General features: G+C 34.4%; 2 protein-coding genes and 1 long non-coding RNA gene across 12 annotated transcripts; 1 reads left to right on the top strand and 2 right to left on the bottom strand.

Annotated features, from left to right (window-relative positions):
* Positions 1–15,771: 15,771 nt before the first annotated feature.
* LOC133146340 (cGMP-dependent protein kinase 1-like) lies at positions 15,772–23,502 on the bottom strand. Of its 10 annotated transcripts, none has more exons than XM_061269980.1 (22): positions 23,385–23,502; positions 22,597–22,837; positions 22,352–22,493; positions 22,044–22,110; positions 21,838–21,937; positions 21,659–21,772; positions 21,428–21,533; positions 21,297–21,360; positions 21,132–21,209; positions 20,889–20,983; positions 20,739–20,804; positions 20,270–20,344; positions 20,102–20,198; positions 19,894–20,033; positions 19,000–19,089; positions 18,728–18,869; positions 18,476–18,639; positions 18,268–18,390; positions 17,888–17,950; positions 17,750–17,816; positions 17,275–17,415; positions 15,772–16,381 (listed from the first exon to the last, which is right to left on the bottom strand). In XM_061269980.1, the coding sequence occupies exons 2-21, from the start codon at positions 22,817–22,819 to the stop codon at positions 17,317–17,319; spliced, it is 2,115 nt and encodes a 704-aa protein (XP_061125964.1). In that variant the 5' UTR covers positions 22,820–22,837; positions 23,385–23,502; the 3' UTR covers positions 15,772–16,381; positions 17,275–17,316. The 10 variants fall into 10 exon arrangements, with proteins under 10 accessions (XP_061125964.1, XP_061125967.1, XP_061125965.1 ...); XM_061269983.1 differs by having other exon boundaries at positions 17,303–17,415; XM_061269981.1 differs by having other exon boundaries at positions 16,316–16,809.
* A 298-nt stretch (positions 23,503–23,800) lies between these two features.
* LOC133146342 (uncharacterized) lies at positions 23,801–24,812 on the top strand. Its single transcript, XR_009711358.1, has 3 exons — positions 23,801–23,929; positions 24,116–24,244; positions 24,320–24,812. It is a non-coding gene; the product is annotated as an uncharacterized LOC133146342 (long non-coding RNA).
* Positions 24,813–24,916: 104 nt separating this feature from the next.
* LOC133146341 (WD repeat domain phosphoinositide-interacting protein 4-like) lies at positions 24,917–26,686 on the bottom strand. Its single transcript, XM_061269990.1, has 9 exons — positions 26,537–26,686; positions 26,367–26,471; positions 26,202–26,307; positions 26,025–26,119; positions 25,869–25,948; positions 25,584–25,792; positions 25,393–25,494; positions 25,168–25,313; positions 24,917–25,091 (listed from the first exon to the last, which is right to left on the bottom strand). The coding sequence occupies exons 1-9, from the start codon at positions 26,655–26,657 to the stop codon at positions 24,982–24,984; spliced, it is 1,074 nt and encodes a 357-aa protein (XP_061125974.1). The 5' UTR covers positions 26,658–26,686; the 3' UTR covers positions 24,917–24,981.
* Between the last annotated feature and the right edge of the window lie 45,403 nt (positions 26,687–72,089).

Below are 72,089 nucleotides of genomic sequence, written 5' to 3'. Positions count from 1 at the left end.
CAGCCCTTTTATAGAAAATAAACAACAGCCCTTTTATAGAAAATAAACAGCCCTTTTGTAGAAAATAAACAACAGCCCTTTTGTAGAAAACAAACAACAGCACTTGTGTAGAAAATAAACAACAGCACTTGTGTAGAAAATAAACAGCACTTGTGGCACATAGAAAATAAAGAACAGCCCTTTTATAGAAAATAAACAACAGCCCTTTTATAGAAAATAAACAACAGCCCTTTTATAGAAAATAAACAACAGCACTTGTGTAGAAAATAAACAACAGCACTTGTGTAGAAAATAAACAACAGCACTTGTGTAGAAAATAAACGACAGCACTTGTGTAGAAAATAAACGACAGCACTTGTGTAGAAAATAAACAACAGCACTTGTGTAGAAAATAAACAACAGCACTTGTGGCACAAAGAAAATAAACAACACCCCTTTTATAGAAAATAAACAACAGCACTTGTGGCACATAGAAAATAAACAACAGCCCTTTTATAAAAAATAAACAACAGCACTTGTGTAGAAAATAAACAGCACTTGTGTAGAAAATAAACAACAGCACTTGTGTAGAAAATAAACAACAGCACTTGTGGCACATTGAAAAAAAAACAGCACTTTTGGCACATTGAAAAAAAAACAGCACTTTTGGCACATTGAAAAAAAAACAGCACTTTTGGCACATTGAAAAAAAAACAGCACTTTTGGCACATTGGGGGGAAAGAAACAGCACTTTTGGCACATTGGGGGGGAAAGAAACAGCACTTTTGGCACATTGGGGGGGAAAGAAACAGCACTTTTGGCACATTGGGGGGGAAAGAAACAGCACTTTTGGCACATTGGGGGGGAAAGAAACAGCACTTTTGGCACATTGGGGGGGAAAGAAACAGCACTTTTGGCACATTGGGGGGGAAAGAAACAGCACTTTTGGCACATTGGGGGGGAAAGAAACAGCACTTTTGGCACATTGGGGGGGAAAGAAACAGCACTTTTGGCACATTGGGGAAAGAAACAGCACTTTTGGCACATTGAAAACAACCGCACTTTTGGCACATTGAAAACAACCGCACTTTTGGCACATTGAAAACAACCGCACTTTTGGCACATTGAAAACAACCGCACTTTTGGCACATTGAAAACAACCGCACTTTTGGCACATTGAAAACAACCGCACTTTTGGCACATTGAAAACAACCGCACTTTTGGCACATTGAAACAACCAACACAACCGCACTTTTGGCACATTGAAAACAACCGCAATTTAGGCACATTGAAACAACCAACACAACCGCACCTTTGGCACATTGAAACAACCAACACAACCGCACTTTTGGCACATTGAAACAACCAACACAACCGCACTTTTGGCACATTGAAACAACCAACACAACCGCACTTTTGGCACATTGAAAAAAACAACACAACCGCACTTTTGGCACATTGAAACAACCAACACAACCGCACTTTTGGCACATTGAAAAAAACAACACAACCGCACTTTTGGCACATTGAAAAAAAACAACACATTACTTTTGGCACATTTGAAAAACAACACATTACTTTTGGCACATTTGAAAAACAACACATTACTTTTGGCACATTTGAAAAAACAACACATTACTTTTGGCACATTTGAAAAACAACACATTATTTTTGGCACATTTGAATAACAACACATTACTTTTGGCACATTTGAATAACAACACATTACTTTTGGCACATTTGAATAACACACATTACTTTTGGCACATTTGAAAAACCACACATTACTTTTGGCACATTTGAAAAACCACACATTACTTTTGGCACATTTGAAAAACCACACAGTACTTTTGGCACATTTGAAAAACAACACAGTACTTTTGGCACATTTGAAAAACAACACAGTACTTTTGGCACATTTGAAAAACCACACAGTACTTTTGGCACATTTGAAAAACAACACAGTACTTTTGGCCCATTTGAAAAACAACACAGTACTTTTGGCCCATTGAAAAAAAACAGCACTTTTGGCCCATTGAAAAAAACACAACAGCACTTTTGGCACATTGAAAAAAACACAACAGCACTTTTGGCACATTGAAAAAAACACAACAGCACTTTTGGCACATTGAAAAAAACACAACAGCACTTTTGGCACATTGAAAAAAAACACAACAGCACTTTTGGCACATTGAAAAAAAACACAACAGCACTTTTGGCACATTGAAAAAAACACAACAGCACTTTTGGCACATTGAAAAAAAAAAACACAACAGCACTTTTGGCACATTGAAAAAAAAAAACACAACAGCACTTTTGGCACATTGAAAAAAAAAACACAACAGCACTTTTGGCACATTGAAAGAAAAAAAAAACACAACAGCACTTTTGGCACATTGAAAAAAACAAAACACAACAGCACTTTTGGCACATTGAAAAAAACAAAACACAACAGCACTTTTGGCACATTGAAAAAAAAAAACACAACAGCACTTTTGGCACATTGAAAAAAACACAACAGCACTTTTGGCACATTGAAAAAAACACAACAGCACTTTTGGCACATTGAAAAAAACACAACAGCACTTTTGGCACATTGAAAAAAACAACACAGCACTTTTGGCACATTGAAAAAAAAAACACAGCACTTTTGGCACATTGAAAAAAAAAACACAGCACTTTTGGCACATTGAAAAAAAAAACACAGCACTTTTGGCACATTGAAAAAAAAAAAACATTACTTTTGGCACATTGAAAAAAAAAAAACATTACTTTTGGCACATTGAAAAAAAAAAACATTACTTTTGGCACATTGAAAAACAACAGCACTTTTGGCACATTGAAAAACAACAGCACTTTTGGCACATTGAAAAACAACAGCACTTTTGGCACATTGAAAAACAACAGCACTTTTGGCACATTGAAAAACAACAGCACTTTTGGCACATTGAAAAACAACAGCACTTTTGGCACATTGAAAAACAACAGCACTTTTGGCACATTGAAAAACAACAGCACTTTTGGCACATTGAAAAACAACAAACAGCACTTTTGGCACATTGAAAAACAACAAACAGCACTTTTGGCACATTGAAAAACAACAAACAGCACTTTTGGCACATTGAAAAACAACAAACAGCACTTTTGGCACATTGAAAAACAACAAACAGCACTTTTGGCACATTGAAAAACAACAAACAGCACTTTTGGCACATTGAAAAACAACAAACAGCACTTTTGGCACATTGAAAAACAACAAACAGCACTTTTGGCACATTGAAAAACAACAAACAGCACTTTTGGCACATTGAAAAACAACAAACAGCACTTTTGGCACATTGAAAAACAACAAACAGCACTTTTGGCACATTGAAAAACAACAAACAGCACTTTTGGCACATTGAAAAACAACAGCACTTTTGGCACATTGAAAAACAACAGCACTTTTGGCACATTGAAAAACAACAGCACTTTTGGCACATTGAAAAACAACAGCACTTGCGGCACATTGAAAAACAACAGCACTTGCGGCACATTGAAAAACAACAGCACTTGCGGCACATTCCGTAAAACACAATTATTTGATTTTTACACCATACCCCAAAATAAAAAGAAAAAAGAAAAAAATAAATAAAAAAACCGAATACAAAAGGACACGCAGGGCAACAGCACTTGCGTAGAAAATAAACAACAGCACTTGCGTAGAAAATAAACAACAGCACTTGCGTAGAAAATAAACAACAGCACTTGTGTAGAAAATAAACAACAGCACTTGTGTAGAAAATAAACAACAGAACTTGTGGCACATAGAAAATAAACAACAGCCTTTTTATAGAAAATAAACAGCTTTTTTGTAGAAAATAAACAACAGCCCTTTTGTAGAAAATAAACAACAGCACTTGTGTAGAAAATAAACAGCACTTGTGTAGAAAATAAACAACAGCTCTTTTATAGAAAATAAACAGCCCTTTTATAGAAAATAAACAACAGCCCTTTTATAGAAAATAAACACAGCACTTGTGTAGAAAATAAACAACAGCACTTGTGTAGAAAATAAACAACAGCACTTGTGTAGAAGATAAACAGCACTTGTGTAGAAAATAAACAACAGTTCTTTTATAGAAAATAAACAGCCCTTTTATAGAAAATAAACAACAGCCCTTTTATAGAAAATAAACAACAGCCCTTTTATAGAAAATAAACAACAGCACTTGTGTAGAAAATAAACAACAGCACTTGTGTAGAAAATAAACAACAGCACTTGTGTAGAAAATAAACAACAGCACTTGTGTAGAAAATAAACAACAGCACTTGTGTAGAAAATAAACAACAGAACTTGTGTAGAAAATAAACAACAGAACTTGTGGCACATAGAAAATAAACAACAGCCTTTTTATAGAAAATAAACAGCCTTTTTATAAAAAATAAACAACAGCTTTTTTGTAGAAAATAAACAACAGCCCTTTTGTAGAAAATAAACAACAGCACTTGTGTAGAAAATAACCAACAGCACTTTGCGGCACGTAGAAACTAAACAGCAGCACTTGTGGCACATAGAAACTAAACAGCAGCACTTGTGGCACATAGAAACTAAACAGCAGCACTTGTGGCACATAGAAAATAAACAACAGTTCTTTTATAGAAAATAAACAGCCCTTTTATAGAAAATAAACAGCCCTTTTATAGAAAATAAACAGCCCTTTTATAGAAAATAAACAGCCCTTTTATAGAAAATAAACAGCCCTTTTATAGAAAATAAACAGCCCTTTTATAGAAAATAAACAGCCCTTTTATAGAAAATAAACAGCACTTTTATAGAAAATAAACAACAGCACTTTTATAGAAAATAAACAACAGCACTTTTATAGAAAATAAACAACAGCACTTTTATAGAAAATAAACAACAGCACTTTTATAGAAAATAAACAACAGCACTTTTATAGAAAATAAACAACAGCACTTGTGTAGAAAATAAACAACAGCACTTGTGTAGAAAAAAAACAACAGCACTTGTGTAGAAAATAAACAACCGCACTTGTAGCACATAGAAAATAAACAGCCCTTTTGTAGAAAAAAAACAACAGCCCTTTTGTAGAAAATAAACAACAGCCCTTTTGTAGAAAATAAAAAACAGCACTTTTGTAGAAAATAAAAAACAGCACTTTTGTAGAAAATAAAAAACAGCACTTTTGTAGAAAATAAAAAACAGCACTTTTGTAGAAAATAAAAAACAGCACTTTTGTAGAAAATAAAAAACAGCACTTGTGTAGAAAATAAAAAACAGCACTTGTGGCACATTGAAAAACAACAGCACTTGTGGCACATTGAAAAACAACAGCACTTGTGGCACATTGAAAAACAACAGCACTTGTGGCACATTGAAAAACAACAGCACTTGTGGCACATTGAAAAACACAACACAACAGCACTTGTGGCACATTGAAAAAAAAAACACAACAGCACTTGTGGCACATTGAAAAAAACACAACAGCACTTTTGGCACATTGAGAAAAACACAACAGCACTTTTGGCACATTGAAAAAAACACAACAGCACTTTTGGCACATTGAAAAAAACACAACAGCACTTTTGGCACATTGAAAAAAACACAACAGCACTTTTGGCACATTGAAAAACAACAGCACTTGCGTAGAAAATAAACAACAGCACTTGCGTAGAAAATAAACAACAGCACTTGTGGCACTTGTGTAGAAAATAAACAACAGCACTTGTGGCACAGAAAATAAACAACAGCACTTGTGGCACAGAAAATAAACAACAGCACTTGTGGCACATAGAAAATAACAACAGCACTTGTGGCACATAGAAAATAAACAACAGCACTTGTGGAGAAAATAAACAGCAGCACTTGTGGCACTTGTGTAGAAAATAAACAACAGCACTTGTGGCACTTGCGTAGAAAATAAACAACAGCACTTGTGGCACATGCGTAGAAAATAAACAACAGCACTTGTGGCACATGCGTAGAAAATAAACAACAGCACTTGTGGCACATGCGTAGAAAATAAACAACAGCACTTGTGGCACATGCGTAGAAAATAAACAACAGCACTTGTGGCACATGCGTAGAAAATAAACAACAGCACTTGTGGCACTTGTGTAGAAAACAAACAGCAGCACTTGTGGCACTTGTGTAGAAAATAAACAGCAGCACTTGTGGCACTTGTGTAGAAAATAAAACAGCAGCACTTGTGTAGAAAATAAAACAGCAGCACTTGTGGCACTTGTGTAGAAAATAAAACAGCAGCACTTGTGTAGAAAATAAAACAGCAGCACTTGTGGCACGTAGAAAATAAAACAACAGCACTTGTGGCACGTAGAAAATAAAACAACAGCACTTGTGGCACGTAGAAAATAAAACAGCACTTGTGGCACGTGGAAAATAAAACAGCACTCGTGGCACGTTAAAAACAACAGCACTTGTGGCACATAGGGAAAAAAACAACAGCCTTTTTGGCACATAGGACAAAAAACAACACAGCAAATGAAGTAACATGAGATCTATTCTCATCTACACACAGCACACACAACTTTGGATATTTTGAATGAATGAGTGAGTAAATGAATCTTATTTGTTCATTTAGTCAAAGTCAAAGTCAGCTTTATTGTCAATCTCTTCACATGTCAAGACACAAAGAAACCGAAATTACGTTTTCATTATCCCACGGTGACAAGACATATTACACTATAGACCAGGCATGTCAAACTTAGTTTGGCTCTGGGGCCGGATCCAGAGTTTCTTTTCTCAGGTGGGCCGGATCAGTAAAAGAATGTCAACTCCAACTATTTAGCTTTGTTTTTCAGTACTATGCTTTATCATTCAGCCTACATTTGTAACCTACCCTACATATTATAATCACGGATGACAAGGGATCTTTTCTAAGCATAACACATTTATTCACAAACAATGGAGAAAAAAATGATTTTCATGTTTGGCAGTTAATGTGTTAACAACTGGTTTATTTTAACAGTTGAGTGAATGCAGTTTTACACCTGAACCAACTCACCACACTAAACAAACTCAAGTGGGAGCTAAGAAAAAAAAATGTTTTGCCTTAATTGTCATACTGCTTTGAAATAATAATAAATAAAATGACAAAATAAAGGTTTTAGCAGTGCATGGGCAATAAGATTAGACTACATCAGCTCAAACTACTAGGCTGGGCCTAATGAAGCTGAGAATATACTGCACAATATTAATTGTCTTTAATATGAAACCATATTAATCTTATTTTTAATGATCTGTATTCATGCGTGCAAACAAATGTCGTGTCATCACACTTTTTTCTCTCTCTCACTGCACTCCTGCAGTCTACTTGCTGCTGCTGGCTCCTGAAACTTGGCATTTTTTGCTTTTACAAGTGCGTCGATATCAGGTGTCAAATCCTGAGTAGCAGCACATTTAACAATGTCATTCAAGTGTTCATTTGTTAACTTTGAGCGCTGCTTTGTTTTATTATTGTTCATCACGGAGAACACCTGTTCACAAAGATAAGTAGTCTCAAACATGGAGAGAACCTTTGCAGCCATGGCTGTTAATTTGGGGTAACCTGGCACAAGATACTGATAAAACGTATCCAATCCCACGGACCCAAATGTATCCTTCATAGCGGAATCGCACTGCAAGTCAATAAGCTCGAACTGAATGTCAGCTGGCACACCAGAAGGCTTCACTGTAAATGGCGAGCGAAAAAAGCCGAACTTGTTCTCAAGTTCACTGAAAACCTGAAACCTCCGCTCAAACTCTCGCAGCAAATCTGTTATGTTGTCTTTATATTTATCCAAATCGGGACGATCCGGTGCCTTCGGACGCACAGCTGTGAGACATGAGAAGTGCATGGTGAAGCAAGCTTGCCGGTTTATTTCTAGTTGGACACATCACGTTGCGAATGTTTATTTCCTGGTACTAACTCGTGTCAGTGCCGCATGGTGGACGTGAGCTCTTTTACACATTTACTGCCCTCTAGCGGCCGGAGGGAACATTTGAGTTGTATTTATTTTAAAGAATCATAACTTTTGATAGAAATGAGCTAGTGACTCGCTTCTTTTTTTGACATACTCAGAAATTTATGACGGGCCGGATCAAATCATCCAACGGGCCGGGTCCGGCCCGCGGGCCGTATGTTTGACATGCCTGCTATAGACAAACAAGTAAACGACATAATATAAAAACAAGAAAATGATGACTGTGTTAATACTAGGTATAAACAGAAAATCTCCTGCACAGAATGCCCAGTTTACTTGTTTGAAAAGGTGTGTGAACAAGTAATCTATCCAATTTAAGACAATTGTAGGTATCTCTAACAATGTGTTACTTTAGCTATTGTTGTCTTTTCCGTGAATAAAAAAAGGAAGGAAGGACTCACCGGAGACGTGTTCGCCAACGTGCAAACGTTGTACTTTGTATTTGTATCCTTCAAACATACAGGCAACGAACGAACACTGTGGAACCTAAATGGAATGAAAGAAAACTTTATCATTTGGCCTCAACCAATAATCGCAAATACGGCACCAATGGCACCAATGGCACCTTTAGCTTGCTATGTGCTAAAGGTGCTTTTTATAGCGCACCTTTAGCAACATAGCAAAATAGCGCACCTTTAGAAACATAGCAAAATAGCGCACCTTTAGCAACATAGCAAAATAGCGCACCTTTAGCAACATAGCAATATAGCGCACCTTTAGCAACATAGCGCACCTTTAGCAACATAGCGCACCTTTAGCAATATAGCGCACATAGCAACATAGCGCACATGGAAAAATAGCAAAACAGCACACACAGCAACATAGCGCACATAGCAACATAGCGCACATAGCGCACATAGCAACATAGCGCACATAGCAACATAGCAACATAGCGCACATAGCAACATGGCGCACATAGCAACCACCAACACCGCATCACTGACAAAGAAAGCCCAGCGCAGCCTGTACCTCCTGCGGAAACTCAGGCGAGCGAGCGCTCCTCCGGCCGTCATGACTACATTTTACCGTGGCACCATTGGGAGCGTCCTCTACAGCTGTGTTGCTGTTTGGGGTGGCGGCTGCACTGATAGTGAACACGGCTGGTAAGATTATTGGTGCTTCGCTCCCCTCCTTGAAGGACATTTACACCTCCCATCTCACCCGCAAGGCAACCACGATTGTGAATGATGTGAGTCACCCCGCTCACTCTTTGTTCGAGCTTCTGCTTTCTGGGAAGAGGTACAGAAGAAGCACAAGAGCACAGCGCGCAAGGCAGCACACAGCGCGCAAGGCAGCACACAGCGCGCAAGGCAGCACACAGCGCGCAAGGCAGCACACAGCGCGCAAGGCAGCACACAGCGCGCAAGGCAGCACACAGCGCGCAAGGCAGCACACAGCGCGCAAGGCAGCACACAGCGCGCAAGGCAGCACACAGCGCGCAAGGCAGCACACAGCGCGCAAGGCAGCACACAGCGCGCAAGGCAGCACACAGCGCGCAAGGCAGCACACAGCGCGCAAGGCAGCACACAGCGCGCAAGGCAGCACACAGCGCGCAAGGCAGCACACAGCGCGCAAGGCAGCACACAGCGCGCAAGGCAGCACACAGCGCGCAAGGCAACACACAGCGCGCAAGGCAACATAGCAAAACAGCACCTTTAGCACATAGCAAAACAGCACCTGTAGCGCATAGCAAAACAGCACCTTTAGCATTTTTAACACATAGCAAATTAGCACCTTTAGCACATAGCAAATTAGCACCTTTACCACATAGTAAATTAGCACCTTTAGCCCCTTTAGCACATAGCAAAATAGCACCTCTGGCACCTTTAGCACCTAGCAAAATGGCACCTCTGGCACCTTTGGCACCTAGCAAAATGGCACCTCTGGCACCTCTGGCACCTCGCAAAATGGCACCTCTGGCACCTTTAGCACCTAGCAAAATGGCACCTCTGGCACCTTTAGCACCTAGCAAAATGGCACCTCTGGCACCTAGCAAAATGGCACCTCTGGCACCTTTAGCACCTAGCAAAATGGCACCTCTGGCACCTTTAGCACCTAGCAAAATGGCACCTCTGGCACCTTTAGCACCTAGCAAAATGGCACCTCTGGCACCTTTAGCACCTAGCAAAATGGCACCTCTGGCACCTTTAGCACCTAGCAAAATGGCACCTTTGGCACCTAGCAAAATGGCACCTTTGGCACCTAGCAAAATGGCACCTTTGGCACCTAGCAAAATGGCACCTTTGGCACCTAGCAAAATGGCACCTTTGGCACCTAGCAAAATGGCACCTTTGGCACCTAGCAAAATGGCACCTTTGGCACCTAGCAAAATGGCACCTTTGGCACCTAGCAAAATGGCACCTTTGGCACCTAGCAAAATGGCACCTTTGGCACCTAGCAAAATGGCACCTTTGGCACCTTTAGCACATAGCAAAATAGCACCTTTGGGACCTTTAGCACATAGCAAAATAGCACCTTTGGCACCTTTAGCACATAGCAAAATAGCACCTTTGGCACCTTTAGCACATAGCACCTTTGGCACCTTTAGCACATAGCAAAATAGCACTTTTAGCACATAGCACCTTTAGCAGATAGCAAAATAGCACCTTCGGCACATAGCAAAATAGCACTTTATAGCACATAGCACAATAGCACTTTATAGCACATTGCACAATAGCACCTTCAGCACATTGCACAATAGCACATAGCACCTTCAGCACATAGCACAATAGCACTTTTAGCACCTTTAGCACCTTTAGCACAATAGCACTTTTAGCACCTTTAGCACCTAGCACAAAACCACCTTTAGCATCTTGCACAATAGCATTTTTAGCATCTTGCACAATAGCATTTTTAGTATCTTTAGCACATAGCACAATAGCATCTTTAGCACATAGCACAATAGCACCTTTAGCACATGGCACAATAGCACCTTCAGCACAATAGCACCTTTAGCACATATGCACCTTTAGCACAATTGCACTTTTAGCACCTTTAGCACAATAGCACCTAACCACATCAGACCTTAGCACCTAACCACATCAGACCTTAGCACCTAGCCTCTTAGCACCTAGCCTCTTAGCACCTAGCCTCTTAGCACCTAGCCTCTTAGCACCTAGCCTCTTAGCACCTAGCCTCTTAGCACCTAGCCTCTTAGCACCTAGCCTTTCGCACTTTACTTGTTTGAAAAGCAGTAGGAAGTAAGACTTATTTCATTTATTTAAAGGGAAGAAGTAGGACGTCTTTATTTAATGGGAAGAATGGATTTGCTGGGATTCCAAATTTCCAAAATGGTTGAATGAAGTCATTTCAAATGTGATTTCTGATAAATACTAGGTGTGAACACAAAAACTACTGCACAAGATGGCCAGTTTAATTGTTTGAAAAGGACTGTGCAGAAGAGAGACTTATTTCATTTATTTAATGGGAAGGAATAAGACTTATTTAGTTTGTTTAATCTATTTTTGTTCCCAGGCAAAATTGGATTTGCAGCAATTGCAAATTTCATCAAAGCACAGTGCCAAGCCTTGACTTGAGACCTGATAGGACGTATTAAACGCTTGGATAAATTGATAGAAGTTGGTCGTATGAGCGAATGGAGTAACATGAGACCTATTCTCATCTACACATAGCACACACAACTTTGGATATTTTGAATGAATGAGTGAGTGAGTGAGTGAGTGAATGAATGAATCTTATTTGTTCATTTAAATGATGACTGTATAAATACTAGGTATAAACAGAAAGTCTCCTGCACAAAATGGCCAGTTTACTTGTTCGAAAAGGTGTGGGAACAAGTAATCTATCCAATTTAAGACAAATGTAGTTACCTCTAACAATGTGTTACTTTAGCTATTGTTGTCTGTGACTTTCCCATGAATAAAAAGGAAGGAAGGACTCACCGGAGACGTCTTCGCCAACGTGCAAACGTTGTACTTTGTATCCTTCAAACATACTGGCAACGAACACCGTGGAACCTAAAGGAATGAAAGAAAACCTTATCATTTGGCCTCAACCAACATTCGCAGATACAACACAATGTGACGTGCGAGGTTAGGGTTAAAGATTGAGGGAGGGGCCCTCGTTTTAAACTACTTTTTTGAAAAGGAGTGGGGAATAGCAAGACTTATTAATTTATTTAATGGGAAGAAGTAAGACTTATTTAGTTTATTTAATTTATTTTTGTTCCCTGGCAAAATTGCATTTGCTGCAATTGCAGATTTCAACAAAGTATGGTGCCAAATCGTGACTTGAGACCTTATAGGATGTATTAAATGCTTAGTTTAATTGATAGAAGTTGGTAATAAGAGCGAGTGGAGTCACGGTGGTTGAATGGATGAATGAATGTTGAAAGTAATTTAAATTATGACTTTGTATAAATACTAGGTATTAACAAAACATCTACTGTGCAAAATGGGCAATTTACTTGTTTGAGAAGGAGTGGCAAGAAGAGAAGTAAGACTTATTTAATCTGTTTGTTCCCAGGCAAAATTGGATGTGCTGCAATTCCAGATGTTACCACATGATGGTGCCAGATTTTGACTTCAGCTCTGATAGGCCATATTAAACACTTAGTTGAATTGATAGAAGTTGGTAATAAGACCGAGTGGAGTAACATGAATGTTCTGAATTAGACAGTTTGAATATGCTTTTGAATATTTTTAGGTAAACAGTTTAGCTTCGCTTTGAGCATCATTTGAGCAGTCTGATAATCAACCAAATCTTTGAATTGAAGAATTTAGGATTTAAGAGTTAGCTTGTTATCATGTTCAAGGTAATCAGATTTGTTTAAAATTCGAATGGCCTTCTTTTAAAAACTATTCTGGATTACTACTTTGGATCTTTCTTGAATGGATGAATGAATGTTGAAAGTAATTTAAACTATGACTTTGTATAAATACTAGGTATTAACAGAACACCTACTGCGCAAAATGGGCAATTTACTTGTTTGAGAATGAGTGGCAAGAAGAGAACTAAGACTTATTTAATATGTTTGTTCCCAGGCAAAATTGGATGTGCTGCAATTCCAGATTCCACCACATGATGGTGCCAGATTTTGACTTCAGCCCTGATAGGCCATATTAAACACTTAGTTGAATTGATAGAAATTGGTAAGACCGAGTGAAGTAACATGAATGTTCTGAATTAGACATAGTTTGTATATGCTTTTGAATATTTTTAGGTAAACAGTTTAGCTTCGCTTTGAGCATCATTTGAGCAGTCTGATAATCAACCAAATCTTTGAATTGAAGAATTTAGGATTTAAGAAATAGCTTGTTATCATGTTCAAGGTAATCAGATTTGTTTACAATTCGAATGGCCTTCTTTTAAAAACTATTCTGGATTACTACTTTGGATCTTTCTTGAATGGATGAATGAATGTTGAAAGTAATTTAAATTATGACTTTGTATAAATACTAGGTATTAACAGAACATCTACTGCGCAAAATGGGCAATTTACTTGTTTGAGAAGGAGTGACAAGAAGAGAAGTAAGATTTATTTAATCCGTTTGTTCCCAGGCAAAATTGGATGTGCTGCAATTCCACATTTCACCACATGATGGTGCCAAATTTTGACTTCAGCCCTGATAGGCCATATTAAACACTTAGTTGAATTGATAGAAGTTTTTTGAATATTTTTGGGGTAAACAGTTTAGCTTCGCTTTGAGCATCATTTGAGCAGTCTGATAATTGACCAAATCTTTGAATTGAAGAATTTGGGATTTAAGAAATAGCTTGTTATTATGTTCAGGGTAACCAGATTTGTATATAATTATAATGGCCTTCTTTTGAAAACTATTCTGAATTACAATTTTGGATCTTTTCTTATATTACTTTGCAACAATATACTCGGTGACAGATTACACAGTATAATTACATATGTTAATTTGAGAGTGCCCACACTCAATTTACTTATGGTTATGTGTTACATTAATTACTGTTAGACATGAAATAGTGTTGAACATAAATGGAGGAAGAAAGGGGTACTCACGGTTGTGATCAATGAAGCAAGCCTCCAATTGATTTGTATAGTCATTCTTCTTACATTCTTCTTCTTCTAACAGTGGAAAACATACAGCAAACAACGTTGAACCTAATGGAATGAAAATAAACGTTAACATTTAACCTCAACCAACATACGCAGATGCAACGCAACTACGTTTCAGCTAGGGTTAGCTACTCAGCTACACATTGCTATTACACTGGACGCTAGCTACATCGACAACTTTAGTCAAACTTCACAAAAGTAAATCTCTTTAAACACTACGGCCATCTGCTCCTGGTTCCCGGTTCGGCCGGCGAGTCAAAAAGTTTGCCCACCCCTGCTCTAGACGGTCCAGTTGCAAGCAGAAATTAAAGATATTTCTGTTGATAATCGCCGAGTTTGTATTCGCGCCCACGAATTATAATCTCGGCGGGAGTAGCGCCAATTGAAGTCATATCGGCGTCACATGACTGCAACGTAATATTATCTAAAACGGTAAATTAGAGTTAAATAAAGTTCACTTTTTTATTCAACGCGATCATTTACAACCGTTGACCAGGGAGAATCGTCGAAATTCGGCCTCTGTGGTAGGCCGCAGACGCAGAGTTCGACGTAGCCGGCGCACTCACTCGCTTTTCAGGGCAACAAAAGTACTTCTTTTTAAAAACAATGAGTTGTATTTACCGTGTACGCTCTAGACGGTCCAGTTGCAAGCAGGAAATAAAAATATTTCTCTTGTTAGTCGTCGCTGCGTCGCGTTTCTCGGCATTGCCGCCGTCCTACGTCCAGTTGCAAGCCGCGTCCTCGGATTTGAATTTTGGCGGAAGCTCCACCCACCGACGTCACGTCCGCGTCACATGACTGCGGCGTAATATTATCTAAAACGGTAAATTAGAGTTATATAAAGTTCTCTTTTTTAATCAACGCGATCATTTACAACCGTTGACCAGGGAGAATCGTCGAAATTCGGCGTCTGTGGCTGAAAGCAGACGCCGAGTTCGACGTCCCGCCCAACCGCCACACTCACTCGCTTTTCAGGGCTACAAAAGTACTTCTTTTTAAAAACAATGGGTTGTATTTACCGTGTGCGCTCTGGACGGTACAGTTGCAAGCAGAAAATAAAAATATTTCTCTTGTTAGTCGTCGCTGTGTCTCGTTGCTCGGCATTGCCGTCTTCCTGTCGCGAGCCGCGCGCTCGGATTTGAATTTTGGCGGAAGCTCCGCCCATCGACATCATGTCCGCGTCATGTGACCACAACATGGCTGACATCCTATAGCAACCGCTGTTTTGTTTAGTAGACTTACAGTTGTTATGCGTTGAAATAATGGCGCAAACTCAAAATAGATTTAAATACATTAAAAAAGTCTTCCTATTTAATGACCAGCTCAGTGGCAAGATCCGCCCTTCAACGTCACGTGACCACGGTGTGGCAGACGTCATGACATGAAAAATGATGAATCATAACACACACGACATGTCATATTGTACCAATACATCAGAATGATGAGTTAAAAGTTAAATTCCCAATGATCGTCACACACACATCTGGGTGTGGTGAAATTTGTCCTCTGCATTTAACCCATCCCCGTGTGATCTTAATCCATCCCCGGGGGAGAGGGGAGCAGTGAGCAGCAGCGGTGCCGTGCTCGGGAATCATTTGGTGATCTAACCCCCCAATTCCAACCCTTAATGCTGAGTGCCAAGCAGGGAGGCAATAGGTCCCATTTTTATAGTCTTTGGTATGACTCGGCCGGGGTTTGAACCCACAACCTTCCGTCCGTCTCAGGGCGGACACTCTACCACTAGGCCACTGAGCTGGTCAAATAAGATGATCCTTTATTATTCCCTCAATGGGGAAACTCCTGTGTAAGCAGCAGTACACTTAACATATACACACACACACGCATGTGGAGAAGGGGGTAAAAGATTTTAAAAAGTAAAAGATATATATAATTAAAAAAATATGGACAGTATATACACAATATAAATAAATATTAGATAGAAAAATAGTGCAAAGGAAGAAAAAAAAATGTGCAAAAAATAAAGCAGGTAAAAAGAGTATGAGGTAGACAGATATTGCACATATGATTGCACATACGGTTATTGCACGTTAATATTCTTTGTGTGTCTTGACATGTGAAGAGATTGACAATAAAGCTGACTTTTGACTTTTTTGACTTTTTGATTATTGCACGTAATTATTGTCCGTTAGCTACAGTGATAAGCCTGGTTGTCCAGTCTGATGGCAGCAGGGAGGAAGGACCTGCGTGCGATGCCTCTCGGTGGGTCATCGTGGGTGACGAAGCCGGTCACTGATGGAGCTCTCCAGGGCTCTGACAGTCTCATGAAGGGGGTGGGAGATGTTGTCCATGATGGAGGACAGCTTAGCCACCCTCCTCCTCTCCCCTACCACCTCCACACGGTCCAGACTGCAGCCCAGGACAGAGCCGGCTTTTTTCACCACCTTGTCCAGCCTCTTTGTTTGCTACTTGGCACTATGATCATTTAGTAACTGTGTAGCTAAATTCCCTTGTCTCCTAAACATACGCATGGGTCACTGTTTATCTTGGAAATTGGCCGCACATTGCTGCAGGCCGCAATTTGTGTGTGTCGCTGGAATTACCAAAGCCGTGTGTTATTATTTAATAAATGCACCCTGTGTTCTATTTCCTGTCTTACAGTCTTAAGTCACCGAAGCGGAATCCAAATGTGAGAGACCTCCTCTGCTTGCGGTTGGAAGTCACGTTATGAAGACGTCACAGCTTGGCTTTGGCCAATTGATCCCTCAGCTCCAGCCAGGCGAGGGTGGAATAGCTGCAACTGATACTGAGTCCGACGTCAGCGCCACATATACTCCCTGAGTCGACAGCGGCGGAGGCCGAAGATTTCGATGCATTTAATGATTTGGAGTGACACGGATGTTTTGATCAACGTGTTATTTATGTTATATTTATTTGAATAACTGTTCATTTTACGTCAGTTCCTCGTTTGTGTTTATGTAACGTTACAATACCGTATGCGTATCGTTTAGGCTGTTGTTGCCTATTCGTGTCTGTTCTTGATGTTGGATTTTATCGAATTAAGTTCCGCCAAACATGCGACTTACGTTTTTTTTCTTTTTTATTATGCATTTTATGGCTGTTGTTGCGACTTGTACTCCTGAGCGACGGAAAACACTGTAGTTAGCAATCAGTAGACCAGCTTAAAAAAAATGTATGTTGATGTAACAGAACATATGTCTATACACGCGGTTGAAATGAAAGAGTGGGTTGTTAACACAAATGAACATTGAAATATTAAACATTTCTTTGAAGTTATGGACCTTGTGCGTTCTCCATTGAGCCTCTGACCTGGCCAAGCTGTTTCAGAACTCCAGGTCCCAGCCTGACTCGTCATCAGGGGGAGGGCCCTCGGTGTCCAGGGGGAAGTCATCAAAGTTGCTGTTGTCCAACGGGCCGTCCACCTGATGGCAAAAGCGTACAGCGCCGCAGAGCAAAACACCTTGAGCGGCGGGCGGTTTGTCACGCTCGGCATGCCGCGTCTTTGACGACGTCACAGTTGCTCAGCTGTGATTGGGTTAACTGAACAACCGTGACATTATTTTTCTGCAAGCAGCAGCAAAATGCACAAAGCCCTCCGATGGATCAAAGATTTGGCTGTCGCGTCATATTCTTCGAGCTGACTGCCTCTCGGAGCTCACGTGCAATCTTGGCTGGGGCTACCGTGGCGAGCCCTGCAGACGGCAAAGCGCTTCCAGCCCACGCAACCGAGGTGCCTCTAAAGGGGCGCCAACTCACCCTTGGCATAAAGGGACAGTCCAAGGTTCCCTGGCGGAGGCCATCCCAGTTGAAGCCCTCGAACCACCTGATTGCAGGAAGAAGAGGAGGGACAATGAGGGCGCGGACGACCGCCGGCCTGCACGTTATGTTACTCACTTGTGCTTCTGAATGTCCTTTACGCCGTTCTTCTGGTTCCCGAGACGTTCCGAGGGGTTGTCCCTGACACACACACACGCGCTTGCTTACGACGGCCATATTCAGCACTCGAATTCTATCATCTCCTCTACGTCTGCTCCCTTCTCGCCCAAACAGCTCTGACGTGAGCCGACTGTGAACGAGCCGCAGTCGACACCAACTGGCGCCCCGATGAGCAATTGGACGTCAATCCAAACGGACCGCGGCGGGCGAGAAGAGCGCCCTAAGTGTGCCTTCTGTGAGCGCACAATTTGGGGCCGCTGCGCAAACTGGCCCTCTTGCGACCCCACCTCTCTTAACTAAGAAGGGCAAATACTTGGTAGCCTTTGCTGGGCCACAACCTGCAGAGTCTCTTGATGAGGTTTGCGGCACTCTTGGTGATCTTTTTGGGGAATTCCACCATGTCGATCCCCCTCAAGATGATGTTGTACGTCTTCATGGGGTCCGAGCCGGAAAACGGCGGACTGCGGGACCGACCGGGAAGGGATCAACGCGCTGCCGAAGCCCGCACGATCACGCCAATGCGCACAAGACCGCCCGCCCACCTACCTTCCGCTGAGAAGCTCAAAGACCAGGATCCCCAGGGACCAGCAGTCGGCCGAGCTGTCGTGACCTTTGTTGAGGATGATCTCGGGGGCCACGTACTCGGGGGTCCCGCAGAAGGTCCAGGTCTTCTTCCCCAAGCCCACCTTCTTAGCGAAGCCAAAATCCACCTAGCGGCCGGACGCACGCACGCACGCCCGCGCCGCGCCCTCCGTTAGCGTCACGCCGCCGCTGTTGACGAGCGCCTTGAAGACTCACCAACTTGGCGTAGCCTCTGTGGTCAAGGATGATATTCTCCGGCTTGAGGTCTCGGTAGATGATCCCCTTACAGTGGAGCTCCGCCAGAGCCTCGATAACGCACGCCGTGTAGAATCTTGTGGTCCCGTCGTCAAAGGAGCCCCTGGTGGCACAGAAAGGGACAGCACGCTTGCGACGTCGGCGTTTGGGCCCATCTTTGTGACTTTCAAAGAACGCGGCCGGCGGTGCCTTCGCACACAGCGACAACGTGCTCATCCCTGCCCGACACCCACCTGTCTCTTAAGAGCGTCCACAGCTCTCCGCCAAGACAAACCTCTAGCAGCATATACAAGTATTTGGGGTCCCGGAAGGTGCGGTACAACCTGCGGACAGGGACGCATTACTGTGCTTCAGAACAGCTGGCGGCGGCCACTTATGAGTAGGGGTGTGACGATGCATCGATATAATGCTCTACGATTTGTTGGCATCGATGCTAAACGTAAACATCGATCTATATCGCCCGTTTTTGACCTCAGACATTAGACGCGACTTTATTTTGAAATCCAGTTCATTGTTGCTTGCTTCCTCTTTCCGGGAGCAGCGCGCGGCGTGTTGTGTTGTGAGCAGAGCAGGCACGTGAAAGGGGAGCCGACAACTACGCGGCTCCTGGGCTGGTGCTATGGCTAGTGTCCAAGAAGACAAGGACATTCGTTCCCCTTTGGGCTTCAAGTCATTCATTTGGAAGCACTTTGTAATTTCCTAAATAAAGAGTTTGCAGTACCTTGTTGATTTTGCGTATGAATTGTTATAAATCAGGATATTGTTCTATATTTATCGTAGAGCACTATATCGTGATGTATCGTGAATGAATCACAGCAGGCTTTAAGATATGAATTGTTATAAATCAGGATATTGTTCTATATCGATCGTAGAGCACTATACCGTGATGTATCGTGAATGAATCACAGCAGGCTTTAAGATATCGGCAAATATCGTATCGTGGTTCTTTGTATCGATATATCGTATCGTGACAAAACCCGCGATTTACACCCCTACTTATGAGGGGAAAAGAAACAATGGGCTTGAGGCCGCTGGCACGCGGGCACCTCAAACCTGCGCTTGGCACCCCACGAGCTGGACTTGTACTTTGCCTGCTTTGGACATGAACGGAGGGACTAAACAGTGACCTGATGATGAAGGGGCTGTTGACTTCCATCATGATGCGGCGTTCCGACAGGATGTGCTCCTGCTGCCTGGTGTCCAGAATGTGGCGCTTCTTCAACACTTTGAGGGCGAAGGAGCGCCCGGCGTCTCTCTTGAGCTGCACCTGAAGGCGACGCGGCCACACGTCACCACGCGTCGGCACCACGGCCGCCGGCGCGGGGACCCACCCACCATCTCCACGCGGCTGAAGCCACCCATGCCCAAGGTGCAGACCACGGCAAGGTCGTCGAGCGTCACGCCGGAGAAGAAGTCGTCCTCAGCCGGGCACCTGCGCACGTGCGTTAGTGCATCGTTGCCTCGAGGTCAATAGAGAGTTCGTCGGCGATGTACACCACTTACTTGGCTTTGACGTGCTCGTCGTCTCCCTGCTGGCGGTCCACTTCCTCTAAGCCGCCGATCAGCTGCTTGAAGGACCTGCGGAACAAAGGAGAGTGCCGTGAGGCAGCATGAACCCGACTGAGGAGCGGCCTCACTCCTTCAGATGATGTGGAAAACACACAAGGACGCCAAAGACTCTGTTTTTTAGGACTCTAAATATTCTTTTGATTTTGCTTTGTGTCGAGCAAGTTTCTGCAAGTTTCTGCCGCATTTGCTTCCGTGAAGGCATGACAGTGGCTGCTGGGATAAACAATGCACGATGTTTGCCTTGTCTGATGTGAAAGGATGGAACGTGGGAGGGGGGGGGGGGTTGTTGTAGCCTTTGCATTGCCTGTCTGGAAGAGGGGAATAATGACAGCTGGAGGGAAATGTTCATCTCGGATTCCCAGCCCTGGCCACCCCGGCTTCAAACCAAACCACCAATGCTCACTCTCTGTCTACCACCAGACAGGTGACGGCGCCCTCTGCTGTCACGCTGGCCGTACGCACATCTTCCCTACGAGACAGGAAAGGCAGCACGTTAAATGGATGGCGGGAAGGCACGGGCGACGGCGACGTGAACGGCGTAGCGCGCTTTCACCCTTTCAGCGCTTGCTCGCCAAACCAGTCGCCTTTGGACAGTGTCTTCACCGGCACCTGCTGACCACTGGGGGCGGTCTGCTGCCACACCGTCACCTGCACATGCTCACAAGTGAGATTTTGCACGAAGGAAGCCAAAAGTCATACCTTGTGAGGCCGTGCAAAGTAAAAGTGAGCAGACTTTGCCCAATCCACTTTGGCAGCGCACCTTACGGGCAGGCACGGAACGAGTAGAAAAGCTCACCTGCCCTTCACTAATAATGAAGAAGGTGTCTCCCGTGGCGCCCTGCCGGATGATGTAGTCGCCATTGCTATAGTGAGTCTGATGTGCGCAGACACACACACACACACACACACACGGGGGGTCAGATGACCAGAGAGTGACACGTGCAGGCGGGTCTGGACTCACCTCCTCCAGAACATCAGCCAGCTTGCTGAGAACGTCCTCTGGAAGGGCCTGGAAGGACGGAACGCTAGCGACAGGGAGACGCCACGTCATTTGGACGTCAGGCTGCTGCCATGTCACGACGTCAAGGTTACCTGCGCAGGAAGTCCGTGTACTGGGAATGCTTGATGAGGCCGGTCCTCATCATAATGGTCTGAAAGCCCTGGCGATCAATGGCCCACAACTTGATGTCAGTCAGAGCTGCACACACGCACATGTGCATGCGCGCACACGCACGCACGCACACGCACACACACACGCTGGAAGATGACGCCTGGACTCCGGTCCTAGCTTCAGGGGGCGCTGTCGTGTGCACTGTGGTGTACCCGTCACTGTAGCCGTGCGCGTGCAGTTGTACAAGATGGCGAGCTCGCCAAAGACTTTGCCGGGGCCGATGGTGCACAGCTTTTTGCCTTCTTTGCTCACCTCCACCATGCCCTCTGTGGACGGACGCAAAAGGGAAAACGGGAGCCGTGACTCGGAAGCAAAAGCTGCAGTGACCCACCCTCCAGAACAAAGACGCTAGATCCGTCGTCGCCCTCCTGGATGACGCAGCAGCCTTTGTCCAGGCTGGTGGGCCGCATGCAGTCCAAGATGGTGAGGATCTGGAAACGGGGCGGACGTCAAAGCGTGAGCAAAACAGACGCCAAGTGGGGGGTGAGGGTGGAGGTGTGGTGCGGGGGGGGGGGGGGGGGATTGGGGTCTTCTCACCTGTCCATGTTCCAGATGCTTCATGAAGTCATTGTCCATCAGCGCTCTCTGGATCAGCTCGCTGGACCTGCACGCAAACACACCCTGGCTCCAATGGGGCAGGCACCTTTCTCAGGGCCAGCCTTCTCGGTCTCCCACGACCCCGACAGAGAGGCAGCCTCGGCTTGAGGTAGGAAGCGTCGCCTCTGCGCAACACACACTCCTCACGGCTCTTTTTTTTTTTCACAGCGGAAAGGAATGGTCCGAACCGCAGATGTAACGATTGAAAAGAGTCTGCAAAACACAGAACAAAAATAACATAAGCTCACTCTTTGCTCTTGCAGTAGCTGGTGAGCGTGACGTCGGTGAGTCGGGCAGGATCCAGAGCGCTGGGTTCTGCCGATATGGCCTGTCTCTTGGTGCGCTGAGGCTCATCGAGTGACGGTGCTGGCATTGCTGGAGCGCCACCTGCTGGATGCAACAAAAAAAGGTGAAGAAAATGTTAAAAAAAAACATAACCTCCGCCCGGGCGGACTTCAACAGTTCAGTGACTCAGGAGAACGTTTTGTCACACCTGCGTCGGGTGTCTGTGCAGCGGCAGTATCGTCGGTGCCCGGCATCAAACTACGATGACGGTCCAGCTCGGCCCGCAAATGGCCAATCAGGAGATCTTTGGCATCCAGTTCTGACTCCAGCTCCTCAATCAGCGCGTCTCGCTCCGTCAGCTCCTCAATCTTCCGCTGCAACGCCACCTGCAGGTCACGCAGCATGCCGCCGCCTCTCTTTGTTGCCGCCATCAGCCGAGTGCTCGTGCCCTACAAGAAAGAGACTCTTTGTTGCCGCCATCAGCCTAGTGCCCGTGCCCTACAAGGAAGAGACTCGTGTGCAGTCAGACGCGCGCAGACGTGGTTGCACAGGTCAATCCACGGTTTCCATACAAAGGAGCTGATGAGGAGAGCTTAAGTGTGGCTCGGAATAAAACAACTTAGTGTAGGCGCAAAAATAATAATAATGCATTCAATTCATATAGTGTTTTTCAAGGATCCAAAGACGCTTCAATGCTCTGTCTGTTGGTTTTCATTCAGCCTGACCAATTCCGGCTTAAAAACAGCCCAGTTTGGTTCTAAATTGGACCAACCCAAGTACAGTGAAACCTTGGCTTACGAACATCTATGTATACTTGGCAACTTTTTGGGGTCTTCAGATGGTTTTCCCCCTCTGAGTCATTGTCTCCTTTTGTCCTCCCTCTATCGTTCACAGAGTCCTTTGACCATGTGTTGGTTGTTGGGTTTCACTTTCAAAGAGGACTAAGTAAAAAAAAAAAAGTTTTTTTAAAGAGGACGAAACAAACGCCTGCCTTACCTCCTTGTTGTGACTTCAGCACGCTTCTGGAATGAGGATTTGGAAGAATGTTCTGTCGGCGCGTCCTCGGATGAGCTACTCACACGTGCATGCGCACAGGTGACTTTGACAGCTCCTCCTCAGAAAAAAGAGAAAAAAAAGAGCAAAGAATCTGCCACAAATCTTTGCGTTGAAGAAACCGAAGAACTGTGAGCGAAACATTTAGCTTGTGTCAGAAGTCATCAAAGATACAAAGCGTGTATGATTTGGCAAAGGATAAACATATCAACCCACCCCGAACTATAGGCCTGGGACTGAGGTCCGCCACAAGCTCACACAACTTCATAGTACATACATTTGTGGTCGGTCACTCAACCGCGCAGAAGAAATAAATATCCTCCGAACCCGATGGTCGACTTTTGTGCGCTGTCTGCTCTGCCGCTAGGGGGCGGCCGCGCGGGAGGGCGAGCAACGAGTGTGCTCCGATTACTCGGACGAAGAAGGCTTCCGCAGACAAATAACATGGCGGCGCCCGAGAGCGGCGAGCAAGCGAGCCAATTGGAATTGTATCCTTGGATTGCAGTGATGTTGAAGCGTCGAGAGTTCTCTTTGCAGTTTCAGCCAAACTAGCAATAAGGTTATCGCGTCTCCGACGTCTCTGGGCCTGATTCTCCGCGAGCGAGCTTGGCTTCTTTCCTGAGCGCTGACGTCGAGTCACTCGCACACGTTTCCTTGACCCTCCCCTTTTCTAGCTCGCTGCAAGTTCCCTTCCAGTCGGCGCGCCAGGCCGCTGTGGCTCTGCGCTCGCTGAGTCCCGACCGCGAGCCCCGGCGATGAGGCGTCCGCAAGCGGCTGACGCTCGCCGGGAGTGTGCTCAGCGCGTGAGGAGCCTTCGCCCGGCCCCGCTGCCGTCGCCCGCACGCCCACCCGCCAGTGACCTCTTGTGACCTTTTCAGGAAGTGGCGTGCAGAGCAAGCTCGCGTCCTTCGCGTATCCGTCAACTCCTTCCTGGAGCACCTCGGCCTGGTCTTGGAGACCATGCGTGCCTTTCCCGCCGACGTCGGACAGGATCCTCACAGCGTTCTTGGTCGTCCACCTTCGATGGACACGCGAGGGCCCGCCTTCATGGAAAACTTCAGCGAGCCGATGCTGCGTTCTTGATTTAAAGTTTTTAGCGTTAAGCATGTTTATCCTTTTTTTTCCTAAGTTGATTTCATCGCGCGCTTGATTACTGGCGTCAGCTATTGCCCAAAATGTCGCCACGAGCTGCTGTAGACGCAAGGCAGCCAAGCCAGCGCTCCGTTGGTTTTGCTCTGACCATTGTGCTCGTCTGCGTTGGGGCAGGGTATTTTTGGTTCTTATTTAAATGTTTTTCCCCTGATCTCACGTGTGCTTCATGTGTAAATGTACGTATCATTTTGCTTTGAATAAAAACAGAAGTCGCCTGCCTTTTTCTTTTTTTTTCTGGTTTGCTTCCTTTGTTCAGTTTGTGTCAAAGTACAAATGAAATTGCAGGGGTGTGACGGACCTGCCGAACCGCAAAAGGTGACACCTGGCTTCACTTGAAGTGTCCTGCCGTTTCTTCCTTGGGTCCTTCCCCGTTTCCTTCCGTCCTGGATCAAAAGTCGTCGTCGTTGCAAATGTCCAAGTAGACGTCAAAGGCTTCTCGGTTGCAGTTTCCGTCGGGCGTGAAGACGTACTTGTGGAAGGTGCCGTCCACGCAGATGGCTGCCATAGAGAGCAAAGGAAATGTTAGAGGCAAAATGTGGCCGGTGCGCAGCAAACGACGACCCCTCCCTCGGACCGATGACGGAGTTGACGTTCTTGGATGTGTTCTTCCCGAAGGCGCAGATGCAGGCGCACTCGGCGGGCACGGTGAAGCTGGCCAGCGACCACTGGCTGTCCACGTACTGGCCGATGACGGGGCCCACCTTGCCCACGCGCGCCAACCTGGCAGGCGCACACGCACGTTGAAGAGGGAGTGGGCGAGGGAGCGGGGCGGCGGCCTTACGCGGAGCGGCGGTCTTACGCGGAGCGGCGGTTAAGTTTGGTGTCTTTCAGGGCGAAGATGCGGACCGTCCCTTTGTCACTGGATGCGCACAAGAAGGACGAGTCGTGACTGAAGTTGAGGCTGTGCAGGTGCGGGGAGGGGACATGGTCAGCGGTGAGCAAACCGACAATTAAAAAAAATAATAATAATAAGGGGGGGGGCACGCTTACCAGTAGAGCGTGGCGGGGTCGGTGCCTCGCCGCAGCTCCACCAGTTTGTCGCGGCTGCTGGTGTCAAAGAGGCGTATGAGCGTCCCCTTGCGAGAGGCCGAGGCGGCCACGCTTCCCGGCTGGTTGAGCGCCAGGCAGGCGATCTCGCTCTGGTGCGCGTTGATGGTGAACGGCGCCGACGACGTCCCGGGCTTGCTGTTGGACAGGTCCTGGAGGGCGGGAGCGGACTAATGACGGCGACGCAGGCTCTCCCGCGTACGCTTGGAAGTGTGAGGGGCAATTTACCGCCAGCTGCAGACTTCCACATTTGTGTCCCGGGAAAACCAGCAGCTGCTTGTCCAGACTCGGACACAAGTCGCACAGACCTGGTGGAAAAGCAGACGCTAATAAAAGGAAGCCGCGCGACTGACTGGCCGAGCGCTCGCTGGCTCACTCGCTCACCTTTGGGGTTGTCGCGCGTATTAAACTCAAAGAGCTTGAGCGGCTTGTCGGGTAAGCTGTACACATAGATCCTGTTCTTCAACACCATGACGATCCTGGGAGGAGGCAGCCCGCCAATTTGTTTGCTTTCAACGTTTGCGCTCCTCTCGGCCAGTTTAGCGAGCCGCCGCCACTCACTTGTCGTGTCGCATCCGGACCGCCAGCACCGGCTTGGTGAAGGTGAACTCCAGGACCAGCTTGTCTTTGGCGTCTCGGGAATCGCACGCGTCATCCCAGATCAGCACTGAAAAGTCACACCGGTTGGCTTCATGGTCGTGCTCGCCCAATTCAAAAGGCACCCACCGGATATCTCAGAGAACTTGGGGCTGACTCCGCCCCCGACCACGGCCAGCAGGTTGGAGCGATGCAGCATGGAGCACGACGCCACGCTGCCCACCTGCTCGTGATCTGCAAAGCAGACGGCGGGCCATGTTAGCAGGCGCCCGGCCAGCGCCGAGCAGCAAGACGCTCACCCAAGTGGCCCTTCTCCATCAAAGGCTCCACATTGTAAATGCGCACACCAGACTCCATGGAGCAGCAGAAACAACCTAAAAGCAAAGCAACGACTGTCACATCTCCAATCCGGTCATGCATTTAGGTCTATATATCAACCTATTTTAGATCTAAAAATCAACCTATTTTAGACGTCTATTTCTGGTCTATTTTAGATCTATAATTAAACCTATTTTAAACGTCTACTTTAGGTCTATAAATCAACCTAAGGGTCTATAAATCAACCTAATTTAGGCGTCTATTTTAGGTCTATATATCAACCTATTTTAGATCTAAAAATCAACCTATTTTAGACGTCTATTTCTGGTCTATAAATCGTCTATTTTAGGTCTATATATCAACCTATTTGAGATCTATAATTAAACCTATTTTAAACGTCTACTTTAGGTCTATAAATCAACCTAAGGGTCTATAAATCAACCTAATTTAGGCGTCTATTTTAGGTCTATATATCAACCTATTTTAGATCTAAAAATCAACCTATTTTAGACGTCTATTTCTGGTCTTTAAATCGTCTATTTTAGGTCTATATATCAACCTATTTTAGACGTCTATTTCTGGTCTATTTGAGATCTATAATTAAACCTATTTTAAACGTCTACTTTAGGTCTATAATTCAACCTAATTTAGGCGTCTATTTTAGGTCTATATATCAACCTATTTTAGATCTAAAAATCAACCTATTTTAGACGTCTATTTCTGGTCTATAAATCAACCTATTTTAGATCTATTTTAAACGTCTACTTTAGGTCTATAAATCAACCTAAGGGTCTATAAATCAACCTAATTTAGGCGTCTATTTTAGGTCTATATATCAACCTATTTTAGATCTAAAAATCGACCTATTTTAGACGTCTATTTCTGGTCTATAAATCAACCTATTTTAGATCTATTTTAAACGTCTACTTAAGGTCTATAAATCAACCTAAGGGTCTATAAATCAACCTAATCTAGGCGTCTATTTTAGGTCTATATATCAACCTATTTTAGATCTAAAAATCAACCTATTTTAGACGTCTATTTCTGGTCTATAAATCAACCTATTTTAGATCTATAAATAAACCTATTTTAAACGTCTACGTTAGGTTTATAAATCAACCTAAGGGTCTATAAATCAACCTAATCTAGGCGTCTATTTTAGGTCTATATATCAACCTATTTTAGATATAAAAATCAACCTATTTTAGACGTCTATTTCTGGTCTATTTGAGATCCATAATTAAACCTATTTTAAACGTCTACTTTAGGTCTATAAATCAACCTAAGGGTCTATAAATCAACCTAATCTAGGCGTCTATTTTAGGTCTATATATCAACCTATTTTAGATATAAAAATCAACCTATTTTAGACGTCTATTTCTGGTCTATAAATCAACCTATTTTAGATCTATAAATAAACCTATTTTAAACGTCTACGTTAGGTTTATAAATCAACCTAAGGGTCTATAAATCAACCTAATCTAGGCGTCTATTTTAGGTCTATATATCAACCTATTTTAGATATAAAAATCAACCTATTTTAGACGTCTATTTCTGGTCTATTTGAGATCCATAATTAAACCTATTTTAAACGTCTACTTTAGGTCTATAAATCAACCTATGGGTCTATAAATCAACCTAATCTAGGCGTCTATTTTAGGTCTATATATCAACCTATTTTAGATCTAAAAATCAACCTATTTTAGACGTCTATTTCTGGTCTATAAATCAACCTATTTTAGATCTATTTTAAACGTCTACTTTAGGTCTATAAATCAACCTAAGGGTCTATAAATCAACCTAATTTAGGCGTCTATTTTAGGTCTATATATCAACCTATTTTAGATCTAAAAATCAACCTATTTTAGACGTCTATTTCTGGTCTATAAATCAACCTATTTTAGATCTATTTTAAACGTCTACGTTAGGTCTATAAATCAACCTAAGGGTCTATAAATCAACCTAATCTAGGCGTCTATTTTAGGTCTATATATCAACCTATTTTAGATCTAAAAATCAACCTATTTTAGACGTCTATTTCTGGTCTATAAATCAACCTATTTTAGATCTATAAATAAACCTATTTTAAACGTCTACATTAGGTCTATAAATCAACCTAAGGGTCTATAAATCAACCTAATCTAGGCGTCTATTTTAGGTCTATATATCAACCTGTTTTAGATCTAAAAAATCAACCTATTTCAGATCTATAAATAAACCTATTTTAAACGTCTACTTTAGGTCTATAAATCAACCTAAGGGTCTATAAATCAACCTAATTTAGGCGTCTATTTTAGGTCTATATATCAACCTATTTTAGATCTAAAAATCAACCTATTTTAGACGTCTATTTCTGGTCTATAAATCAACCTATTTTAGATCTATAAATAAACCTATTTTAAACGTCTACGTTAGGTCTATAAATCAACCTAAGGGTCTATAAATCAACCTAATCTAGGCGTCTATTTTAGGTCTATATATCAACCTATTTTAGATCTAAAAAATCAACCTATTTTAGACGTCTATTTCTGGTCTATAAATCAACCTATTTTAGATCTATTTTAAACGTCTACTTTAGGTCTATAAATCAACCTAAGGGTCTATAAATCAACCTAATTTAGGCGTCTATTTTAGGTCTATATATCAACCTATTTTAGATCTAAAAATCAACCTATTTTAGACGTCTATTTCTGGTCTATAAATCAACCTATTTTAGATCTATAAATGAACCTATTTTAAACGTCTACGTTAGGTCTATAAATCAACCTAAGGGTCTATAAATGAACCTAATCTAGGCGTCTATTTTAGGTCTATATATCAACCTATTTTAGATCTAAAAAATCAACCTATTTTAGACGTCTATTTCTGGTCTATAAATCAACCTATTTTAGATCTATAAATAAACCTATTTTAAACGTCTACTTTAGGTCTATAAATCAACCTAAGGGTCTATAAATCAACCTAATTTAGGCGTCTATTTTAGGTCTATATATCAACCTATTTTAGATCTAAAAATCAACCTATTTTAGACGTCTATTTCTGGTCTATTTTAGATCTACAAATAAACCTATTTGAAACGTCTACTTTAGGTCTATAAATCAACCTAAGGGTCTATAAATCAACCTAATTTAGGCGTCTATTTTAGGTCTATATATCAACCTATTTTAGATCTAAAAATCAACCTATTTTAGACGTCTATTTCTGGTCTATTTTAGATCTACAAATAAACCTATTTGAAACGTCTACTTTAGGTCTATAAATCAACCTAAGGGTCTATAAATCAACCTAATTTAGGCGTCTATTTTAGATCTATATATCAACCTATTTTAGATCTAAAAATCAACCTATTTTAGACGTCTATTTCTGGTCTATTTTAGATCTACAAATAAACCTATTTTAAACGTCTACTTTAGGTCTATAAATCAACCTAAGGGTCTATAAATCAACCTAATTTAGGCGTCTATTTTAGGTCTATATATCAACCTATTTTAGATCTAAAAATCAACCTATTTTAGACGTCTATTTCTGGTCTATAAATCGTCTATTTTAGGTCTATATATCAACCTATTTTAGATCTAAAAATAAACTTATTTTAAACGTCTACTTTAGGTCTATAAATCAACCTAAGGGTCTATAAATCAACCTAATTTAGGCGTCTATTTTAGGTCTATATATCAACCTTTTTTAGACGTCTATTTCTGGTCTATAAATCGTCTATTTTAGGTCTATATATCAACCTATTTTAGACATCTATTTCTGGTCTATTTGAGATCTATAATTAAACCTATTTTAAACGTCTACTTTAGGTCTATAAATCAACCTAAGGGTCTATAAATCAACCTAATTTAGGCGTCTATTTTAGGTCTATATATCAACCTATTTTAGATCTAAAAATCAACCTATTTTAGACGTCTATTTCTGGTCTATAAATCAACCTATTTTAGATCTATTTTAAACGTCTACTTTAGGTCTATAAATCAACCTAAGGGTCTATAAATCAACCTAATTTAGGCGTCTATTTTAGGTCTATATATCAACCTATTTTAGATCTAAAAATCAACCTAATTTAGACGTCTATTTCTGGTCTATAAATCAACCTATTTCAGATCTATAAATAAACCTATTTTAAACGTCTACTTTAGGTCTATAAATCAACCTAAGGGTCTATAAATCAACCTAGTTTAGGCGTCTATTTTAGGTCTATATATCAACCTATTTTAGATCTAAAAATCAACCTATTTTAGACGTCTATTTCTGGTCTATAAATCAACCTATTTTAGATCTATAAATGAACCTATTTTAAACGTCTACGTTAGGTCTATAAATCAACCTAAGGGTCTATAAATCAACCTAATCTAGGCGTCTATTTTAGGTCTATAAATCAACCTAAGGGTCTATAAATCAACCTAATTTAGGTGTCTATTTTAGGTCTATATATCAACCTATTTTAGATCTAAAAATCAATCTATTCTAGACGTCTATTTCTGGTTTAAAAATTAACCTATTTTAGACGTCTATTTTTGGTTTAAAAATAAACCTTTTTTAGACGTCTATTTTTGGTTTAAAAATCAACCTATTTTAGACGTCTATTTTCGGTTTAAAAATCGACCTATTTTAGATGTCTATTCTTGGTTTAAAAATCAACCTATTTTAGACGTCTATTTTTTGTTTAAAAATCAACCTTTTTTAGACGTCTATTTCTGGTCTATAAATCAACCTATTTTAGATCTATTTTAAACGTCTACTGTAGGTCTATAAATCAACCTAAGGGTCTATAAATCAACCTAATTTAGGCGTCTATTTTAGGTCTATATATCAACCTATTTTAGATCTAAAAATCAACCTATTTTAGACGTCTATTTCTGGTCTATTTTAGATCTATAAATGAACCTATTTTAAACGTCTACTTTAGGTCTATAAATCAACCTAAGGGTCTATAAATCAACCTAATTTAGGCGTCTATTTTAGGTCTATATATCAACCTATTTTAGATCTAAAAATCAACCTATTTTAGACGTCTATTTCTGGTCTATAAATCGTCTATTTTAGGTCTATATATCAACCTATTTGAGATCTATAATTAAACCTATTTTAAACGTCTACTTTAGGTCTATAAATCAACCTAAGGGTCTATAAATCAACCTAATTTAGGCGTCTATTTTAGGTCTATATATCAACCTATTTTAGATCTAAAAATCAACCTATTTTAGATGTCTATTTCTGGTCTATAAATCGTCTATTTTAGGTCTATATATCAACCTATTTTAGATCTAAAAATCAACCTATTTTAGACGTCTATTTCTGGTCTATTTGAGATCTATAATTAAACCTATTTTAAACGTCTACTTTAGGTCTATAAATCAACCTAAGGGTCTATAAATCAACCTAATTTAGGCGTCTATTTTAGGTCTATATATCAACCTATTTTAGATCTAAAAATCAACCTATTTTAGACGTCTATTTCTGGTCTATAAATCAACCTATTTTAGATCTATAAATGAACCTATTTTAAACGTCTACGTTAGGTCTATAAATCAACCTAAGGGTCTATAAATCAACCTAATCTAGGCGTCTATTTTAGGTCTATATATCAACCTATTTTAGATTTAAAAAATCAACCTATTTTAGACGTCTATTTCTGGTCTATAAATCAACCTATTTTAGATCTATAAATAAACCTATTTTAAACGTCTACTTTAGGTCTATAAATCAACCTAAGGGTCTATAAAGCAACCTAATTTAGGCGTCTATTTTAGGTCTATATATCAACCTATTTTAGATCTAAAAATCAACCTATTTTAGACGTCTATTTCTGGTCTATTTTAGATCTACAAATAAACCTATTTGAAATGTCTACTTTAGGTCTATAAAACAACCTAAGGGTCTATAAATCAACCTAATTTAGGCGTCTATTTTAGGTCTATATATCCACCTATTTTAGATCTAAAAATCAACCTATTTTAGACTTCTATTTCTGGTCTATTTTAGATCTACAAATAAACCTATTTGAAACGTCTACTTTAGGTCTATAAATCAACCTAAGGGTCTTTAAATCAACCTAATTTAGGCGTCTATTTTAGGTCTATATATCAACCTATTTTAGATCTAAAAATCAACCTATTTTAGACGTCTATTTCTGGTCTATAAATCAACCTATTTCAGATCTATAAATAAACCTATTTTAAACGTCTACTTTAGGTCTATAAATCAACCTAAGGGTCTATAAATCAACCTAATTTAGGTGTCTATTTTAGGTCTATATATCAACCTATTTTAGATCTAAAAATCAACCCATTTTAGACGTCTATTTCTGGTTTAAAAATTAACCTATTTTAGACGTCTATTTTTGGTTTAAAAATCAACCTATTTTAGACGTCTATTTTTGGTCTAAAAATCAACCTTTTTTAGATGTCTATTTTTGGTTTAAAAATCAACCCATTTTAGACGTCTATTTTTGGTTTAAAAATCAACCTATTTTAGACGTCTATTTTTGGTTTAAAAATCAACCTATTTTAGACGTCTATTTTTTGTTTAAAAATCAACCTTTTTTAGACGTCTATTTTTGGTTTAAAATTCAACCTATTTAATACATCTATGTTTGGTTTAAAAATCAACCTTGTTTAGTCAATTTTGGGTTTAAAAATCAACTTTTTTTAAACGTCTATTTTTGGTCTGAAAATCAACTTATTTTTATCTTTATCAGTGGTACAGGAATAACCAATTCACATGTACGGATCAATATGCTTGTTAACCCCAAACAACTTCTGTGCATTATTTATACAACTTACGGCTTGTTCAGACTTCAAAATTCCGAAATATGATCATATTTAATATTTTTAATTTAGACGTCTAGTAAATTGAGCCAAGATCAAGATTTTGCGAATTAATAAGGGTTGGGAAACTTTGTTGAATGACCCTACCTCGACAGTTTAGTTTTGACTATTTTAGGTCTATAAATCAACCTATTTTAGGTCTATAAATCAACCTATTTTAGATCTATAAATAAACCTATTTTAAACATCTACTTTAGGTCTATAAATCAACCTAAGGGTCTATAAATCAACCTAATTTAGGCGTCTATTTTAGGTCTATAAATCAACCTATTTTAGATCTATTTTAAACGTCTACTTTAGGTCTATAAATAAACCTAAGGGTCTATAAATCAACCTAATTTAGGCGTCTATTTTAGGTCTATATATCAACCTATTTTAGATCTAAAAATCAACCTATTTTAGACGTCTATTTCTGGTCTATAAATCAACCTATTTTAGATCTATAAATAAACCTATTTTAAACGTCTACGTTAGGTCTATAAATCAACCTAAGGGTCTATAAATCAACCTAATCTAGGCGTCTATTTTAGGTCTATATATCAACCTATTTTAGATCTAAAAAATCAACCTATTTTAGACGTCTATTTCTGGTCTATAAATCAACCTATTTTAGATCTATTTTAAACGTCTACTTTAGGTTTATAAATCAACCTAAGGGTCTATAAATCAACCTAAGGGTCTATAAATCAACCTAATTTAGGCGTCTATTTTAGGTCTTTATATCAACCTATTTTAGATCTAAAAATCAACATATTTTAGACGTCTATTTCTGGTCTATAAATCAACCTATTTTAGATATATTTTAAACGTCTACTTTAGGTCTATAAATCAACCTGAGGGTCTATAAATCAACCTAATTTAGGCGTCTATTTTAGGTCTATATATCAACCTATTTTAGATCTAAAAATCAACCTATTTTAAACGTCTACTTTAGGTCTATAAATCAACCTAAGGGTCTATAAATCAACCTAATTTAGGCGTCTATTTTAGGTCTATATATCAACCTATTTTAGATCTAAAAATCAACCTATTTTAGACGTCTATTTCTGGTCTATTTTAGGTCTATAAATCAACCTAAGGGTCTATGAATCAACCTAATTTAGTCGTCTATTTTAGGTCTATATATCAACCTATTTTAGATCTAAAAATCAACCTATTTTAGACGTCTATTTCTGGTCTATAAATCAACCTATTTTAGATCTATTTTAAACGTCTACTTTAGGTCTATAAATCAACCTAAGGGTCTATAAATCAACCTAATTTAGGCGTCTATTTTAGGTCTATATATCAACCTATTTTAGATCTAAAAATCAACCTATTTTAGACGTCTATTTCTGGTCTATAAATCAACCTATTTTAGATCTATTTTAAACGTCTACTTTAGGTCTATAAATCAACCTAAGGGTCTATAAATCAACCTAATTTAGGCGTCTATTTTAGGTCTATATATCAACTTATTTTAGATCTAAAAATCAACCTATTTTAGACGTCTATTTCTGGTCTATTTTAGATCTATAAATAAACCTATTTTAAACGTCTACTTTAGGTCTATAAATCAACCTAAGGGTTTATAAATCAACCTAATTTAGGCGTCTATTTTAGGTCTATATATCAACCTATTTTAGATCTAAAAATCAACCTATTTTAGACGTCTATTTCTGGTCTATTTTAGGTCTATAAATCAACCTAAGGGTCTATTAATCAACCCAATTTAGGCGTCTATTTTAGGTCTATATATCAACCTATTTTAGATCTAAAAATCAACTTATTTTAGACGTCTATTTCTGGTCTATAAATCAACCTATTTTAGATCTATTTTAAACGTCTACTTTAGGTCTATAAATCAACCTAAGGGTCTATAAATCAACCTAATTTAGGCGTCTATTTTAGGTCTATATATCAACCTATTTTAGATCTAAAAATCAACCTATTTTAGACGTCTATTTCTGGTCTATTTTAGGTCTATAAATCAACCTAAGGGTCTATTAATCAACCCAATTTAGGCGTCTATTTTAGGTCTATATATCAACCTATTTTAGATCTAAAAATCAACTTATTTTAGACGTCTATTTCTGGTCTATAAATCAACCTATTTTAGATCTATTTTAAACGTCTACTTTAGGTCTATAAATCAACCTAAGGGTCTATAAATCAACCTAATTTAGGCGTCTATTTTAGGTCTATATATCAACCTTTTTTAGATCTAAAAATCAACCTATTTTAGACGTCTATTTCTGGTCTATTTTAGATCTATAAATAAACCTATTTTAAACGTATACTTTAGGTCTATAAATCAACCTAAGGGTTTATATATCAACCTAATTTAGGCGTCTATTTTAGGTCTATATATCAACCTATTTTAGATCTAAAAATCAACCTATTTTAGACGTCTATTTCTGGTCTATAAATTGTCTATTTTAGGTCTATATATCAACCTATTTTAGATCTAAAAATAAACCTATTTTAAACGTCTACTTTAGGTCTATAAATCAACCTAAGGGTCTATAAATCAACCTAATTTAGGCGTCTATTTTAGGTCTATATATCAACCTATTTTAGATCTAAAAATCAACCTATTTTAGACGTCTATTTCTGGTCTATAAATCAACCTATTTTAGATCTATTTTAAACGTCTACTTTAGGTCTATAAATCAACCTAAGGGTCTATAAATCAACCTAATTTAGGCGTCTATTTTAGGTCTATATATCAACCTATTTTAGATCTAAAAATCAACCTATTTTAGACGTCTATTTCTGGTCTATTTTAGATCTATAAATGAACCTATTTTATACGTCTACTTTAGGTCTATAAATAAACCTAAGGGTCTATAAATCAACCTAATTTAGGCGTCTATTTTAGGTCTATATATCAACCTATTTTAGATCTAAAAATCAACCTATTTTAGACGTCTATTTCTGGTCTATTTTAGATCTATAAATGAACCTATTTTATACGTCTACTTTAGGTCTATAAATCAACCTAAGGGTCTATAAATCAACCTAATTTAGGCGTCTATTTTAGGTCTATATATCAACCTATTTTAGATCTAAAAATCAACCTATTTTAGACGTCTATTTCTGGTCTATTTTAGATCTATAAATAAACCTATTTTAAACGTCTACTTTAGGTCTATAAATCAACCTAAGGGTCTATAAATCAACCTAATTTAGGCGTCTATTTTAGGTCTATATATCAACCTATTTTAGATCTAAAAATCAACCTATTTTAGACGTCTATTTCTGGTCTATTTTAGGTCTATAAATCAACCTAAGGGTCTATGAATCAACCTAATTTAGTCGTCTATTTTAGGTCTATATATCAACCTATTTTAGATCTAAAAATCAACCTATTTTAGACGTCTATTTCTGGTCTATAAATCAACCTATTTTAGATCTATTTTAAACGTCTACTTTAGGTCTATAAATCAACCTAAGGGTCTATAAATCAACCTAATTTAGGCGTCTATTTTAGGTCTATATATAAACCTATTTTAGATCTAAAAATCAACCTATTTTAGACGTCTATTTCTGGTCTATTTTAGATCTATAAATAAACCTATTTTAAACGTCTACTTTAGGTCTATAAATCAACCCAAGGGTTTATAAATCAACCTAATTTAGGCGTCTATTTTAGGTCTATATATCAACCTATTTTAGATCTAAAAATCAACCTATTTTAGACGTCTATTTCTGGTCTATAAATCGTCTATTTTAGGTCTATATATCAACCTATTTTAGATCTAAAAATAAACCTAGTTTAAACGTCTACTTTAGGTCTATAAATCAACCTAAGGGTCTATAAATCAACCTAATTTAGGCGTCTATTTCAGGTCTATATATCAACCTATTTTAGATCTAAAAATCAACCTATTTTAGACGTCTATTTCTGGTCTATAAATCAACCTATTTTAGATCTATAAATGAACCTATTTTAAACGTCTACGTTAGGTCTATAAATCAACCTAAGGGTCTATAAATCAACCTAATTTAGGCGTCTATTTTAGGTCTATATATCAACCTATTTTAGATCTAAAAATCAACCTATTTTAGACGTCTATTTCTGGTCTATAAATCAACCTATTTTAGATCTATAAATGAACCTATTTTAAACGTCTACGTTAGGTCTATAAATCAACCTAAGGGTCTATAAATCAACCTAATCTAGGCGTCTATTTTAGGTCTATATATCAACCTATTTTAGATCTAAAAAAATCAACCTATTTTAGACGTCTATTTCTGGTCTATAAATCAACCTATTTTAGATCTATTTTAAACGTCTACTTTAGGTCTATAAATCAACCTAAGGGTCTATAAATCAACCTAATTTAGGCGTCTATTTTAGGTCTATATATCAACCTATTTTAGATCTAAAAATCAACCTATTTTAGACGTCTATTTCTGGTCTATAAATCAACCTATTTTAGATCTATTTTAAACGTCTACTTTAGGTCTATAAATCAACCTAAGGGTCTATAAATCAACCTAATTTAGGCGTCTATTTTAGGTCTATATATCAACCTATTTTAGATCTAAAAATCAACCTATTTTAGACGTCTATTTCTGGTCTATTTTAGATCTATAAATGAACCTATTTTATACGTCTACTTTAGGTCTATAAATCAACCTAAGGGTCTATAAATCAACCTAATTTAGGCGTCTATTTTAGGTCTATATATCAACCTATTTTAGATCTAAAAATCAACCTATTTTAGACGTCTATTTCTGGTCTATAAATCAACCTATTTTAGATCTATAAATAAACCTATTTTAAACGTCTACGCTAGGTCTATAAATCAACCTAAGGGTCTATAAATCAACCTAATCTAGGCGTCTATTTTAGGTCTATATATCAACCTATTTTAGATCTAAAAAATCAACCTATTTTAGACATCTATTTCTGGTCTATAAATCAACCTATTTTAGATCTATAAATAAACCTATTTTAAACGTCTACTTTAGGTCTATAAATCAACCTAAGGGTCTATAAATCAACCTAATTTAGGTGTCTATTTTAGGTCTATATATCAACCTATTTTAGATCTAAAAATCAACCTATTTTAGACGTCTATTTCTGGTCTATTTTAGATCTATAAATAAACCTATTTTAAACGTCTACTTTAGGTCTATAAATCAACCTAAGGGTCTATAAATCAACCTAATTTAGGCGTCTATTTTAGGTCTATATATCAACCTATTTTAGATCTAAAAATCAACCTATTTTAGACGTCTATTTCTGGTCTACAAATCAACCTATTTTAGATATATTTTAAACGTCTACTTTAGGTCTATAAATCAACCTAAGGGTCTATAAATCAACCTAATTTAGGCGTCTATTGTAGGTCTATATATCAACCTATTTTAGATCTAAAAATCAACCTATTTTAGACGTCTATTTCTGGTCTATTTTAGATCTATAAATAAACCTATTTTAAACGTCTACTTTAGGTCTATAAATCAACCTAAGGGTTTATAAATCAACCTAATTTAGGCGTCTATTTTAGGTCTATATATCAACCTATTTTAGATCTAAAAATCAACCTATTTTAGACGTCTATTTCTGGTCTATTTTAGGTCTATAAATCAACCTAAGGGTCTATTAATCAACCCAATTTAGGCGTCTATTTTAGGTCTATATATCAACCTATTTTAGATCTAAAAATCAACTTATTTTAGATCTATTTTAAACGTCTACTTTAGGTCTATAAATCAACCTAAGGGTCTATATATCAACCTATTTTAGATCTAAAAATCAACCTATTTTAGACGTCTATTTCTGGTCTATTTTAGATCTATAAATGAACCTATTTTATACGTCTACTTTAGGTCTATAAATCAACCTAAGGGTCTATAAATCAACCTAATTTAGGCGTCTATTTTAGGTCTATATATCAACCTATTTTAGATCTAAAAATCAACCTATTTTAGACGTCTATTTCTGGTCTATTTTAGATCTATAAATAAACCTATTTTAAACGTCTACTTTAGGTCTATAAATCAACCTAAGGGTTTATAAATCAACCTAATTTAGGCGTCTATTTTAGGTCTATATATCAACCTATTTTAGATCTAAAAAAATCAACCTATTTTAGACGTCTATTTCTGGTCTATAAATCAACCTATTTTAGATCTATTTTAAACGTCAACTTTAGGTCTATAAATCAACCTAAGGGTCTATAAATCAACCTAATTTAGGCGTCTATTTTAGGTCTATATATCAACCTATTTTAGATCTAAAAATCAACCTATTTTAGACGTCTATTTCTGGTCTATAAATCAACCTATTTTAGATCTATTTTAAACGTCTACTTTAGGTCTATAAATCAACCTAAGGGTCTATAAATCAACCTAATTTAGGCGTCTATTTTAGGTCTATATATCAACCTATTTTAGATCTAAAAATCAACCTATTTTAGACGTCTATTTCTGGTCTATTTTAGATCTATAAATGAACCTATTTTATACGTCTACTTTAGGTCTATAAATCAACCTAAGGGTCTATAAATCAACCTAATTTAGGCGTCTATTTTAGGTCTATATATCAACCTATTTTAGATCTAAAAATCAACCTATTTTAGACGTCTATTTCTGGTCTATTTTAGATCTATAAATGAACCTATTTTATACGTCTACTTTAGGTCTATAAATCAACCTAAGGGTCTATAAATCAACCTAATTTAGGCGTCTATTTTAGGTCTATATATCAACCTATTTTAGATCTAAAAATCAACCTATTTTAGACGTCTATTTCTGGTCTATAAATCAACCTATTTTAGATCTATAAATAAACCTATTTTAAACGTCTACTTTAGGTCTATAAATCAACCTAAGGGTCTATAAATCAACCTAATTTAGGTGTCTATTTTAGGTCTATATATCAACCTATTTTAGATCTAAAAATCAACCTATTTTAGACGTCTATTTCTGGTCTATTTTAGATCTATAAATAAACCTATTTTAAACGTCTACTTTAGGTCTATAAATCAACCTAAGGGTCTATAAATCAACCTAATTTAGGCGTCTATTTTAGGTCTATATATCAACCTATTTTAGATCTAAAAATCAACCTATTTTAGACGTCTATTTCTGGTCCATAAATCAACCTATTTTAGATATATTTTAAACGTCTACTTTAGGTCTATAAATCAACCTAAGGGTCTATAAATCAACCTAATTTAGGCGTCTATTTTAGGTCTATATATCAACCTATTTTAGATCTAAAAATCAACCTATTTTAGACGTCTATTTCTGGTCTATTTTAGATCTATAAATAAACCTATTTTAAACGTCTACTTTAGGTCTATAAATCAACCTAAGGGTCTATAAATCAACCTAATTTAGGCGTCTATTTTAGGTCTATATATCAACCTATTTTAGATCTAAAAATCAACCTATTTTAGACGTCTATTTCTGGTCTATTTTAGGTCTATAAATCAACCTAAGGGTCTATTAATCAACCCAATTTAGGCGTCTATTTTAGGTCTATATATCAACCTATTTTAGATCTAAAAATCAACTTATTTTAGACGTCTATTTCTGGTCTATAAATCAACCTATTTTAGATCTATTTTAAACGTCTACTTTAGGTCTATAAATCAACCTAAGGGTCTATAAATCAACCTAATTTAGGCGTCTATTTTAGGTCTATATATCAACAAAAATAAACCTATTTTAAACGTCTACTTTAGGTGTATAAATCAACCTAAGGGTTTATAAATCAACCTAATTTAGGCGTCTATTTTAGGTCTATATATCAACCTATTTTAGATCTAAAAATCAACCTATTTTAGACGTCTATTTCTGGTCTATAAATCGTCTATTTTAGGTCTATATATCAACCTATTTTAGATCTAAAAATAAACCTATTTTAAACGTCTACTTTAGGTCTATAAATCAACCTAAGGGTCTATAAATCAACCTAATTTAGGCGTCTATTTTAGGTCTATATATCAACCTATTTTAGATCTAAAAATCAACCTATTTTAGACGTCTATTTCTGGTCTATAAATCAACCTATTTTAGATCTATAAATGAACCTATTTTAAACGTCTACGTTAGGTCTATAAATCAACCTAAGGGTCTATAAATCAACCTAATTTAGGCGTCTATTTTAGGTCTATATATCAACCTATTTTAGATCTAAAAATCAACCTATTTTAGACGTCTATTTCTGGTCTATAAATCAACCTATTTTAGATCTATAAATGAACCTATTTTAAACGTCTACGTTAGGTCTATAAATCAACCTAAGGGTCTATAAATCCACCTAATCTAGGCGTCTATTTTAGGTCTATATATCAACCTATTTTAGATCTAAAAAAATCAACCTATTTTAGACGTCTATTTCTGGTCTATAAATCAACCTATTTTAGATCTATTTTAAACGTCTACTTTAGGTCTATAAATCAACCTAAGGGTCTATAAATCAACCTAATTTAGGCGTCTATTTTAGGTCTATATATCAACCTATTTTAGATCTAAAAATCAACCTATTTTAGACGTCTATTTCTGGTCTATAAATCAACCTATTTTAGATCTATTTTAAACGTCTACTTTAGGTCTATAAATCAACCTAAGGGTCTATAAATCAACCTAATTTAGGCGTCTATTTTAGGTCTATATATCAACCTATTTTAGATCTAAAAATCAACCTATTTTAGACGTCTATTTCTGGTCTATTTTAGATCTATAAATGAACCTATTTTATACGTCTACTTTAGGTCTATAAATCAACCTAAGGGTCTATAAATCAACCTAATTTAGGCGTCTATTTTAGGTCTATATATCAACCTATTTTAGATCTAAAAATCAACCTGTTTTAGACGTCTATTTCTGGTCTATAAATCAACCTATTTTAGATCTATAAATAAACCTATTTTAAACGTCTACGTTAGGTCTATAAATCAACCTAAGGGTCCATAAATCAACCTAATCTAGGCGTCTATTTTAGGTCTATATATCAACCTATTTTAGATCTAAAAAATCAACCTATTTTAGACATCTATTTCTGGTCTATAAATCAACCTATTTTAGATCTATAAATAAACCTATTTTAAACGTCTACTTTAGGTCTATAAATCAACCTAAGGGTCTATAAATCAACCTAATTTAGGTGTCTATTTTAGGTCTATATATCAACCTATTTTAGATCTAAAAATCAACCTATTTTAGACGTCTATTTCTGGTCTATTTTAGATCTATAAATAAACCTATTTTAAACGTCTACTTTAGGTCTATAAATCAACCTAATGGTCTATAAATCAACCTAATTTAGGCGTCTATTTTAGGTCTATATATCAACCTATTTTAGATCTAAAAATCAACCTATTTTAGACATCTATTTCTGGTCTATAAATCAACCTATTTTAGATATATTTTAAACGTCTACTTTAGGTCTATAAATCAACCTAAGGGTCTATAAATCAACCTAATTTAGGCGTCTATTTTAGGTCTATATATCAACCTATTTTAGATCTAAAAATCAACCTATTTTAGACGTCTATTTCTGGTCTAATTTAGATCTATAAATAAACCTATTTTAAACGTCTACTTTAGGTCTATAAATCAACCTAAGGGTCTATAAATCAACCTAATTTAGGCGTCTATTTTAGGTCTATATATCAACCTATTTTAGATCTAAAAATCAACCTATTTTAGACGTCTATTTCTGGTCTATTTTAGGTCTATAAATCAACCTAAGGGTCTATTAATCAACCCAATTTAGGCGTCTATTTTAGGTCTATATATCAACCTATTTTAGATCTAAAAATCAACTTATTTTAGACGTCTATTTCTGGTCTATAAATCAACCTATTTTAGATCTATTTTAAACGTCTACTTTAGGTCTATAAATCAACCTAAGGGTCTATAAATCAACCTAATTTAGGCGTCTATTTTAGGTCTATATATCAACCTTTTTTAGATCTAAAAATCAACCTATTTTAGACGTCTATTTCTGGTCTATTTTAGATCTATAAATAAACCTATTTTAAAGGTCTACTTTAGGTCTATAAATCAACCTAAGGGTTTATAAATCAACCTAATTTAGGCGTCTATTTTAGGTCTATATATCAACCTATTTTAGATCTAAAAATCAACCTATTTTAGACGTCTATTTCTGGTCTATAAATCGTCTATTTTAGGTCTATATATCAACCTATTTTAGATCTAAAAATAAACCTATTTTAAACGTCTACTTTAGGTCTATAAATCAACCTAAGGGTCTATAAATCAACCTAATTTAGGCGTCTATTTTAGGTCTATATATCAACCTATTTTAGATCTAAAAATCAACCTATTTTAGACGTCTATTTCTGGTCTATAAATCAACCTATTTTAGATCTATAAATGAACCTATTTTAAACGTCTACGTTAGGTCTATAAATCAACCTAAGGGTCTATAAATCAACCTAATTTAGGCGTCTATTTTAGGTCTATATATCAACCTATTTTAGATCTAAAAATCAACCTATTTTAGACGTCTATTTCTGGTCTATTTTAGATCTATAAATAAACCTATTTTAAACGTCTACTTTAGGTCTATAAATCAACCTAAGGGTCTATAAATCAACCTAATTTAGGCGTCTATTTTAGGTCTATATATCAACCTATTTTAGATCTAAAAATCAACCTATTTTAGACGTCTATTTCTGGTCTATTTTAGGTCTATAAATCAACCTAAGGGTCTATGAATCAACCTAATTTAGTCGTCCATTTTAGGTCTATATATCAACCTATTTTAGATCTAAAAATCAACCTATTTTAGACGTCTATTTCTGGTCTATAAATCAACCTATTTTAGATCTATTTTAAACGTCTACTTTAGGTCTATAAATCAACCTAAGGGTCTATAAATCAACCTAATTTAGGCGTCTATTTTAGGTCTATATATAAACCTATTTTAGATCTAAAAATCAACCTATTTTAGACGTCTATTTCTGGTCTATTTTAGATCTATAAATAAACCTATTTTAAACGTCTACTTTAGGTCTATAAATCAACCCAAGGGTCTATAAATCAACCTAATTTAGGCGGCTATTTTAGGTCTATATATCAACCTATTTTAGATCTAAAAATCAACCTATTTTAGACGTCTATTTCTGGTCTATAAATCGTCTATTTTAGGTCTATATATCAACCTATTTTAGATCTAAAAATAAACCTATTTTAAACGTCTACTTTAGGTCTATAAATCAACCTAAGGGTCTATAAATCAACCTAATTTAGGCGTCTATTTTAGGTCTATATATCAACCTATTTTAGATCTAAAAATCAACCTATTTTAGACGTCTATTTCTGGTCTATAAATCAACCTATTTTAGATCTATAAATGAACCTATTTTAAACGTCTACGTTAGGTCTATAAATCAACCTAAGGGTCTATAAATCAACCTAATTTAGGCGTCTATTTTAGGTCTATATATCAACCTATTTTAGATCTAAAAATCAACCTATTTTAGACGTCTATTTCTGGTCTATAAATCAACCTATTTTAGATCTATAAATGTACCTATTTTAAACGTCTACGTTAGGTCTATAAATCAACCTAAGGGTCTATAAATCAACCTAATCTAGGCGTCTATTTTAGGTCTATATATCAACCTATTTTAGATCTAAAAAAATCAACCTATTTTAGACGTCTATTTCTGGTCTATAAATCAACCTATTTTAGATCTATTTTAAACGTCTACTTTAGGTCTATAAATCAACCTAAGGGTCTATAAATCAACCTAATTTAGGCGTCTATTTTAGGTCTATATATCAACCTATTTTAGATCTAAAAATCAACCTATTTTAGACGTCTATTTCTGGTCTATAAATCAACCTATTTTAGATCTATTTTAAACGTCTACTTTAGGTCTATAAATCAACCTAAGGGTCTATAAATCAACCTAATTTAGGCGTCTATTTTAGGTCTATATATCAACCTATTTTAGATCTAAAAATCAACCTATTTTAGACGTCTATTTCTGGTCTATTTTAGATCTATAAATTAACCTATTTTATACGTCTACTTTAGGTCTATAAATCAACCTAAGGGTCTATAAATCAACCTAATTTAGGCGTTTATTTTAGGTCTATATATCAACCTATTTTAGATCTAAAAATCAACTTATTTTAGACGTCTATTTCTGGTCTATAAATCAACCTATTTTAGATCTATTTTAAACGTCTACTTTAGGTCTATAAATCAACCTAAGGGTCTATAAATCAACCTAATTTAGGCGTCTATTTTAGGTCTATATATCAACCTATTTTAGATCTAAAAATCAACCTATTTTAGACGTCTATTTCTGGTCTATTTTAGGTCTATAAATAAACCTATTTTAAACGTCTACTTTAGGTCTATAAATCAACCTAAGGGTCTATAAATCAACCTAATTTAGGCGTCTATTTTAGGTCTATATATCAACCTATTTTAGATCTAAAAATCAACCTATTTTAGACGTCTATTTCTGGTCTATTTTAGGTCTATAAATCAACCTAAGGTTCTATTAATCAACCCAATTTAGGCGTCTATTTTAGGTCTATATATCAACCTATTTTAGATCTAAAAATCAACTTATTTTAGACGTCTATTTCTGGTCTATAAATCAACCTATTTTAGATCTATTTTTAACGTCTACTTTAGGTCTATAAATAAACCTAAGGGTCTATAAATCAACCTAATTTAGGCGTCTATTTTAGGTCTATATATCAACCTATTTTAGATCTAAAAATCAACCTATTTTAGACGTCTATTTCTGGTCTATAAATCAACCTATTTTAGATCTATTTTAAACGTCTACTTTAGGTCTATAAATCAACCTAAGGGTCTATAAATCAACCTAATTTAGGCGTCTATTTTAGGTCTATATATCAACCTATTTTAGATCTAAAAATCAACCTATTTTAGACGTCTATTTCTGGTCTATTTTAGATCTATAAATGAACCTATTTTATACGTCTACTTTAGGTCTATAAATCAACCTAAGGGTCTATAAATCAACCTAATTTAGGCGTTTATTTTAGGTCTATATATCAACCTATTTTAGATCTAAAAATCAACCTATTTTAGACGACTATTTCTGGTCTATAAATCAACCTATTTTAGATCTATAAATAAACCTATTTTAAACGTCTACGTTAGGTCTATAAATCAACCTAAGGGTCTATAAATCAACCTAATCTAGGCGTCTATTTTAGGTCTATATATCAACCTATTTTAGATCTAAAAAATTAACCTATTTTAGACATCTATTTCTCGTCTATAAATCAACCTATTTTAGATCTATAAATAAACCTATTTTAAACGTCTACTTTAGGTCTATAAATCAACCTAAGGGTCTATAAATCAACCTAATTTAGGTGTCTATTTTAGGTCTATATATCAACCTATTTTAGATCTAAAAATCAACCTATTTTAGACGTCTATTTCTGGTCTATTTTAGATCTATAAATAAACCTATTTTAAACGTCTACTTTAGGTCTATAAATCAACCTAAGGGTCTATAAATCAACCTAATTTAGGCGTCTATTTTAGGTCTATATATCAACCTATTTTAGATCTAAAAATCAACCTATTTTAGACGTCTATTTCTGGTCTATAAATCAACCTATTTTAGATATATTTTAAACGTCTACTTTAGGTCTATAAATCAACCTAAGGGTCTATAAATCAACCTAATTTAGGCGTCTATTTTAGGTCTATATATCAACCCATTTTAGATCTAAAAATCAACCTATTTTAGACGTCTATTTCTGGTCTATTTTAGATCTATAAATAAACCTATTTTAAACGTCTACTTTAGGTCTATAAATCAACCTAAGGGTCTATAAATCAACCTAATTTAGGCGTCTATTTTAGGTCTATATATCAACCTATTTTAGATCTAAAAATCAACCTATTTTAGACGTCTATTTCTGGTCTATTTTAGGTCTATAAATCAACCTAAGGGTCTATTAATCAACCCAATTTAGGCGTCTATTTTAGGTCTATATATCAACCTATTTTAGATCTAAAAATCAACTTATTTTAGACGTCTATTTCTGGTCTATAAATCAACCTATTTTAGATCTATTTTAAACGTCTACTTTAGGTCTATAAATCAACCTAAGGGTCTATAAATCAACCTAATTTAGGCGTCTATTTTAGGTCTATATATCAACCTATTTTAGATCTAAAAATCAACCTATTTTAGACGTCTATTTCTGGTCTATTTTAGATCTATAAATAAACCTATTTTAAACGTCTACTTTAGGTCTATAAATCAACCTAAGGGTCTATAAATCAACCTAATTTAGGCGTCTATTTTAGGTCTATATATCAACCTATTTTAGATCTAAAAATCAACCTATTTTAGACGTCTATTTCTGGTCTATAAATCAACCTATTTTAGATCTATTTTAAACGTCAACTTTAGGTCTATAAATCAACCTAAGGGTCTATAAATCAACCTAATTTAGGCGTCTATTTTAGGTCTATATATCAACCTATTTTAGATCTAAAAATCAACCTATTTTAGACGTCTATTTCTGGTCTATAAATCAACCTATTTTAGATCTATTTTAAACGTCTACTTTAGGTCTATAAATCAACCTAAGGGTCTATAAATCAACCTAATTTAGGCGTCTATTTTAGGTCTATATATCAACCTATTTTAGATCTAAAAATCAACCTATTTTAGACGTCTATTTCTGGTCTATTTTAGATCTATAAATGAACCTATTTTATACGTCTACTTTAGGTCTATAAATCAACCTAAGGGTCTATAAATCAACCTAATTTAGGCGTCTATTTTAGGTCTATATATCAACCTATTTTAGATCTAAAAATCAACCTATTTTAGACGTCTATTTCTGGTCTATAAATCAACCTATTTTAGATCTATAAATAAACCTATTTTAAACGTCTACGTTAGGTCTATAAATCAACCTAAGGGTCTATAAATCAACCTAATCTAGGCGTCTATTTTAGGTCTATATATCAACCTATTTTAGATCTAAAAAATCAACCTATTTTAGACATCTATTTCTGGTCTATAAATCAACCTATTTTAGATCTATAAATAAACCTATTTTAAACGTCTACTTTAGGTCTATAAATCAACCTAAGGGTCTATAAATCAACCTAATTTAGGTGTCTATTTTAGGTCTATATATCAACCTATTTTAGATCTAAAAATCAACCTATTTTAGACGTCTATTTCTGGTCTATTTTAGATCTATAAATAAACCTATTTTAAACGTCTACTTTAGGTCTATAAATCAACCTAAGGGTCTATAAATCAACCTAATTTAGGCGTCTATTTTAGGTCTATATATCAACCTATTTTAGATCTAAAAATCAACCTATTTTAGACGTCTATTTCTGGTCTATTTTAGGTCTATAAATCAACCTAAGGGTCTATGAATCAACCTAATTTAGGCGTCTATTTTAGGTCTATATATCAACCTATTTTAGATCTAAAAATCAACCTATTTTAGACGTCTATTTCTGGTCTATAAATCAACCTATTTTAGATCTATTTTAAACGTCTACTTTAGGTCTATAAATCAACCTAAGGGTCTATAAATCAACCTAATTTAGGCGTCTATTTTAGGTCTATATATCAACCTATTTTAGATCTAAAAATCAACCTATTTTAGACGTCTATTTCTGGTCTATTTTAGATCTATAAATAAACCTATTTTAAACGTCTACTTTAGGTCTATAAATCAACCTAAGGGTTTATAAATCAACCTAATTTAGGCGTCTATTTTAGGTCTATATATCAACCTATTTTAGATCTAAAAATCAACCTATTTTAGACGTCTATTTCTGGTCTATAAATCGTCTATTTTAGGTCTATATATCAACCTATTTTAGATCTAAAAATAATCCTATTTTAAACGTCTACTTTAGGTCTATAAATCAACCTAAGGGTCTATAAATCAACCTAATTTAGGCGTCTATTTTAGGTCTATATATCAACCTATTTTAGATCTAAAAATCAACCTATTTTAGACGTCTATTTCTGGTCTATTTTAGATCTATAAATGAACCTATTTTATACGTCTACTTTAGGTCTATAAATCAACCTAAGGGTCTATAAATCAACCTAATTTAGGCGTCTATTTTAGGTCTATATATCAACCTATTTTAGATCTAAAAATCAACCTATTTTAGACGTCTATTTCTGGTCTATAAATCAACCTATTTTAGATCTATAAATAAACCTATTTTAAACGTCTACTTTAGGTCTATAAATCAACCTAAGGGTCTATAAATCAACCTAATTTAGGCGTCTATTTTAGGTCTTTATATCAACCTATTTTAGATCTAAAAATCAACATATTTTAGACGTCTATTTCTGGTCTATAAATTAACCTATTTTAGATATATTTTAAACGTCTACTTTAGGTCTATAAATCAACCTGAGGGTCTATAAATCAACCTAATTTAGGCGTCTATTTTAGGTCTATATATCAACCTATTTTAGATCTAAAAATCAACCTATTTTAGACGTCTATTTCTGGTCTATTTTAGATCTATAAATAAACCTATTTTAAACGTCTACTTTAGGTCTATAAATCAACCTAAGGGTCTATAAATCAACCTAATTTAGGCGTCTATTTTAGGTCTATATATCAACCTATTTTAGATCTAAAAATCAACCTATTTTAGACGTCTATTTCTGGTCTATTTTAGGTCTATAAATCAACCTAAGGGTCTATGAATGAACCTAATTTAGTCGTCTATTTTAGGTCTATATATCAACCTATTTTAGATCTAAAAATCAACCTATTTTAGACGTCTATTTCTGGTCTATAAATCAACCTATTTTAGATCTATTTTAAACGTCTACTTTAGGTCTATAAATCAACCTAAGGGTCTATAAATCAACCTAATTTAGGCGTCTATTTTAGGTCTATATATCAACCTATTTTAGATCTAAAAATCAACCTATTTTAGACGTCTATTTCTGGTCTATAAATCAACCTATTTTAGATCTATTTTAAACGTCTACTTTAGGTCTATAAATCAACCTAAGGGTCTATAAATCAACCTAATTTAGGCGTCTATTTTAGGTCTATATATCAACTTATTTTAGATCTAAAAATCAACCTATTTTAGACGTCTATTTCTGGTCTATTTTAGATCTATAAATAAACCCATTTTAAACGTCTACTTTAGGTCTATAAATCAACCTAAGGGTTTATAAATCAACCTAATTTAGGCGTCTATTTTAGGTCTATATATCAACCTATTTTAGATCTAAAAATCAACCTATTTTAGACGTCTATTTCTGGTCTATTTTAGGTCTATAAATCAACCTAAGGGTCTATTAATCAACCCAATTTAGGCGTCTATTTTAGGTCTATATATCAACCTATTTTAGATCTAAAAATCAACTTATTTTAGACGTCTATTTCTGGTCTATAAATCAACCTATTTTAGATCTATTTTAAACGTCTACTTTAGGTCTATAAATCAACCTAAGGGTCTATAAATCAACCTAATTTAGGCGTCTATTTTAGGTCTATATATCAACCTATTTTAGATCTAAAAATCAACCTATTTTAGACGTCTATTTCTGGTCTATTTTAGGTCTATAAATCAACCTAAGGGTCTATTAATCAACCCAATTTAGGCGTCTATTTTAGGTCTATATATCAACCTATTTTAGATCTAAAAATCAACTTATTTTAGACGTCTATTTCTGGTCTATAAATCAACCTATTTTAGATCTATTTTAAACGTCTACTTTAGGTCTATAAATCAACCTAAGGGTCTATAAATCAACCTAATTTAGGCGTCTATTTTAGGTCTATATATCAACCTATTTTAGATCTAAAAATCAACCTATTTTAGACGTCTATTTCTGGTCTATTTTAGGTCTATAAATCAACCTAAGGGTCTATTAATCAACCCAATTTAGGCGTCTATTTTAGGTCTATATATCAACCTATTTTAGATCTAAAAATCAACTTATTTTAGACGTCTATTTCTGGTCTATAAATCAACCTATTTTAGATCTATTTTAAACGTCTACTTTAGGTCTATAAATCAACCTAAGGGTCTATAAATCAACCTAATTTAGGCGTCTATTTTAGGTCTATATATCAACCTTTTTTAGATCTAAAAATCAACCTATTTTAGACGTCTATTTCTGGTCTATTTTAGATCTATAAATAAACCTATTTTAAACGTATACTTTAGGTCTATAAATCAACCTAAGGGTTTATATATCAACCTAATTTAGGCGTCTATTTTAGGTCTATATATCAACCTATTTTAGATCTAAAAATCAACCTATTTTAGACGTCTATTTCTGGTCTATAAATTGTCTATTTTAGGTCTATATATCAACCTATTTTAGATCTAAAAATAAACCTATTTTAAACGTCTACTTTAGGTCTATAAATCAACCTAAGGGTCTATAAATCAACCTAATTTAGGCGTCTATTTTAGGTCTATATATCAACCTATTTTAGATCTAAAAATCAACCTATTTTAGACGTCTATTTCTGGTCTATAAATCAACTTATTTTAGATCTATTTTAAACGTCTACTTTAGGTCTATAAATCAACCTAAGGGTCTATAAATCAACCTAATTTAGGCGTCTATTTTAGGTCTATATATCAACCTATTTTAGATCTAAAAATCAACCTATTTTAGACGTCTATTTCTGGTCTATTTTAGATCTATAAATGAACCTATTTTATACGTCTACTTTAGGTCTATAAATAAACCTAAGGGTCTATAAATCAACCTAATTTAGGCGTCTATTTTAGGTCTATATATCAACCTATTTTAGATCTAAAAATCAACCTATTTTAGACGTCTATTTCTGGTCTATTTTAGATCTATAAATGAACCTATTTTATACGTCTACTTTAGGTCTATAAATCAACCTAAGGGTCTATAAATCAACCTAATTTAGGCGTCTATTTTAGGTCTATATATCAACCTATTTTAGATCTAAAAATCAACCTATTTTAGACGTCTATTTCTGGTCTATTTTAGATCTATAAATAAACCTATTTTAAACGTCTACTTTAGGTCTATAAATCAACCTAAGGGTCTATAAATCAACCTAATTTAGGCGTCTATTTTAGGTCTATATATCAACCTATTTTAGATCTAAAAATCAACCTATTTTAGACGTCTATTTCTGGTCTATTTTAGGTCTATAAATCAACCTAAGGGTCTATGAATCAACCTAATTTAGTCGTCTATTTTAGGTCTATATATCAACCTATTTTAGATCTAAAAATCAACCTATTTTAGACGTCTATTTCTGGTCTATAAATCAACCTATTTTAGATCTATTTTAAACGTCTACTTTAGGTCTATAAATCAACCTAAGGGTCTATAAATCAACCTAATTTAGGCGTCTATTTTAGGTCTATATATAAACCTATTTTAGATCTAAAAATCAACCTATTTTAGACGTCTATTTCTGGTCTATTTTAGATCTATAAATAAACCTATTTTAAACGTCTACTTTAGGTCTATAAATCAACCCAAGGGTTTATAAATCAACCTAATTTAGGCGTCTATTTTAGGTCTATATATCAACCTATTTTAGATCTAAAAATCAACCTATTTTAGACGTCTATTTCTGGTCTATAAATCGTCTATTTTAGGTCTATATATCAACCTATTTTAGATCTAAAAATAAACCTAGTTTAAACGTCTACTTTAGGTCTATAAATCAACCTAAGGGTCTATAAATCAACCTAATTTAGGCGTCTATTTCAGGTCTATATATCAACCTATTTTAGATCTAAAAATCAACCTATTTTAGACGTCTATTTCTGGTCTATAAATCAACCTATTTTAGATCTATAAATGAACCTATTTTAAACGTCTACGTTAGGTCTATAAATCAACCTAAGGGTCTATAAATCAACCTAATTTAGGCGTCTATTTTAGGTCTATATATCAACCTATTTTAGATCTAAAAATCAACCTATTTTAGACGTCTATTTCTGGTCTATAAATCAACCTATTTTAGATCTATAAATGAACCTATTTTAAACGTCTACGTTAGGTCTATAAATCAACCTAAGGGTCTATAAATCAACCTAATCTAGGCGTCTATTTTAGGTCTATATATCAACCTATTTTAGATCTAAAAAAATCAACCTATTTTAGACGTCTATTTCTGGTCTATAAATCAACCTATTTTAGATCTATTTTAAACGTCTACTTTAGGTCTATAAAGTAGACGTTTAAAATAGGTTTATTTTTAGATCTAAAATAGGTTGATATATAGACCTAAAATAGACGATTTATAGACCAGAAATAGAAGTCTAAAATAGGTTGATTTTTAGATCTAAAATAGGTTGATATATAGACCTAAAATAGACGCCTAAATTAGGTTGATTTATAGACCCTTAGGTTGATTTATAGACCTAAAGTAGACGTTTAAAATAGATCTAAAATAGGTTGATTTATAGACCAGAAATAGACGTCTAAAATAGGTTGATTTTTTAGATCTAAAATAGGTTGATATATAGACCTAAAATAGACGCCTAGATTAGGTTGATTTTTAGACCCTTAGGTTGATTTATAGACCTAAAGTAGACGTTTAAAATAGATCTAAAATAGGTTGATTTATAGACCAGAAATAGACGTCTAAAATAGGTTGATTTTTTAGATCTAAAATAGGTTGATATATAGACCTAAAATAGACGCCTAGATTAGGTTGATTTATAGACCTAACGTAGACGTTTAAAATAGGTTTATTTATAGATCTAAAATAGGTTGAGTTATAGACCAGAAATAGACGTCTAAAATAGGTTGATTTTTAGATCTAAAATAGGTTGATATATAGACCTAAAATAGACGCCTAAATTAGGTTGATTTATAGACCCTTAGGTTGATTTATAGACCTAAAGTAGACGTTTAAAATAGATCTAAAATAGGTTGATTTATAGACCAGAAATAGACGTCTAAAATAGGTTGATTTTTAGATCTAAAATAGTTTGATATATAGACCTAAAATAGACGCCTAAATTAGGTTGATTTATAGACCCTTAGGTTGATTTATAGACCTAAAGTAGACGTTTAAAATAGGTTTATTTATTGATCTAAAATAGACCAGAAATAGACGTCTAAAATAGGTTGATTTTTAGACCTAAAATAGGTCGATATATAGACCTAAAGTAGACGCCTAAATTAGGTTGATTTATAGACCCTTAGGTTGATTTATAGACCTAAAGTAGACGTTTAAAATAGATCTAAAATAGGTTGATTTATAGACCAGAAATAGACGTCTAAAATAGGTTGATTTTTAGATCTAAAATAGGTTGATATATAGACCTAAAATAGACGCCTAAATTAGGTTGATTTATAGACCCTTAGGTTTATTTATAGACCTAAAGTAGACGTTTAAAATAGGTTTAATTATAGATCTCTAATAGACCAGAAATAGACGTCTAAAATAGGTTGATTTTTAGATCTAAAATAGGTAGACCTAAAGTAGACGTTAAAAATAGGTTTATTTATAGATCTAAAATAGGTTGATTTATAGACCAGAAATAGACGTCTAAAATAGGTTGATTTTTAGATCTAAAATAGGTTGATATATAGACCTAAAATAGACGCCTAAATTAGGTTGATTTATAGACCCTTAGGTTGATTTATAGACCTAAAGTAGACGTTTAAAATAGATCTAAAATAGGTTGATTTATAGACCAGAAATAGACGTCTAAAATAAGTTGATTTTTAGATCTAAAATAGGTTGATATATAGACCTAAAATAGACGCCTAAATTGGGTTGATTAATAGACCCTTAGGTTGATTTATAGACCTAAAATAGACCAGAAATAGACGTCTAAAATAGGTTGATTTTTAGATCTAAAATAGGTTGATATATAGACCTAAAATAGACGCCTAAATTAGGTTGATTTATAGACCCTTAGGTTGATTTATAGACCTAAAGTAGACGTTTAAAATAGATCTAAAATAGGTTGATTTATAGACCAGAAATAGACGTCTAAAATAAGTTGATTTTTAGATCTAAAATAGGTTGATATATAGACCTAAAATAGACGCCTAAATTGGGTTGATTAATAGACCCTTAGGTTGATTTATAGACCTAAAATAGACCAGAAATAGACGTCTAAAATAGGTTGATTTTTAGATCTAAAATAGGTTGATATATAGACCTAAAATAGACGCCTAAATTAGGTTGATTTATAAACCCTTAGGTTGATTTATAGACCTAAAGTAGACGTTTAAAATGGGTTTATTTATAGATCTAAAATAGACCAGAAATAGACGTCTAAAATAGGTTGATTTTTAGATCTAAAATAAGTTGATATATAGACCTAAAATAGACGCCTAAATTAGGTTGATTTATAGACCCTTAGGTTGATTTATAGACCTAAAGTAGACGTTTAAAATAGATCTAAAATAGGTTGATTTATAGACCAGAAATAGACGTCTAAAATAGGTTGATTTTTAGATCTAAAATAGGTTGATATATAGACCTAAAATAGACGCCTAAATTAGGTTGATTTATAGACCCTTAGGTTGATTTATAGACCTAAAGTAGACGTTTAAAATAGATCTAAAATAGGTTGATTTATAGACCAGAAATAGACGTCTAAAATAGGTTGATTTTTAGATCTAAAATAGGTTGATATATAGACCTAAAATAGACGACTAAATTAGGTTGATTCATAGACCCTTAGGTTGATTTATAGACCTAAAATAGACCAGAAATAGACGTCTAAAATAGGTTGATTTTTAGATCTAAAATAGGTTGATATATAGACCTAAAATAGACGCCTAAATTAGGTTGATTTATAGACCCTTAGGTTGATTTATAGACCTAAAGTAGACGTTTAAAATAGATCTAAAATAGGTTGATTTATAGACCAGAAATAGACGTCTAAAATAAGTTGATTTTTAGATCTAAAATAGGTTGATATATAGACCTAAAATAGACGCCTAAATTGGGTTGATTAATAGACCCTTAGGTTGATTTATAGACCTAAAATAGACCAGAAATAGACGTCTAAAATAGGTTGATTTTTAGATCTAAAATAGGTTGATATATAGACCTAAAATAGACGCCTAAATTAGGTTGATTTATAGACCCTTAGGTTGATTTATAGACCTAAAGTAGACGTTTAAAATAGGTTTATTTATAGATCTAAAATAGACCAGAAATAGACGTCTAAAATAGGTTGATTTTTAGATCTAAAATGGGTTGATATATAGACCTAAAATAGACGCCTAAATTAGGTTGATTTATAGACCCTTAGGTTGATTTATAGACCTAAAGTAGACGTTTAAAATATATCTAAAATAGGTTGATTTATAGACCAGAAATAGACGTCTAAAATAGGTTGATTTTTAGATCTAAAATAGGTTGATATATAGACCTAAAATAGACGCCTAAATTAGGTTGATTTATAGACCCTTAGGTTGATTTATAGACCTAAAGTAGACGTTTAAAATAGGTTTATTTATAGATCTAAAATAGACCAGAAATAGACGTCTAAAATAGGTTGATTTTTAGATCTAAAATAGGTTGATATATAGACCTAAAATAGACACCTAAATTAGGTTGATTTATAGACCCTTAGGTTGATTTATAGACCTAAAGTAGACGTTTAAAATAGGTTTATTTATAGATCTAAAATAGGTTGATTTATAGACGAGAAATAGATGTCTAAAATAGGTTAATTTTTTAGATCTAAAATAGGTTGATATATAGACCTAAAATAGACGCCTAGATTAGGTTGATTTATAGACCCTTAGGTTGATTTATAGACCTAACGTAGACGTTTAAAATAGGTTTATTTATAGATCTAAAATAGGTTGATTTATAGACCAGAAATAGTCGTCTAAAATAGGTTGATTTTTAGATCTAAAATAGGTTGATATATAGACCTAAAATAAACGCCTAAATTAGGTTGATTTATAGACCCTTAGGTTGATTTATAGACCTAAAGTAGACGTATAAAATAGGTTCATTTATAGATCTAAAATAGACCAGAAATAGACGTCTAAAATAGGTTGATTTTTAGATCTAAAATAGGTTGATATATAGACCTAAAATAGACGCCTAAATTAGGTTGATTTATAGACCCTTAGGTTGATTTATAGACCTAAAGTAGACGTTTAAAATAGATCTAAAATAGGTTGATTTATAGACCAGAAATAGACGTCTAAAATAGGTTGATTTTTAGATCTAAAATAGGTTGATATATAGACCTAAAATAGACGCCTAAATTAGGTTGATTTATAGACCCTTAGGTTTATTTATAGACCTAAAGTAGACGTTAAAAATAGATCTAAAATAGGTTGATTTATAGACCAGAAATAGACGTCTAAAATAAGTTGATTTTTAGATCTAAAATAGGTTGATATATAGACCTAAAATAGACGCCTAAATTGGGTTGATTAATAGAACCTTAGGTTGATTTATAGACCTAAAATAGACCAGAAATAGACGTCTAAAATAGGTTGATTTTTAGATCTAAAATAGGTTGATATATAGACCTAAAATAGACGCCTAAATTAGGTTGATTTATAGACCCTTAGGTTGATTTATAGACCTAAAGTAGACGTTTAAAATAGGTTTATTTATAGACCTAAAATAGACCAGAAATAGACGTCTAAAATAGGTTGATTTTTAGATCTAAAATAGGTTGATATATAGACCTAAAATAGACGCCTAAATTAGGTTGATTTATAGACCCTTAGGTTGATTTATAGACCTAAAGTAGACGTTTAAAATAGATCTAAAATAGGTTGATTTATAGACCAGAAATAGACGTCTAAAATAAGTTGATTTTTAGATCTAAAATAGGTTGATATATAGACCTAAAATAAACGCCTAAATTAGGTTGATTTATAGACCCTTAGGTTGATTTATAGACCTAAAGTAGACGTATAAAATAGGTTAATTTATAGATCTAAAATAGACCAGAAATAGACGTCTAAAATAGGTTGATTTTTAGATCTAAAATAGGTTGATATATAGACCTAAAATAGACGCCTAAATTAGGTTGATTTATAGACCCTTAGGTTGATTTATAGACCTAAAGTAGACGTTTAAAATAGATCTAAAATAGGTTGATTTATAGACCAGAAATAGACGTCTAAAATAGGTTGATTTTTAGATCTAAAATAGGTTGATATATAGACCTAAAATAGACGCCTAAATTAGGTTGATTTATAGACCCTTAGGTTGATTTATAGACCTAAAGTAGACGTTTAAAATAGATCTAAAATAGGTTGATTTATAGACCAGAAATAGACGTCTAAAATAGGTTGATTTTTTTAGATCTAAAATAGGTTGATATATAGACCTAAAATAGACGCCTAGATTAGGTTGATTTATAGACCCTTAGGTTGATTTATAGACCTAACGTAGACGTTTAAAATAGGTACATTTATAGATCTAAAATAGGTTGATTTATAGACCAGAAATAGACGTCTAAAATAGGTTGATTTTTAGATCTAAAATAGGTTGATATATAGACCTAAAATAGACGCCTAAATTAGGTTGATTTATAGACCCTTAGGTTGATTTATAGACCTAACGTAGACGTTTAAAATAGGTTCATTTATAGATCTAAAATAGGTTGATTTATAGACCAGAAATAGACGTCTAAAATAGGTTGATTTTTAGATCTAAAATAGGTTGATATATAGACCTAAAATAGACGCCTAAATTAGGTTGATTTATAGACCCTTAGGTTGATTTATAGACCTAAAGTAGACGTTTAAAATAGGTTTATTTTTAGATCTAAAATAGGTTGATATATAGACCTAAAATAGACGATTTATAGACCAGAAATAGACGTCTAAAATAGGTTGATTTTTAGATCTAAAATAGGTTGATATATAGACCTAAAATAGCCGCCTAAATTAGGTTGATTTATAGACCCTTGGGTTGATTTATAGACCTAAAGTAGACGTTTAAAATAGGTTTATTTATAGATCTAAAATAGACCAGAAATAGACGTCTAAAATAGGTTGATTTTTAGATCTAAAATAGGTTTATATATAGACCTAAAATAGACGCCTAAATTAGGTTGATTTATAGACCCTTAGGTTGATTTATAGACCTAAAGTAGACGTTTAAAATAGATCTAAAATAGGTTGATTTATAGACCAGAAATAGACGTCTAAAATAGGTTGATTTTTAGATCTAAAATAGGTTGATATATAGACCTAAAATAGACGACTAAATTAGGTTGATTCATAGACCCTTAGGTTGATTTATAGACCTAAAATAGACCAGAAATAGACGTCTAAAATAGGTTGATTTTTAGATCTAAAATAGGTTGATATATAGACCTAAAATAGACGCCTAAATTAGGTTGATTTATAGACCCTTAGGTTGATTTATAGACCTAAAGTAGACGTTTAAAATAGGTTTATTTATAGATCTAAAATAGACCAGAAATAGACGTCTAAAATAGGTTGATTTTTAGATCTAAAATAGGTTGATATATAGACCTAAAATAGACGCCTAAATTAGGTTGATTTATAGACCCTTAGGTTGATTTATAGACCTAACGTAGACGTTTAAAATAGGTTCATTTATAGATCTAAAATAGGTTGATTTATAGACCAGAAATAGACGTCTAAAATAGGTTGATTTTTAGATCTAAAATAGGTTGATATATAGACCTAAAATAGACGCCTAAATTAGGTTGATTTATAGACCCTTAGGTTGATTTATAGACCTAAAGTAGACGTTTAAAATAGGTTTATTTTTAGATCTAAAATAGGTTGATATATAGACCTAAAATAGACGATTTATAGACCAGAAATAGACGTCTAAAATAGGTTGATTTTTAGATCTAAAATAGGTTGATATATAGACCTAAAATAGACGCCTAAATTAGGTTGATTTATAAACCCTTAGGTTGATTTATAGACCTAAAGTAGACGTTTAAAATAGGTTTATTTATAGATCTAAAATAGACCAGAAATAGACGTCTAAAATAGGTTGATTTTTAGATCTAAAAAAGGTTGATATATAGACCTAAAATAGACGCCTAAATTAGGTTGATTTATAGACCCTTAGGTTGATTTATAGACCTAAAGTAGACGTTTAAAATAGATCTAAAATAGGTTGATTTATAGACCAGAAATAGACGTCTAAAATAAGTTGATTTTTAGATCTAAAATAGGTTGATATATAGACCTAAAATAGACGCCTAAATTGGGTTGATTAATAGACCCTTAGGTTGATTTATAGACCTAAAATAGACCAGAAATAGACGTCTAAAATAGGTTGATTTTTAGATCTAAAATAGGTTGATATATAGACCTAAAATAGACGCCTAAATTAGGTTGATTTATAGACCCTTAGGTTGATTTATAGACCTAAAGTAGACGTTTAAAATAGGTTTATTTATAGATCTAAATTAGACCAGAAATAGACGTCTAAAATAGGTTGATTTTTAGATCTAAAATAGGTTGATATATAGACCTAAAATAGACGCCTAAATTAGGTTGATTTATAGACCCTTAGGTTGATTTATAGACCTAAAGTAGACGTTTAAAATATATCTAAAATAGGTTGATTTATAGACCAGAAATAGATGTCTAAAATAGGTTGATTTTTAGATCTAAAATAGGTTGATATATAGACCTAAAATAGACGCCTAAATTAGGTTGATTTATAGACCATTAGGTTGATTTATAGACCTAAAGTAGACGTTTAAAATAGGTTTATTTATAGATCTAAAATAGACCAGAAATAGACGTCTAAAATAGGTTGATTTTTAGATCTAAAATAGGTTGATATATAGACCTAAAATAGACACCTAAATTAGGTTGATTTATAGACCCTTAGGTTGATTTATAGACCTAAAGTAGACGTTTAAAATAGGTTTATTTATAGATCTAAAATAGGTTGATTTATAGACCAGAAATAGATGTCTAAAATAGGTTGATTTTTTAGATCTAAAATAGGTTGATATATAGACCTAAAATAGACGCCTAGATTAGGTTGATTTATGGACCCTTAGGTTGATTTATAGACCTAACGTAGACGTTTAAAATAGGTTTATTTATAGATCTAAAATAGGTTGATTTATAGACCAGAAATAGACGTCTAAAACAGGTTGATTTTTAGATCTAAAATAGGTTGATATATAGACCTAAAATAGACGCCTAAATTAGGTTGATTTATAGACCCTTAGGTTGATTTATAGACCTAAAGTAGACGTATAAAATAGGTTCATTTATAGATCTAAAATAGACCAGAAATAGACGTCTAAAATAGGTTGATTTTTAGATCTAAAATAGGTTGATATATAGACCTAAAATAGACGCCTAAATTAGGTTGATTTATAGACCCTTAGGTTGATTTATAGACCTAAAGTAGACGTTTAAAATAGATCTAAAATAGGTTGATTTATAGACCAGAAATAGACGTCTAAAATAGGTTGATTTTTAGATCTAAAATAGGTTGATATATAGACCTAAAATAGACGCCTAAATTAGGTTGATTTATAGACCCTTAGGTTGATTTATAGACCTAAAGTAGACGTTTAAAATAGATCTAAAATAGGTTGATTTATAGACCAGAAATAGACGTCTAAAATAGGTTGATTTTTTTAGATCTAAAATAGGTTGATATATAGACCTAAAATAGACGCCTAGATTAGGTGGATTTATAGACCCTTAGGTTGATTTATAGACCTAACGTAGACGTTTAAAATAGGTTCATTTATAGATCTAAAATAGGTTGATTTATAGACCAGAAATAGACGTCTAAAATAGGTTGATTTTTAGATCTAAAATAGGTTGATATATAGACCTAAAATAGACGCCTAAATTAGGTTGATTTATAGACCCTTAGGTTGATTTATAGACCTAACGTAGACGTTTAAAATAGGTTCATTTATAGATCTAAAATAGGTTGATTTATAGACCAGAAATAGACGTCTAAAATAGGTTGATTTTTAGATCTAAAATAGGTTGATATATAGACCTAAAATAGACGCCTAAATTAGGTTGATTTATAGACCCTTAGGTTGATTTATAGACCTAAAGTAGACGTTTAAAATAGGTTTATTTTTAGATCTAAAATAGGTTGATATATAGACCTAAAATAGACGATTTATAGACCAGAAATAGACGTCTAAAATAGGTTGATTTTTAGATCTAAAATAGGTTGATATATAGACCTAAAATAGACGCCTAAATTAGGTTGATTTATAAACCCTTAGGTTGATTTATACACCTAAAGTAGACGTTTAAAATAGGTTTATTTTTGTTGATATATAGACCTAAAATAGACGCCTAAATTAGGTTGATTTATAGACCCTTAGGTTGATTTATAGACCTAAAGTAGACGTTTAAAATAGATCTAAAATAGGTTGATTTATAGACCAGAAATAGACGTCTAAAATAAGTTGATTTTTAGATCTAAAATAGGTTGATATATAGACCTAAAATAGACGCCTAAATTGGGTTGATTAATAGACCCTTAGGTTGATTTATAGACCTAAAATAGACCAGAAATAGACGTCTAAAATAGGTTGATTTTTAGATCTAAAATAGGTTGATATATAGACCTAAAATAGACGCCTAAATTAGGTTGATTTATAGACCCTTAGGTTGATTTATAGACCTAAAGTAGACGTTTAAAATAGGTTTATTTATAGATCTAAAATAGACCAGAAATAGACGTCTAAAATAGGTTGATTTTTAGATCTAAAATAGGTTGATATATAGACCTAAAATAGACGCCTAAATTAGGTTGATTTATAGACCCTTAGGTTGATTTATAGACCTAAAGTAGACGTTTAAAATATATCTAAAATAGGTTGATTTATGGACCAGAAATAGACGTCTAAAATAGGTTGATTTTTAGATCTAAAATAGGTTGATATATAGACCTAAAATAGACGCCTAAATTAGGTTGATTTATAGACCCTTAGGTTGATTTATAGACCTAAAGTAGACGTTTAAAATAGGTTTATTTATAGATCTAAAATAGACCAGAAATAGACGTCTAAAATAGGTTGATTTTTAGATCTAAAATAGGTTGATATATAGACCTAAAATAGACACCTAAATTAGGTTGATTTATAGACCCTTAGGTTGATTTATAGACCTAAAGTAGACGTTTAAAATAGGTTTATTTATAGATCTAAAATAGGTTGATTTATAGACCAGAAATAGACGTCTAAAATAGGTTGATTTTTAGATCTAAAATAGGTTGATATATAGACCTAAAATAGACGCCTAAATTAGGTTGATTTATAGACCCTTAGGTTGATTTATAGACCTAAAGTAGACGTATAAAATAGGTTCATTTATAGATCTAAAATAGACCAGAAATAGACGTCTAAAATAGGTTGATTTTTAGATCTAAAATAGGTTGATATATAGACCTAAAATAGACGCCTAAATTAGGTTGATTTATAGACCCTTAGGTTGATTTATAGACCTAAAGTAGACGTATAAAATAGGTTCATTTATAGATCTAAAATAGACCAGAAATAGACGTCTAAAATAGGTTGATTTTTAGATCTAAAATAGGTTGATATATAGACCTAAAATAGACGCCTAAATTAGGTTGATTTATAGACCCTTAGGTTGATTTATAGACCTAAAGTAGACGTTTAAAATAGATCTAAAATAGGTTGATTTATAGACCAGAAATAGACGTCTAAAATAGGTTGATTTTTAGATCTAAAATAGGTTGATATATAGACCTAAAATAGACGCCTAAATTAGGTTGATTTATAGACCCTTAGGTTGATTTATAGACCTAAAGTTGACGTTTAAAATAGATCTAAAATAGGTTGATTTATAGACCAGAAATAGACGTCTAAAATAGGTTGATTTTTTTAGATCTAAAATAGGTTGATATATAGACCTAAAATAGACGCCTAAATTAGGTTGATTTATAAACCCTTAGGTTGATTTATAGACCTAAAGTAGACGTTTAAAATAGGTTTATTTATAGATCTAAAATAGACCAGAAATAGACGTCTAAAATAGGTTGATTTTTAGATCTAAAATAGGTTGATATATAGACCTAAAATAGACGCCTAAATTAGGTTGATTTATAGACCCTTAGGTTGATTTATAGACCTAAAGTAGACGTATAAAATAGGTTCATTTATAGATCTAAAATAGACCAGAAATAGACGTCTAAAATAGGTTGATTTTTAGATCTAAAATAGGTTGATATATAGACCCTTAGGTTGATTTATAGACCTAAAGTAGACGTTTAAAATAGATCTAAAATAAGTTGATTTTTAGATCTAAAATAGGTTGATATATAGACCTAAAATAGACGCCTAAATTGGGTTGATTAATAGACCCTTAGGTTGATTTATAGACCTAAAATAGACCAGAAATAGACGTCTAAAATAGGTTGATTTTTAGATCTAAAATAGGTTGATATATAGACCTAAAATAGACGCCTAAATTAGGTTGATTTATAGACCCTTAGGTTGATTTATAGACCTAAAGTAGACGTTTAAAATAGGTTTATTTATAGATCTAAAATAGACCAGAAATAGACGTCTAAAATAGGTTGATTTTTAGATCTAAAATAGGTTGATATATAGACCTACAATAGACGCCTAAATTAGGTTGATTTATAGACCCTTAGGTTGATTTATAGACCTAAAGTAGACGTTTAAAATATATCTAAAATAGGTTGATTTGTAGACCAGAAATAGACGTCTAAAATAGGTTGATTTTTAGATCTAAAATAGGTTGATATATAGACCTAAAATAGACGCCTAAATTAGGTTGATTTATAGACCCTTAGGTTGATTTATAGACCTAAAGTAGACGTTTAAAATAGGTTTATTTATAGATCTAAAATAGACCAGAAATAGACGTCTAAAATAGGTTGATTTTTAGATCTAAAATAGGTTGATATATAGACCTAAAATAGACACCTAAATTAGGTTGATTTATAGACCCTTAGGTTGATTTATAGACCTAAAGTAGACGTTTAAAATAGGTTTATTTATAGATCTAAAATAGGTTGATTTATAGACCAGAAATAGATGTCTAAAATAGGTTGATTTTTTAGATCTAAAATAGGTTGATATATAGACCTAAAATAGACGCCTAGATTAGGTTGATTTATAGACCCTTAGGTTGATTTATAGACCTAGCGTAGACGTTTAAAATAGGTTTATTTATAGATCTAAAATAGGTTGATTTATAGACCAGAAATAGACGTCTAAAATAGGTTGATTTTTAGATCTAAAATAGGTTGATATATAGACCTAAAATAGACGCCTAAATTAGGTTGATTTATAGACCCTTAGGTTGATTTATAGACCTAAAGTAGACGTATAAAATAGGTTCATTTATAGATCTAAAATAGACCAGAAATAGACGTCTAAAATAGGTTGATTTTTAGATCTAAAATAGGTTGATATATAGACCTAAAATAGACGCCTAAATTAGGTTGATTTATAGACCCTTAGGTTGATTTATAGACCTAAAGTAGACGTTTAAAATAGATCTAAAATAGGTTGATTTATAGACCAGAAATAGACGTCTAAAATAGGTTGATTTTTAGATCTAAAATAGGTTGATATATAGACCTAAAATAGACGCCTAAATTAGGTTGATTTATAGACCCTTAGGTTGATTTATAGACCTAAAGTAGACGTTTAAAATAGATCTAAAATAGGTTGATTTATAGACCAGAAATAGACGTCTAAAATAGGTTGATTTTTTTAGATCTAAAATAGGTTGATATATAGACCTAAAATAGACGCCTAGATTAGGTTGATTTATAGACCCTTAGGTTGATTTATAGACCTAACGTAGACGTTTAAAATAGGTTCATTTATAGATCTAAAATAGGTTGATTTATAGACCAGAAATAGACGTCTAAAATAGGTTGATTTTTAGATCTAAAATAGGTTGATATATAGACCTAAAATAGACGCCTAAATTAGGTTGATTTATAGACCCTTAGGTTGATTTATAGACCTAACGTAGACGTTTAAAATAGGTTCATTTATAGATCTAAAATAGGTTGATTTATAGACCAGAAATAGACGTCTAAAATAGGTTGATTTTTAGATCTAAAATAGGTTGATATATAGACCTGAAATAGACGCCTAAATTAGGTTGATTTATAGACCCTTAGGTTGATTTATAGACCTAAAGTAGACGTTTAAACTAGGTTTATTTTTAGATCTAAAATAGGTTGATATATAGACCTAAAATAGACGATTTATAGACCAGAAATAGACGTCTAAAATAGGTTGATTTTTAGATCTAAAATAGGTTGATATATAGACCTAAAATAGACGCCTAAATTAGGTTGATTTATAAACCCTTGGGTTGATTTATAGACCTAAAGTAGACGTTTAAAATAGGTTTATTTATAGATCTAAAATAGACCAGAAATAGACGTCTAAAATAGGTTGATTTTTAGATCTAAAATAGGTTTATATATAGACCTAAAATAGACGCCTAAATTAGGTTGATTTATAGACCCTTAGGTTGATTTATAGACCTAAAGTAGACGTTTAAAATAGATCTAAAATAGGTTGATTTATAGACCAGAAATAGACGTCTAAAATAGGTTGATTTTTAGATCTAAAATAGGTTGATATATAGACCTAAAATAGACGACTAAATTAGGTTGATTCATAGACCCTTAGGTTGATTTATAGACCTAAAATAGACCAGAAATAGACGTCTAAAATAGGTTGATTTTTAGATCTAAAATAGGTTGATATATAGACCTAAAATAGACGCCTAAATTAGGTTGATTTATAGACCCTTAGGTTGATTTATAGACCTAAAGTAGACGTTTAAAATAGGTTTATTTATAGATCTAAAATAGACCAGAAATAGACGTCTAAAATAGGTTGATTTTTAGATCTAAAATAGGTTGATATATAGACCTAAAATAGACGCCTAAATTAGGTTGATTTATAGACCCTTAGGTTGATTTATAGACCTAAAGTAGACGTATAAAATAGGTTCATTTATAGATCTAAAATAGACCAGAAATAGACGTCTAAAATAGGTTGATTTTTAGATCTAAAATAGGTTGATATATAGACCTAAAATAGACGCCTAAATTAGGTTGATTTATAGACCCTTAGGTTTATTTATAGACCTAAAGTAGACGTATAAAATAGGTTCATTTATAGATCTAAAATAGACCAGAAATAGACGTCTAAAATAGGTTGATTTTTAGATCTAAAATAGGTTGATATATAGACCTAAAATAGACGCCTAAATTAGGTTGATTTATAGACCCTTAGGTTGATTTATAGACCTAAAGTAGACGTTTAAAATAGATCTAAAATAGGTTGATTTATAGACCAGAAATAGACGTCTAAAATAGGTTGATTTTTAGATCTAAAATAGGTTGATATATAGACCTAAAATAGACGCCTAAATTAGGTTGATTTATAGACCCTTAGGTTGATTTATAGACCTAAAGTAGACGTTTAAAATAGGTTTATTTTTAGATCTAAAATAGGTTGATATATAGACCTAAAATAGACAATTTATAGACCAGAAATAGACGTCTAAAATAGGTTGATTTTTAGATCTAAAATAGGTTGATATATAGACCTAAAATAGACGCCTAAATTAGGTTGATATATAAACCCTTAGGTTGATTTATAGACCTAAAGTATACGTTTAAAATAGGTTTATTTATAGATCTAAAATAGACCAGAAATAGACGTCTAAAATAGGTTGATTTTTAGATCTAAAAAAGGTTGATATATAGACCTAAAATAGACGCCTAAATTAGGTTGATTTATAGACCCTTAGGTTGATTTATAGACCTAAAGTAGACGTTTAAAATAGATCTAAAATAGGTTGATTTATAGACCAGAAATAGACGTCTAAAATAAGTTGATTTTTAGATCTAAAATAGGTTGATATATAGACCTAAAATAGACGCCTAAATTGGGTTGATTAATAGACCCTTAGGTTGATTTATAGACCTAAAATAGACCAGAAATAGACGTCTAAAATAGGTTGATTTTTAGATCTAAAATAGGTTGATATATAGACCTAAAATAGACGCCTAAATTAGGTTGATTTATAGACCCTTAGGTTGATTTATAGACCTAAAGTAGACGTTTAAAATAGATCTAAAATAGGTTGATTTATAGACCAGAAATAGACGTCTAAAATAAGTTGATTTTTAGATCTAAAATAGGTTGATATATAGACCTAAAATAGACGCCTAAATTGGGTTGATTAATAGACCCTTAGGTTGATTTATAGACCTAAAATAGACCAGAAATAGACGTCTAAAATAGGTTGATTTTTAGATCTAAAATAGGTTGATATATAGACCTAAAATAGACGCCTAAATTAGGTTGATTTATAAACCCTTAGGTTGATTTATAGACCTAAAGTAGACGTTTAAAATAGGTTTATTTATAGATCTAAAATAGACCAGAAATAGACGTCTAAAATAGGTTGATTTTTAGATCTAAAATAAGTTGATATATAGACCTAAAATAGACGCCTAAATTAGGTTGATTTATAGACCCTTAGGTTGATTTATAGACCTAAAGTAGACGTTTAAAATAGATCTAAAATAGGTTGATTTATAGACCAGAAATAGACGTCTAAAATAGGTTGATTTTTAGATCTAAAATAGGTTGATATATAGACCTAAAATAGACGCCTAAATTAGGTTGATTTATAGACCCTTAGGTTGATTTATAGACCTAAAGTAGACGTTTAAAATAGATCTAAAATAGGTTGATTTATAGACCAGAAATAGACGTCTAAAATAGGTTGATTTTTAGATCTAAAATAGGTTGATATATAGACCTAAAATAGACGACTAAATTAGGTTGATTCATAGACCCTTAGGTTGATTTATAGACCTAAAATAGACCAGAAATAGACGTCTAAAATAGGTTGATTTTTAGATCTAAAATAGGTTGATATATAGACCTAAAATAGACGCCTAAATTAGGTTGATTTATAGACCCTTAGGTTGATTTATAGACCTAAAGTAGACGTTTAAAATAGGTTTATTTATAGATCTAAAATAGACCAGAAATAGACGTCTAAAATAGGTTGATTTTTAGATCTAAAATAGGTTGATATATAGACCTAAAATAGACGCCTAAATTAGGTTGATTTATAGACCCTCAGGTTGATTTATAGACCTAAAGTAGACGTTTAAAATATATCTAAAATAGGTTGATTTATAGACCAGAAATAGACGTCTAAAATATGTTGATTTTTAGATCTAAAATAGGTTGATATAAAGACCTAAAATAGACGCCTAAATTAGGTTGATTTATAGACCCTTAGGTTGATTTATAGACCTAAAGTAGACGTTAAAAATAGGTTTATTTATAGATCTAAAATAGGTTGATTTATAGACCAGAAATAGACGTCTAAAATAGGTTGATTTTTAGATCTAAAATAGGTTGATATATAGACCTAAAATAGACGCCTAAATTAGGTTGATTTATAGACCCTTAGGTTGATTTATAGACCTAAAGTAGACGTTTAAAATAGATCTAAAATAGGTTGATTTATAGACCAGAAATAGACGTCTAAAATAAGTTGATTTTTAGATCTAAAATAGGTTGATATATAGACCTAAAATAGACGCCTAAATTGGGTTGATTAATAGACCCTTAGGTTGATTTATAGACCTAAAATAGACCAGAAATAGACGTCTAAAATAGGTTGATTTTTAGATCTAAAATAGGTTGATATATAGACCTAAAATAGACGCCTAAATTAGGTTGATTTATAGACCCTTAGGTTGATTTATAGACCTAAAGTAGACGTTTAAAATAGATCTAAAATAGGTTGATTTATAGACCAGAAATAGACGTCTAAAATAAGTTGATTTTTAGATCTAAAATAGGTTGATATATAGACCTAAAATAGACGCCTAAATTGGGTTGATTAATAGACCCTTAGGTTGATTTATAGACCTAAAATAGACCAGAAATAGACGTCTAAAATAGGTTGATTTTTAGATCTAAAATAGGTTGATATATAGACCTAAAATAGACGCCTAAATTAGGTTGATTTATAAACCCTTAGGTTGATTTATAGACCTAAAGTAGACGTTTAAAATGGGTTTATTTATAGATCTAAAATAGACCAGAAATAGACGTCTAAAATAGGTTGATTTTTAGATCTAAAATAAGTTGATATATAGACCTAAAATAGACGCCTAAATTAGGTTGATTTATAGACCCTTAGGTTGATTTATAGACCTAAAGTAGACGTTTAAAATAGATCTAAAATAGGTTGATTTATAGACCAGAAATAGACGTCTAAAATAGGTTGATTTTTAGATCTAAAATAGGTTGATATATAGACCTAAAATAGACGCCTAAATTAGGTTGATTTATAGACCCTTAGGTTGATTTATAGACCTAAAGTAGACGTTTAAAATAGATCTAAAATAGGTTGATTTATAGACCAGAAATAGACGTCTAAAATAGGTTGATTTTTAGATCTAAAATAGGTTGATATATAGACCTAAAATAGACGACTAAATTAGGTTGATTCATAGACCCTTAGGTTGATTTATAGACCTAAAATAGACCAGAAATAGACGTCTAAAATAGGTTGATTTTTAGATCTAAAATAGGTTGATATATAGACCTAAAATAGACGCCTAAATTAGGTTGATTTATAGACCCTTAGGTTGATTTATAGACCTAAAGTAGACGTTTAAAATAGGTTTATTTATAGATCTAAAATAGACCAGAAATAGACGTCTAAAATAGGTTGATTTTTAGATCTAAAATAGGTTGATATATAGACCTAAAATAGACGCCTAAATTAGGTTGATTTATAGACCCTCAGGTTGATTTATAGACCTAAAGTAGACGTTTAAAATATATCTAAAATAGGTTAATTTATAGACCAGAAATAGACGTCTAAAATATGTTGATTTTTAGATCTAAAATAGGTTGATATAAAGACCTAAAATAGACGCCTAAATTAGGTTGATTTATAGACCCTTAGGTTGATTTATAGACCTAAAGTAGACGTTTAAAATAGGTTTATTTATAGATCTAAAATAGGTTGATTTATAGACCAGAAATAGACGTCTAAAATAGGTTGATTTTTAGATCTAAAATAGGTTGATATATAGACCTAAAATAGACGCCTAAATTAGGTTGATTTATAGACCCTTAGGTTGATTTATAGACCTAAAGTAGACGTATAAAATAGGTTCATTTATAGATCTAAAATAGACCAGAAATAGACGTCTAAAATAGGTTGATTTTTAGATCTAAAATAGGTTGATATATAGACCTAAAATAGACGCCTAAATTAGGTTGATTTATAGACCCTTAGGTTGATTTATAGACCTAAAGTAGACGTTTAAAATAGGATTATTTTTAGATCTAAAATAGGTTGATATATAGACCTAAAATAGACGATTTATAGACCAGAAATAGACGTCTAAAATAGGTTGATTTTTAGATCTAAAATAGGTTGATATATAGACCTAAAATAGACGCCTAAATTAGGTTGATTTATAAACCCTTAGGTTGATTTATAGACCTAAAGTAGACGTTTAAAATAGGTTTATTTATAGATCTAAAATAGACCAGAAATAGACGTCTAAAATAGGTTGATTTTTAGATCTAAAATAGGTTGATATATAGACCTAAAATAGACGCCTAAATTAGGTTGATTTATAGACCCTTAGGTTGATTTATAGACCTAAAGTAGACGTTTAAAATAGATCTAAAATAGGTTGATTTATAGACCAG

Source organism: Syngnathus typhle, linkage group LG22 (assembly GCF_033458585.1).
Source record: "Syngnathus typhle isolate RoL2023-S1 ecotype Sweden linkage group LG22, RoL_Styp_1.0, whole genome shotgun sequence".
Classification (NCBI taxonomy): Eukaryota; Metazoa; Chordata; class Actinopteri; order Syngnathiformes; family Syngnathidae; genus Syngnathus; species Syngnathus typhle.
Note: the sequence above shows the minus strand (reverse complement) of the source record. Positions and strands in the feature narration are given on the sequence as shown.

Excerpts from the sequence above, each read along its gene's own strand:
- LOC133146340 (XM_061269980.1), bottom strand. The coding sequence starts at position 22,819 with ATGGCGGCAACAAAGAGAGGCGGCGGCATGCTGCGTGACCTGCAGGTG. Across the intron at positions 21,773-21,837 it reads TAGCGTCTTTGTTCTGGAGG|AGGGCATGGTGGAGGTGAGC; the intron begins GTGGGTCACTGC and ends GTCCGTCCACAG. Across the intron at positions 21,361-21,427 it reads TACACGGACTTCCTGCGCAG|CGTTCCGTCCTTCCAGGCCC; the intron begins GTAACCTTGACG and ends CCCTGTCGCTAG.
- LOC133146341 (XM_061269990.1), bottom strand. The coding sequence starts at position 26,657 with ATGCATGACCGGATTGGAGATGTGACAGTCGTTGCTTTGCTTTTAGGT. Across the intron at positions 25,495-25,583 it reads GACCCCGCCACGCTCTACTG|CCTCAACTTCAGTCACGACT; the intron begins GTAAGCGTGCCC and ends GCACCTGCACAG. Across the intron at positions 25,092-25,167 it reads GAACGTCAACTCCGTCATCG|CCATCTGCGTGGACGGCACC; the intron begins GTCCGAGGGAGG and ends TCTCTATGGCAG.